Genomic DNA, 72,089 nt, shown 5'->3' with positions numbered 1-72,089 from the left:
CAGACGCTTGGTGTGATGTATCAATGCTTCCGATGTCTGAACCTCTCGGGGGGGGATCCTTCCAGTACACACTGGAGCAGGATTCCAACTTCATGGTGTTCTGCTGCACCCTTCATATAATTATCATCTTGAGGACACAAGCTTTGCCACCTGGGATCCAGAGGTCACCTCAGGAGGAGGAGGAGGCAGGGAGGATATTTCCTGGATGCCTTCGACCCAGACAGGTTGTTGGAGAGAGATCTGCTATGATTACCTTTCCCATAGGACAGCTTCCCTTTCCTACCATGGATCCCCAGTTCTCCACCATTACACACATCTGAAACGCCCCATCACAGCGTCCCCTTGGTCACCATCCTGCAAATAGAACCACAAACAAAAAGCTTTTCATTAAAATATTTATCCAATAACACATCCCATTGTACAAACAAATCTGGACGATTCATTCTTTTCTATCCCATTAGGGCCTGTCATGTGGGTTCCCTCGATTTGCCTAAAGCTCCTACACAGTGCTTCCCCAGTGGCTGCAGCATGGCTGGTGGAAGGCTGCTGACTTTCACTGGGGGAAACTGAAGAATACCTTTAGGATTCTGTTTAATGTTAGCTGCCAGTCTCTTTTTGTACTCTCTCTTTGATTCGCTTATTTGCTTTTTCAGTTCTCCTCTCAGCCTCTACATTCAGCCTGGTTCTCCTTGTATCACGTATCTGACATCTGCCATAAGCGCACTTTTTCTTCTTCATCTTCAACTCTATCTATTTGGTCATCCATTGAGCTGTGGATTTGTTTGTTTACCCTACCTTTCCCCTTCAGGAGAATACACCTTGACTGTGTGCGAACTATCCCTTCTTTGAAGGTAGCCCATTGCTCAGCTATTGTTATTCCTGTTAAAGTTTGACTCCTATCTATCCCATCCACCTCCCCGCCCCCCACCCGCCCTTCCCGCCTCCTCCCCACCACCACCAGCACTATTTTTACGCGGTTGAAGTTGGTTTTATCCCAGTTAATTGATCTTTCTCTGGATTGATATTTGTCCTCTCCCAAAGCCAACCTAAACCTTATGATACAATGGTCACTATCCCCAAAATGCTCTCCTACTGATATTTGATTGACTTGGCCCAGCTCATTTTCGAGAACCAGGTCTAACAGTGCCTCTTTTCTCGTTCGACAAGAACATACTGCTGTGGAAAATGTTCCTGCCCTCACGCCCCCGCCCTTTACATTACTATTACTCCAGTTCAAATTTGGATAATGAATATCCCTCATTGTAACTACTGTATAATTCATGCATCGTTCAGTAATGTCCTTGCAAATTTGTTCCTCCACGGCCTTCTCATGAGCTGCTGCTCAATAGACGACCGATAAATATAACAGCACATTTTTTGTTCCTCAACTCCAGCCAAATAGATTCTGTCCTTGGAATACCTATCACCGTCGCGCTCCCCCCCATCTCCGGAACGTTCTCTCTCTCCAGAACTATAATGTGCTCTTCAATCAATACCGCCACCCCTACCCATTTTCTTCCTTTCCTAACGTTCCTGAACACCTTGTATCCAGGAATATTTAACGTCCAGTCCTGTATTCCTTTGAGCCAGGTCTCAGTTACAGTAGCAGCATCATAATTCCTTCTGGCAATCTGCACCTTTAGCTCATCAGTCTTCTTAACTACACTCCGTGCATTCACATACAGGCACATTTACCCTGACTTAAACTTTATTACAATCTCCCTTAACCCGACCACACATAATACATTTCTAAACCTTACTATTGTGCTATCCATCTCTCTCAGTATGCTGTTCCATTTAAGATTCCTCTCTGATGTTTACTCCTGGTTCCAACACCCCTACCAATTTAGTTTAAACTGTCTCCACCAGCACCGATAAATCACCCCGCAAAGTTGATCAGGTGCAATCCGTCCGGTCTGTACAGATCCCACGTTCTCCAGAACTGGTCCCAGTGTTCAGGAATCTAAACCTCCTCATTTTAGCAGCATCTTTTTCAGCCACACATACATCCGCACTATCCTCATATGTATATACTCACTCGCAAGGGGTACGGTAAGCAATCTGGAAATTGCTACTTTTGAGGTCCTTCACGAGCTTGTTTCCCAGCTCCCTGAAATATGTCTGCAGGACCACTTCCCTCTTTCTGCCTATCTCATTCATATCGTTGTAGACCACGATGGCTCACCCTCCACCTTCAGGATGCTCTGCCGATGCTCAGTGATATCGTTGACCATAACACCAGGGAGGTAACACACCATACAGGAGGCATGTCTGCGCCCTCGGAAATGCCTGTCTGTTCCAGTGAGTATCAAATCTCCAATCACTAACAACATCCCAGTCTTCCTTGTACCGTCAGTACAGCTGAGACAGCCCTGGTAGCATGGCCTTGTCTCTGGCTGCAGTCCCCAGTTGAACCATCAATTTTCTTTGCATTGAATACTATTTGGAGAGTGATATGCACTCAGGGGTCTCCTCTGATACTTACCTGATTCTTCCTGACTGACTGTTGATCAGCCATTCCCTCTCGCCTGCATACTCTTAAGCTGCTGGGTAACCTCGTCTATACACATGCTATCCACCAATCACTCAACCTCACGCATACACAACGGTGACATCAATGGTCCCACCATCGGCAGCTTGTACATCCTCCTAGACAGCAGGATGAGGGGGATGTGGGCGTTAAGAAGGGACATAAGGCAGGAAAATAGCATCATACTGAATGTTCTCGGTGATGCCGGATGCGGCGGGCTCTGTCTCAGCCGATCCCATGATGTGGAGAACCTTCTACTTCCTCAGGCTCAAGAGATGAAGGTATGCCTGGCATCCGCCAGCTCACTGCTGCTCCCTGCGATTATGGACCACCTTGTCCTATAAGAGATAATGCAGAATGTCAGTGATTGTGTTGCACTGTGTTTAGGTGATGTGTCTGCCATAGCTGAATAGTTGGAATTATGTGGAGGCAGTGAGGAGTGGGTGTGAGGCTGACATCAGTGGAAGGTGTGTGAGGATGAGGTGGCGTATGTGAATGTTAGGTGTGAGCCCTGAGTGTTGATTAGATTAGAGATACAGCACTGAAACAGGCCCTTCGGCCCACCGGGTCTGTGCCGAACATCAACTGCTGATGGGTGAGTGACGGGGGTGTGATAGATTGAGCATTGTGAGAGGTTGACGGTGAAGGGGGTAGGAGATACTATGTGGAGATGAATTCACTGACATGGACCACGCATGTGAGCTCATTAAACTTCTTCTGGCACTGCTGCCAGGTCCTCGGGGCCAGACTTCTTGCATTGACCTCCCTGGCCACCTGCTCTCATTCACTTCGGAGGGCGTTCCTTGAGGGTCTCCACCCCACTCCACGGAAACATGGTCTCTCTCCTCCTGTCACGCTCCATGACTAAGGCCTCCAGAGCCACAGAGCCCTCTTTCTGTCCTAGTGTTCCATTTACCTTGTCTCCAATTGTGGCAGTCACAGTCCGCAGCAGCAGCCTCCTGTGATTCAGTGCAGCTTGCCTTTAACAGGGACAGACTGCCTTTAAGAGCTGAATCCTAGCTGAAACACATGCCAGTTTCAAACGCAATTAGGCCCCTGTTAAGCCTGCAGACAGACATCAGTGCGGGTCACCCTGGGAGGAACGTCGAATTCATGGAAATGAGGAGGCGGCAGGAGATTTGTGTGTCACCTACCTCAACAGGAACGGCCACTGCATGACCCCTCTGACCAATAAGCGATGCGAACCTGATTTTCCCGCTCTTTCTATTCCGATTTCCGTCTTTCACGCCCTCTTTCTCTCTATCTCTCTCTTCATTCTCTGTCTCTTGATCGCAGAATCAGAGATTGATGCAGTAGAGAAGGTGGCTATTCGGCCCATTTTGTCAGTGCTGTCTCTTTGAAAGAACTACCTAATTAGTTCCTCTCCCCTCCTCTTTCTCCAGACTCCTATTTATTTATTTGTTTCCTTTACAAGTGTTTATTAAGTCCCCTTTTGAAAGATATTAGTGAATCTGCTTTCACCATGTTTTCTGACATTAAATTCCAGATCCCAACAGCTCGCTGTGTAGGAAAATTCTCCTCAATTGGTCTCTGCCTCTGTGTCTTCTTAATACTAACCATTCTGACACTGGAATCAGTTTCACATCAATGACGCTTTCAAAACCCTTCATGATTTTGATTTCTATATTACATCCCTCATTACTGTTTACTGCTCTATAGAAAACAATCCTAGCTTTTCCAATCCTCCATGTCACTGAATTCCCAGATCACTGGTACGATATGATGAAAATTCTGCTGTTCCATGTGCCATGTACTGGGATGTGCTGTAGTGTTGTATGTACATTTAGCATAACTTCCTAGCTTTTGTTTTCTATGCCTCTATTTATAAAGCCCAGGATCTCATAAGCGTTGTTAACTGCTTTGTTAACCTGTCTTGTGACCTTCAACGATTTGCACCTGAACTCCCCAGGTCTCTCTGTGCTTGCACTCGCTTTACTGTTGCAACAGGTAGCTTGTGTTGTCGCTCCACATACATCCTTCTAAAATGTGTTATCTCACGCATCTGCTGTGACAATTGAAATTTCAGAAGATTAAAGGCATTGTATTCAGTTGCACTCCAAACTCCATTTCCTAGCTAACGACGTCATACTCTCCATGGCAACTGAGTGAGGCTAAACAAGACTGTTCACAACTTGGTGCCATATTTGACACCGAGACGAGCTTCTGACCACAGAGACGAACCTTCATTAAAACAGCCTATCTCCACCCAGAAAATCATAGAAAAATCATAGAAAATCATAGAACGATTACAATACAGAAAGAGGCCACTCTGTCTCTGCCAGCCAAAACAAACGACACCCTCCCAGCTGAATCCAACCTTCCAGCATTTGGTCCGTAGCCTGCAGATTACAGAACCTGAGGTCCATCGTGACACCTTTAAAATGCGATGAGCGGTTCAGCCCAAACTATCCTTTCAGGCATTGAGTTCCAGACCCCTATCACACTCTAGGTGAAACTGTTTTCCTCATATCACCTCTAATCTTTCTACTCATCACTTTAAATCCATGGCCCCTCATCACTGACCTCTCTCGTAAGGTGAATAGACCCTTCACCTCCAATCTATCCAGCCCCTCTATTTTTTTCTTTATATTTCAATCAGATCTCCCCTCAGCCATCCCTGTTCCAAGGAAAACAACACCAACCTGTCTAATCTTTCCTCGCAGCTGCATGTTTTCCAGTCCTGGTGACATCTGCATAAATCTCCTCTGTACCCACTCTTGTGCAATTACATCCTTTCTGTAATAATGTGACCAGAAATATGCACAATACTCAAGTTTTGGTCTAACTAATGGTTTATACCATTCCAGCTTAACCTCCCTGCTCTTATATTCTCTACCTCATGTAATGAAGGAAAGGGTTTCATGTGCCTTCTTAACCATCTTATCGACCTGTCATGCTAGCTTCAGGGACCTGTGGACATTCACTCCAATCTCCCTCATTTCCTCTACACTTCTCAGTATTTTCCCATTATTCGTGCATTCCTTTGCCTTGTTTGAACTCCCCAGCTGCATCACCTCACACTTCTCCAAGTTGAATTCCATTTGCCACTTTCCTGCCCATCTGAACAGACCATCAATATCTTCCTGCAGCCTATCGCTGTCCTCCTCACTATCTATCACACGGTCAATCTGTGTGTTGTATGCAAACTTCTTGATCATGCCCTTTCATTTACGTCCAAATCGTTAATCTACACCACAAACAGCAGGGGACCCAGTACTGAGCCCTGAAGAAAGCCACTGGAAAGAACCCTCAAGTCGCAAAAACACGCATCAACAATTAAACTTTGTTTCCTGCCATTGAGCCAATTTTGTATCCACCTTGTTACTTTTCCCAGCATCCAATAGGATTTTATTTTTTTAACCAGTTTGCCATGTGGACCCTTGCCAACGGCCTTGCTAAAATCCATGTAGACCACATGAACTGCATGCCCCATTTATCTTCCGTGTTACCTCTTCAAAAAAACCCATGCAAATTAGTCAGACAGGATCTTCCTTTAACAAATCCATGCTGACTATCCTTGATAATCTGTGCCTTTCTGAGTGGCAGTTTATCTTGTCTCTCAGAATGGATTCCAATAATTTTTCCACTACTGAGATTAGACTGACAAGCCTGTAATTATTCGGTCAATCCCTCGGTCCCTTTTTAAACATAGGTACAACCTAAGCAGTTCTCCAATCCTCTGGCACCACTCCTGCATCTAGTGTGGACTGGAAAATAGTGGTCGGGTTCTCTGCTATTTCCTCTGCTGCTTCTTTTAGCAACCTTGGGTACATTTCATCCGTCCCTGGTGATTTATCAACTTTCAAGGATGCTAATCCCATTAATACTTCCTCTCTCCCTATGTTTATGGCATCCAATATTTCACACTCTTTCACCTGAACTGTAATATCTGCATGGTCTCCCTCTTTTGTGAAGACAGTCGCAAAGGATTCATGAAGAACCATACCAATATCATCCTCCACTGCACAAAGGTTACTTTTTGCACTATAATGGGTCCGATTCTCCTCTTAAATATGTTCTCACTCTTAACGTACTGAAAACAAAATTGCATTCACCTTGATTTTTCTTCCCAATATTCTTAAATGATCTCTGTTTGCTTTCCTAACTTCCTTTTAAATTTCACCCCATCACTTCCTATACTCTTGGTTTTCTGTTGCATTGAGTTCTCAGTATCGGACATAAGCTTTCCTCTTCTGCCTTATCTTACCCTGCAGGCTACTTGACATCCACGGGCTGCAGATTTGGCCGTTTCACCCTGTTTTCTTTGTGGAAACATGTTTAGTCAGAACCGCTTGAATCTCCCCTTTGAATGCCTCCCACTGCCCTGAGACAGATTACCTTCAAGTAGCTGTTTCCAGTCCACTTTCGCCAAATTGCTCCTCAGTTTCGTAAAATTGGACTTGCCCCAATTGTAAAGTCTACTGCCTGTTCTATCACTGTCCTTTTGCATTATTGTGTTAAATCTGACTGAATTATGATCAGTCCCACCAAAATGCTCTCCCACTGCCACTCCTTGCACCGAGGCATCTTCATTGCCGAAAGCCAGGTCCAAAACTGCAAACTCTTGTTGAACTTTCTGCATTCTGGCCAAAACAGTTCTGAATAAAGGCCAAAGAAGTTCTCCATAACATCGCCTGACTTCACCCCTGTCTCTCGCTGCTCCTCTGCTCAAAACGCTCATTCATTGTTTCATTACTTCCAGACTTGACCATTACAATGCCCTCCTGTTGATCTCACACACTCTACTGTCTGTAAACTTCAGGTCATCCAAAATTCTGCTACTGATGTGTTAACTCATAGTAACCCCCGTTCACCTTCCACTCCTCTGTTCGCTGTACGACATTGCCTGTCGTTTAAGAAGTGTCTTGATTTTAAAATTCTCATACTTGTTTTCCAATTCCTCCATTTCAGCACACCCTGGGCTAGAAGGTTATGGGCCCTCGTTAGTTGAGGTCGGACGGGGAGCCTACAGAATCGCGATGGGTGCTGGGGGCAGAGGGACAAAGAACAAAGAACAAAGAAAATTACAGCACAGGAACAGGCCCTTCGGCCCTCCAAGCCTGCGCCGATCCAGTTCCTCGATCTAAACATGTCGCCTATTTTCGAAGTGTCTGTATCTCTTTGCTTCCTGCCCATTCATGTATCTGTCTAGATACATCTTAAAATACGCTATCGTGCCCACGTCTACCACCTCCGCTGGCAACGCATTCCAGGCACCCACCACCCTCTGTGTAAAGAACTTTCCACGCATATCCCCCGAAAACTTTTCCCCTCTCACTTTGAACTCGTGACCCCTAGTAATTGAATCCCCCACTCTGGGAAAAAGCTTCTTGCTATCCACCCTGTCTATACCGCTCATGATTTTGTACACCTCAATCAGGTCCCCCCTCAACCTCCGTCTTTCTAATGAAAATAATCCGAATCTACTCAACCTCTCTTCATAGCCAGCGCCCTCCATACCAGGCAACATCCTGGTGAACCTCCTCTGCACCCTCTCCAAAGCATCCACATCCTTTTGGTAATGTGGCGACCAGAACTGCACGCAGTATTCCAAATGTGGCCGAACCAAAGTCTTATACAACTGTAACATGACCTGCCAACCCTTGTACTCAATACTAAAATAAAAGCAAAATACTGTGGATGCTGGAAATCTGAAACAAAAACAAGAAATGCTGGATTCATTCAGCAGGTCTGGCAGCATCTGTGGAAAGAGAAGCAGAGTTAACGTTTCGGGTCAGTGACCCTTCTTCGGAACTCCCAAAGAAGGGTCACTGACCCGAAACGTTAACTCTGCTTCTCTTTCCACAGATGCTGCCAGACCTGCTGAGTGAATCCAGCATTTCTTGTTTTTGCTTGTACTCAATACCCCGTCCGATGAAGGAAAGCATGCCGTATGCCTTCTTGACCACTCTATTGACCTGCGTTGCCACCTTCAGGGAACAATGGACCTGAACACCCTAATCTCTCTGGACATCAATTTTCCCAGGACTTTTCCATTTACTGTATAGTTCACTCTTGAATTGGATCTTCCAAAATGCATCACCTCGCATTTGCCCTGATTGAACTCCATCTGCCATTTCTCTGCCTAACTCTCCAGTCTATCTATATTCTGCTGTATTCTCTGACAGTCCCCTTCACTATCTGCTACTCCACCAATCTTAGTGTCGTCTGCAAACTTGCTAATCAGACCACCTATACTTTCCTCCAAATCATTTATGTACATCACAAACAACAGAGGTCCCAGCACGGATCCCTGTGGAACACCACTGGTCACACGTCTCCATTTTGAGAAACTCCCTTACACTGCTACTCTCTGTCTCCTGTTGCCCAGCCAGTTCTTTATCCATCTAGCTAGGACACCTTGGACCCCATGCGCCATCACAATCTCCATCAGCCTACCATGGGGAACCTTATCAAACGCCTGACTGAAGTCCATGCATATGACATCTACATCCCTTCCCTCATCAATCAACTTTGTCACTTCCTCAAAGAATTCTATTAAGTTGGTAAGACATGACCTTCCCTGCACAAAGCCATGTTGCCTATCACTGATAAGCCCATTTTCTTCCAAATGGGAATAGATCCTATCCCTCAGTAACTTCTCCAGCAGCTTCCCTACCAGTGGCGTCAGGCTCACCGGTCTATAATTACTTGGATTATCCCTGCTACCCTTCTCAAACAAGGGTTTAGCAACTCTCCAGTCCTCCGGGACCTCACCTGTGTTTAAAGATGCTGCAAAGATGTTAAGGCCCCAGCTATTTCCTCTCTCGCTTCCCACAGTCACCTGGGATAGATCCCATCCGGACCTGGGGACTTGTCCGCCTTAATGCCTTTTGAAATACCCAACGCTTCCACCCTCCTTATGCCGACTTGACCGAGAGTAATCAAACATCTGTTCCCAACCTCTACATCCTCATGTCCCTCTCCTCGGTGAATACCGATGCAAAGTACTCGTTTAGAATCTCACCCATTTTCTCTGACTCCACGCATAACTTTCCTCCTTTGTTCTTGAGTGGGCCAATCCTTTCTCTCGTTACCCTCTTGCTCCTTATATATGAATAAAAGGCTTTGGGATTTTCCTTAACCCTGTTTGCTAAAGATATTTTGACCCCCTTTAATTCCTTGTTTCAGATTGGTCCTGCATTCCCGATATTCTTTCAAAACTTTATTTATTTATTTTTATTTAGTGATACAGCACTAAAACAGGCCCTTCGGCTCACCAAGTCTGTGCTGACCAACAACCACCCATTTATACTAACCCGACAGTTATCCCATATTCCCTATACTAGGGGCAATTTACAACAGCCAATTTACCTATCACTTACAAGTCTTTAGATGTGGTAAGGAAACCGGAGCACCCGGCGAAAACCCAAGCAGACACAGGGAGAACTTGCAAACTCCACACAGGCAGTAGCCAGAGTCGACCCTGGGTTCCTGGAGCTGTGAGGCTGCGGTGCTAACCACTGCACGACTGTGCCGCTTCGTCTTACTTCAGCTACCAAGACCTTATGTATGCTTCCTTTTTCCTCTTAGATAGTCTCTCAATTTCACCTGTCATCCATGGTTCCCTAATCTTGCCATTTCTATCCCTCATTTTCACAGGAACATGTCTCTCCTGCACGCTAACCAACCTCTCTTTAAAAACCTCCCACATATCACATGTGGATTTACCTTCAAACAGCTGCTCCCAATCTACATTCCCCAGCTCTTGCCGAATGTTGGTACTGTTGGCATTTCTCTAATTTAGCACTTTTCCTTTAGGACCACACTTGTCAATGTCCATGAGTATTTTAAAGCTTACGGAATTGTGATCATTATTCCCAAAGTCGTCCCCTACTGAAACTTCAACCACCTGGCCGGGCTCATTCCCCAACACCAGGTCCAGTATGGCCCCTTCCCGAGTTGGACTATTTACATACCGCTCTAGAAAACCCTCCTGGATGCTCCTGACAAATTCTGCTCCATCTGGACCTCTAACACTAAGTGAATCCCTGTCAAAGTTGGGAAAATTAAAATCTCCTATCACAACCACCCTGTTGCTCCTACATCTTTCCATAATCTGGTTACATATTTGTACCTCTATCTCATGCTCGCTGTTGGGAGGACTGTAGTACAGCCCCAACATTGTTACCACACGCTTCCTATTTCTGAGTTCTGCCCATATTGCCTCACAGCTCCAGTCCTCCATCGTGCCCTCCTGCAGCACAGCTGTGATATCCTCTTTGACCAGTAATGCAACTCCTCCACCCCTTTTACCTCCCTCTCTATCCCGCCTGAAGCATCGATATCCTGGGATATTTAGTTGCCAATCATGCCCTTCCCTCAACCAAGTCTCAGTAAAATCAATGACATCGTACTCCGAGGTCCTAATCCATGCCCCAAGTTCATCTGCCTTACCTACTACACTTCTAGCATTAGAACAAATGCACCTCAGACCACCACTCCCTTTGCGTTCATCATCTGCTCCCTGCCTCCTCTTCCCCTTAGTCACGCTGACTTCATTTTCTAGTTCCTTACAGGCTTTCGTTACTACCTCCTTACTGTCCACTGACCTCCTCATTTGGTTCCCATCCCCCTGCCACATTAGTTTAAACCCTCCCCAACAGCGTTAGCAAAAGCGCTTCCAAGGACATTGGTTCCAGTCCGGCCCAGGTGGAGACCGTCCAATTTGTCATAGTCCCACCTCCCCCAGAACCGGTCCCAATGTCCCAAAAATCTGAACCCCTCCTTCCTGCACCATCTCTCAAGCCACGAATTCATCCTGACTATTCTTTCATTTCTACTCTGACTAACACGTGGCACTGGTAGCAATCCTGAGATTAATTAATCTCAGGAAGTACTTAAATAATGTCCAGTGCAATATCTAATTTGTGTTCTGCAGAATAATCAGAGAAAATATTCCTTTTCTTCTTGCTGTCCGATTATTATAATATATTACAATTTAATTTTCATCTAACAATCACAGTAGGTTTCCAGTTATTATTCAGCCCTATAGTAGCAGGAAATCTAACTAGTGTCTTGTCCAAAAATCACAATAAAATTCCAATTATTGTCCACTCCAATAAAAACTAAATATGTAACTATTGAATACTCAGCAAAAGTAGCATAAATAGTAAATATGAAGGCATTGCTTTGTGTCAGAAATATATGTATCGATTAATTGTCCTTCCAAATTCCACAATAAAAGTGCTATTTTTTCTGTATAATGATCACCTTTGCAGTCTAAACGAAAATAGAAAATAATGAAAATACACAACAGATCTGGCAGCAACTGTGGAAAGAGAAATACGCTTAATGTTTCAGGGCAACGACCCATCATCAAACTAGGAAAAGTTACAAATGCAATAGTTTTTAAGGGTTAAAATGCAGGAGATTGGGAAAAAGAACTGAATTGATGGTCTGTGATGGAGTGAAAGGTGGCAGACATTAAATGACAAAAGAGTTGGTAGGGCAGAGTCAAAGAGACGAATAACGGGACAAGCAAAGGGATAAAAGATGTGTCCACAGACGGCATGAATGGCAGAATAACAGTCAGCTGCCACGCGAAGTAAATATGAGAAAACACAAGATTAAGATTGAAACATGCAAGGACAATTAAATAAAGTTGGGGTGGGGGGTGTTGCTCAGATGTTGGGGCCTGAAATTTCTGCTTTCAATGTTGAGTCCAGAAGGCTGTAAAATGCCTAATTAAAAGATGATGTGTTGTTCCTCGAGCCTGTGTTGAACTTCATTGGAATACTGCGGTCGGCCAAGGACAGACATAACTGAGTGAGACAAGGTGGAGTGTTAAAATGGCAGGCACTTTCAGATCGGGGACACACTTGCAGTCTGAATGACGTGGCAATATTAGCAGCAGCTGACGTGTGATACTGTGCTTAATGGTATCAGGTTAGTAATCTGCAGTTTTTGAAACCCTCCATGGCCACACCCCTCCAATTACTGCCATTCCCCTGTCCATCCCATACTCCTGCAAATCCTCTCTCCTCAGTTCTTTTCCAAGTCCCTGGTTAAAATAGGTTTGTTTCCCTCTCTATCTTTAGATGGGTCTGTTTTTGTCGAGTACTTTAGATGGGTCTGTTTTTGTCCAGTGTGTGCAGGAGGGTTTTCTGACACAGTATGTGGACAGGCCAACCAGGGGCGATGCCACATTGGATCTGGTACTGGGTAATGAACCCGGCCAGGTGTTCGATTTAGATGTAGGTGAGCACTTTGGCGATAGTGATCACAATTCGGTTAGGTTTACCTTAGCGATGGGCAGGGACAGGTATATACCGCAGGGCAAGAATTATAGCTGGAGGAAAGGAAATTATGACGCGATTCGGCAAGATTTAGGAAGTGTAGGATGGGGAAGGAAACTGCAGGGGATGGGCACAAACGAAATGTGGAGCTTATTCAAGGAGCAGCTAATGCGTGTCCTTGATAAGTATGTACCTGTCAGGCAGGGAGGAAGTTGTCGAGCGAGGGAGCCGTGGTTTACTCAAGAAGTTGAAGCGCTTGTCAAGAGGAAGAGGGCGGCTTATGTTCGGATGAGACGTGAAGGCTCAGTTAGGGCGCTTGAGAGTTACAAGCTAGCCAGGAAGGATCTAAAGGGAGGGCTAAGAAGAGCAAGGAGAGGACACGAGAAGTCATTGGCGGATAGGATCAAAGAAAACCCGAAGGCTTTCTATAGGTATATCAGGAATAAAAGAATGATAAGAGTTAGAACAGGGTCAATCAAGGATAGTAGTGGGAAGTTGTGTGTGGAATCAGAGGAGATAGGGGAAGCGTTAAATGAATATTTTTCGTCAGTATTTACAGTAGAGAAAGAAAATGTTGCCGAGGAGATTACTGAGATACAGCCTACTAGGCTAGATGGGATTGAGATTCACAAGGAGGAGGTGTTAGCAATTTTGGAAAGAGTGAAAATAGATAAGACCCCTGGGCCAGGTGGGATTTATCCTCGGATTCTCTGGGAAGCCAGGGAGGAGATTGCAGAGCCGTTGTTGTTGATCTTTATGTCGCCTTTGTCGACAGGAGTAGTGCCGGAGGACTGGAGGATAGCAAATGTTGTCCCCTTGTTCAAGAAGGGGAGTAGAGACAGGCCTGGTAATTATAGACCTGTGAGCCTTACCTCGGTTGTGGGTAAAATGTTGGAAAGGGTTATAAGAGATTTATAAGGATTTATAATCATCTTGAAAAGAATAAGTTCATTTGCGATAGTCAGCACGGTTTTGTGAAAGGTAGGTCGTGCCTCACAAACCTTATTGAGTTTTTCGAGAAGGTGACCAAACAGGTGGATGAGGGTAAAGCCGTGGATGTGGTGTATATGGATTTCAGTAAGGCGTTTGATAAGGTTCCCCACGGTAGGCTATTGCAGAAAATACGGAAGTGTGGGGTTGAAGGTGAGTTAGAGCTTTGGATCAGAAATTGGCTAGCTGAAAGAAGACAGAGGGTGGTGGTTGATAGCAAATGTTCATCCTGGAGTTTAGTTACTAGTGGTGTACCGCAAGGTTCTGTTTTGGGGCCACTGCTGTTTGTCATTTTTATAAATGACCTGGATGAAGGTGTAGAAGGGTGGGTTAGTAAATTTGCGGATGACACGAAGGTCTGTGGAGTTGTGGATAGTGTCGAAGGGTGTTGTAGGGTACAGAGGGACATAGATAGGCTGCAGAGCTGGGCTGAGAGATGGCAAATGGAGTTTAATGCGGAGAAGTGTGAGGTGATTCACTTTGGAAGGAGTAACAGCAATGCAGAGGACTGGGCTAATGGGAAGATTCTTGGTAGTGTAGATGAGCAGAGAGATCTTGGTGTCCAGGTACATAAATCCCTGAAAGTTGCTACCCAGGTTAATAGGGCTGTTAAGAAGGCATATGGTGTGTTAGCTTTTATTAGTAGGGGGATCGAGTTTCGGAGCCACGAGGTCATGATGCAGCTGTACAAAACTCTGGTGAGGCCGCACCTTGAGTATTGCGTGCAGTTCTGGTCACCGCATTATAGGAAGGATGTGGAAGCTTTGGAAAGGGTGCAGAGGAGATTTTCTAGGATGTTGCCTGGTGTGGAGGGAAGGTCTTACGAGGAAAGGCTGAGGGACTTGGGGTTGTTTTCGTTAGAGAGAAGGAGGAGGAGAGGTGACTTAATAGAGACATACAAGATAATCAGAGGGTTAGATAGGGTGGATAGTGAGATTCATTTTCCTCGGATGATGATGGCAAACACGAGGGGACATAGCTTTAAGTTGAGGGGTGAAAGATATAGGACAGATGTCAGAGGTAGTTTCTTTATGCAGAGAGTAGTAGGGGCGTGGAACGCCCTGCCTGCAACAGTAGTAGACTCGCCAACTTAAAGGGCATTTAAGTGGTCATTGGATAGACATATGGATGAAAATGGAACAGTGTAGGTCAGATGATCGGCGCAACATCGAGGGCCGAAGGGCCTGTACTGCGCTGTAATGTTCTAATTCTAATTCTAATCTCACCCTGGCCCCAATTATCAGCTCGGCAGCGCCACTACTGCCGACACTGTGGAAGCCTGGAACCATAAATTTGGGGGAGGTGGGCTTCTAGCCATTACTGGCGTGGCCTGCAAAGTTCCCCATGCTGGGCACGGCTGTAGCCCGGGTGACATTGCGTGCCTCTGCAGTGTGAGGAGGGGTCATAATGTGACGTCAATCAGCTGTTCTGACAACCTTCACGCCCGTCTTTGAAACTTGGGTTGTGCACGTCCACTGACAGCCTGTGTTAGTCACCCTCAACTGAACAGACATTCAGCAGCACGAGGAACAGCCTCTTGCGTTATTTGAAAGGACGATGCATCCAACTTGCAGCTGGCGCTTCTTTGACTTACGTCTGCTATTGTAAGGTTAGTGGAGGGGCTGTTAATGGTTTTCTGGATGTTGTGTTGTGTGCTGCTGCAGACATTCAGGGAGGACAGAGAATTTGGTGACCCAACTCTGGACAGGAAATGGGGACTGTAAATATAGTGCCTCTTGGCCTGCCACATGACAAACAAATGGAACAGAGGCTGCAGAGAGGTGAAGCTCTGTAAAGAGCACCTTTTCTACTTACCCCTATCCCAGGAACAGTGTGTGAGGTGACTCTGATTCAATAAGGAGGTTTTCACAGAGCTGCGTCACCTCCTGCAACACGACCTGGAGCCTCACACCAGGGTGAGGACAGAGCTGCCAGTGGCCATTAACGTCACAGTTGCATTGAACATTAGAGCATCCAGATCTTTCCAGGCATGAGTCAGCGACACATCCACGTAGGGTCAAAGATTGATCGGGACATAGAGTCAATGACGGCAAAGAAAGTGGCCCCTCGGACGAGCGCAACTCTGTGGGCTCTCTGCAGAACAATCCATTCAGTCCTACTGCCCCGCTCAATCCCCATAGCCCTATAAGTTCATTTCCGTCAAGTGCCCATCCAGTTCCCTTCTGAAATTATTGATTCTCTCGGCTATCACAACCCTCATGACGAGTGAGCTGCAGGTCATTACCATTCGCTGTGTTTAAAAAGTTCTTCCTCACATTCCTATGCATTTCTTGCCCTAAACCTTCAACCTGTGTCACCTAGTCCATGTACCATCAGTTACTAGGAAGACTGTTGATTTGTTTAACCTGTCAAGCCTGTCATAATCCTGTACACCACTATCAAAACACTCCTCAAACTTTTTTATTCCAGAGAGAACAATCCCAGTTTTTTCCAACCTAACCTTGTAAATAAAATCCTCCATCCCCAGAACCATTCTGGTAAATTCTCTCTGCATCCTCCCAAGGTCCTTCCCATCTTTCCTGAAGTTTGATAACCAGACTTGCACACAATACTCTAGCTGGTGCATAACCAGAGCTTCATATCGGTTCAGCATAACGTTCCTGCTTTTGTACTCGATGCCTCTGTTTATAAAGCCCAACGTCCCATATGCTTTGCTAAGCTCTCTCTCAATATGTCCTGCCGCCTTGAAACATTGAGACACATGTACTCCCCCAGGTCCCTCTGTTCCTGCACACCCTTTAGAACTGCTCCATTAAATATATATTGCCTCACCCTATCCCTTCTGCCAAAACGCTCATCATCTTGCACTAGTCTAATTCCATTCTATCTGTCACTTGTCTGCTCATTATGCTCGCCTATCTAAGTCCTTTTGCAGCTCGTTCGCATTCTCCTCACAGTTTGTCACTCCTCCAAATTTGATATCGTCGTTTTTTTTGCAATTCTGCAATAACGCTATGAGTCGAAGCAGAAAGAGGGAGAAAAAAGTTAGAAGGAAAGACAGAGAGAGGAAGTATATAGCAGAGAGAGCGAGCGAAAGGGAGAAGGTGTGAGCATCGGAGAGAGAGAGACGAAGAAAGGCAAAGAGAAAAGGAAAGAAAAAGAGACAAAGATACGGAGTGAGACAGGGATGCAGAGAGATAGGAAGTTAGTGAAAGACAGATACGGGCAGATAGAGGCAGAGAGGGGGATACAGACGGAAAAATTAAGAGGAAAACCATAGAAGGGGAGAGGGATAGTGAGAATGTGCAGCAGGACAGAAACGTGTCAATAGAAGAAGGCACAGAGAATGGAAGGAGGGGTGTTAGATACAATGAGAGAGAGAAAGAGGCAGAGTGAGAGTGAGGGATAGGGATGCAGAGATAGAGAGACAGAGAGAGAATCAGAGAGTGAGAGAGCGACAACTCAGCTCATCTGCTGCTGAATCCCTCATCCATGTCTTTCTTACCTCGAGACTTGACTACTCTAACGCACTCTTGGCTGATGTCCCACATTCTACTCACTGTATCCTTGTGTTCAACCAGAAGTCTGCTGCCAAACTCCATGCTGCACCAAATTCTGTTTACCCAACACCCCTGTGCTCACTGACCTTCATTGCCTTTTGTTCCAGTAACACCTCAATTTCAATATTCTCACTCGTGTGATCAAATCTCTCTGTGGACTCGCTCCTCTGATTATCGCTATCCCCTATTGATTTCCAATGTTGCTGAAACTTGTTCACCTTTTAGTATTTTTCCAATTCCCTTTTAAAATGATTTTCTTTCCCTCGACCCCAGAGAGTTGTGGAGGCAAGATCACTGAATGTCTTTAAAGAGCAGGTGGATAGAATTGTGAAATATCGGGGCGGGGTGAGGAGATGACACGAAAGAGGGGTTGAGGCCTGGGGCAGATCAGCCATGAGCTTATTGAATGGCGGGGAAGGCTTGAAGTGCCGAATTGCCTACTCCTGCTCCTATTTCTTATATTCCTATATTCTCTGTGGTTCTCCCAGGCCACACATTTCATCTCTTCAGCTCCACTGGTGCTGTGGAAGTTTGACTCCGTAAAATGGTGTGAATTGCACTGCTGGCCACATCCAACGCATTGTGCAGGACATTCAGGCTGGCCGGGGCGCTAGCGTGGGTGTAACGTGTGCGTGCCTGTATCGTGAGGAGGAGTCTAAATATGGTGTCAATCTGCCATTCTGGCAGCTTTGTTTCACGTATTTGAAATTTGGTCTTTACATGTCCACTGACCGGTTGTGATCGTCAATCGCAGCTGAACATACATTCAGCAGAACGAGGAACCCTCTAGTGTTATTTGAAAGGACCAGGCATCCAACTTGCAGGCGAGGGGCTTTTGTCTTACTTCTGATATTGTAACGTTACTGGCGATGCTGTGGATGGCTTTCTGGAGGTTGTGTTTTGAGCTGCTGCAGACGTTCAGGGAGGACAAAGGATTTGGTGTCCCAACTCCAGACAAGATATGGGGACTGTAGTTACAATGGCTCTGGGTTTGTAACATGACCAACAAATGTAGCAGAGCCTGCAGAGACGGGATGTTCTGCAAAGAGGGAGGTGGAAGGGGCTCTGCTTTACCTATCCCGGTTTTGCAGGAGCAAAAATAGAATTGGTCCTAGTACTGAACCCTGTGGAATACCAATGCATACTCCCATCGAGTTTGAACAATACCATTTCACCACTTCTCTCTGTTTTCTGCTCCTTAGCTGGTGTTTTATCCACACTGTTATTGTCCCCTTATACCATAGTGGTCAGTTTTCCTAACTTGTCTATTGAATGACATTTGATCAAACGCCTTTTAGAAGTCCACATATATAACTTCAATCATACCACCCTCAAAAACACTCTCGCATGTTTAATCAAAGAATTCCATCACGTGTACCTCACCACCACGTCTCTCCATTCCTCAATTTGTTGTTAAATTATCAGATTGATTAGATTTGATTAGAGATACAGCACTGAAACAGGCCCTTCGGCCCACCGAGTCTGTGCCGACCATCAACCACCCATTTATACTAATCCTACACTAATCCCATATTCCTACCAAACATCCCCACCTGTCCCTATATTTCCCTACCATCTACCTATACTAGTGACAATTTATAAGGGCCAATTTACCGATCAACCTGCAAGTCTTTTGGCTTGTGGGAGGAAACCGGAGCACCCGGGGAAAACCCATACAGACACAGGAAGAACTTGCAAACTTGCTTATCCGACATCCAGTACTGGATGAGCAGAAATTTCCTCCAATTAAATATTGGGAAGACTGAAGCCATTGTTTTCACTCCCCACTCCAGCTCTGTTCCGTTGCTACTGATTCCATCCCTCTCCCTGGTAGCAGTCTGAGATTCAGACATTCTGTTTGCAACTTTGGTGTCATATTCTGGATAAAATTAATAGGCACATGGACAATGTGGGTCAATTAAGGAAAACGAGCATGGATTTGTTCAGGGAAAATGATGTTCAACTAACTTTCTCGAGTTTATTGAAGAGCTAAAAAGGAAGCTTGATGAAGACAAGGCTGTTGATGTGGTGTAAATGGAATTCCAAAAACCATTTGATGAAGTGCCACACAACTGCCTTGTGAGCAAAGTTTTGATCAAATAAAAAATCATCAAATTAAAAGGGACAGTAACAACATGAAACTAAATTGTTTCAGTGACAGGAAACAGAGAGTAGCGATTAATGGATGCGTTTTGGGCTGGAGAAAGGTTGGTAGTGGGATCAAATCAAAATACTGACGATTCTGGAAATCTGAAATCAAAACAGAAAGTGCTGGAAATACTCAGTTTTGGATGAGCAGAAATTTCCTCCAATTAAACATTTGGAAGATTGAAGTTATTGTTTTCACTCGCCACTCCAAACTCCATTCCCTTGCTCTCGATTCCATCCCTCTTCCTGAAAGTAAGCCCGTCTGTTTGCAACCTTGGTGTCTTCTTTGATCACGAAATGTTCTTCCAACCACATAGTCATGTCCTGACGACAACTACCTATTTCCACCTCAGTAGAAGAGCGCGACTTCACCTCGGTCTGAGATCATCTTCTGCTGGACATCAGTCTGCGATATCAGCATTCCTCTAATCCTGGCTTGTTTTGCATCATTAATTTTCGTCATTGCACCATTGGCAGCCAGGCCTTCAGCTGCCTCGGCTCAAAGCTCTGGAATACCCACCCTTATGCATTTTTTTCATTGTTTCATGGGATGTGGGCGTCGCTGGCAAGGCCAGAATTTGTTGCCTATCCATAATGGCCTTTGACAACTGAGTGGCTTGCTTGAGCATTTCAGAGGGCAGTTAAGAGTCAACCACATTACTGTGGGTCACATGTAGGCCAGACCAGGCAAGAACAGCATATTTCCTTGCCTGACGGACTTTAGTCAAAAATTGTTTACAAAAGTTTCATGGCACCATCAGTGAGACTAGCTTTCAATTCCAAGTTGTATTCTTATTTGAATTGATTAATTATATTTAAATTCCTACCATCTGCTATGGTGAGACTTGAACACAAGGAATTAGCCTGGGCCTGTGGATTACTAGTTCAGTGACATTAATACTACGCCACTGGCACTGCCTCTCTGCCACTCTTTCCTCCAAAAAGACACTATTTCGAACCTTCCTCCTTGACCAAGCTATTGCTCATCTGACCGAATATCTCATATTGGGTTCTTCTGCGACTTTCGGAACTCTTTGCCTCAGAAGGTGGTGGAGGCGGGGTCATTGAATATTTTTAAGGCCGATGCAGAAAGATTCTTGTTAGGCAAGTGAATCAAGGGTTATCGGGGTAGATGGGAGTCTGGAATTCTAAACACAAACAGATCAGCCATCATCTGTTTGAATGGCAGAGCAAGCTCGAGGGGCCAAAACGCCTACTTCACTTGTTAATTCGTATGTTCGGATAATGCTCCTGTGAAGCAACATGAAATGTCTTATTACATTAAAGGCAGTGTACAACTATAAGTTGTTGTTCTCGAAGTTTGCCAGGCATGAATTGTCATTAACATATCTTTGCTCCGTGCCCTTTATTTTTTCATGTTTTTCAAGCCACTAGTAGTTTCGTCCTGGGTTCTGAACTGTAGAAATTGCACCACTGGCAGCGTTTGACTGAGTGGCCAGTAATTACGGGGTTTACTCCAGCTCTCTATTTTTTTAAAAACTGTGTCGAACATTTAAACCCACCAGTCCCCTCTCTCCACTCCCATATCCGTGGATGATTGAATGATTCTGGACACTGCCTCCACTAAGTCCGCCATTCCTTGCCTCAGCAACCCTCATAGCATCCAGATCGGGTAAATGTTCTACTTTATTGTTGGACAAAAAGTTTTCGATTGAAAGGAGTTAACTGAATCTGTTTGTTCAGTGACTCTAATTAATGCCAGTCTGCATCAAGCCTAATTATTCACTGGAGGGTTTCCCTCTTCTATTAATAAGGGACTCAGTTCAGTGTCTCATTACGTCGTGCCAGTGGGAGCAGCACTCCTGGCACTAACAGGGATCATTGGCTCCAGAGAGAGGGAGAATAACGTTCAGAAACTGATAACAATAGATTGGAATGTTAGAACAATGGACAGGAGTTTATTTTCCAATATTTACATTCTTTCGACATATTATGATTCGTTATCATTAGCTGCTTGGATCTATTACATACTTCTGTTTGTTCAATACATTTACTATCCCATGCTGGCTATTATTGGTGTCGCTGGTAAATGTCTCTGTCTGTTTTTTAATTCTATAAACCATGTTTAACTGCATTACTGTTCTTATCATTTACTCTGCCTTCCTTGTTGCTGTTGTTATTCCTGGTGAATCTCTATCTCCAGCTATCAGCTCTCTAAACCATGCCTGACTGTCATACAGTTCTTGTGATTTACTCTCTCATTGTTGCTGCTCCTGGTAACTCTTTATTTCCAGCTACGGGATCTGTAAACCCTGTTTCACTGCAATAATGTTGCCGTAATTTACAACTGCGAAGACTGAAGCCAGTCGTATCAGTCTCTGTGAGAAACTCTGCCCCTATCCTTGATCGACTTACCCCTCCCTGACCAATGTCCGAGGCTGAGCCAGTCTGTTTGCGTTCTATTTAACCCTGAGTTGAGTTCCAAATCCATATTTTCTCCATCGCCAATCCTGCGTATTTCCTTCCATGTAATATTGCCTATCTCCGGCTCTGCCTCAGCCCATCTGCTGCATCAACCCTTACATGTGCCTTTGTTAAATCCACACTTGACTATTTCCTTCTATCCTGGTCACTCTCGCAGTTTTAATCCTCAACATACCACAGACCATACAGACCTCTGCTGCCTGCATCCTAACTCACATCAATTCCTGATCACCCATTACCCCTGTGCTCAAATCGGCTCCCGCTCTGGAAGCACCTTAATTTTAAAATTGCCAATCTGGTGTTTGAAAGCCTTCCAATTAGTCCCATTTCCCGCTCCATTTTCCATATTCCTGCAAATCTTTTGCCTTCAAGTCTTTTTCCAGATCCTTTTGAATGTGAATTTATTTTCCTCTCTTTCCGACCCTGACTGTGATTTTCAGCTCGACAGCACTACTGGAAGCTTGGATCAATGAAATAGTGCGAGATGAGCCTTCGGCCATTTCCACCGTGGCCCTTTTAAAAGCGTTTTTTTCCCCATTTCCCTCTTTCCTGGCTGTGATATTTGGCTCTACAGCGCCGCTGGTGTGGACACTACGGAAGCTGTGCATGTCCACTGACCGCCTGTGTTAGTCACACTCAGCTGACCATACATTCAGCAGCACGCGGAACTCTCTCCAGTGATGTTTAAGAGGACCGGTCATTCAATGTACAGGTGATGGGCCTTTGACTTACGTCTGCTATTATAAAGTTAGTGGAAATGCTGTGGATGGTTTTCTGTAGGTTGTGCTGTGAGCTGCTGCAGACATTGAGGGAGGCCAGAGGATTTGTTGACCCAAATCTGGACGAGATATAGAGACTGTATTTGGACTGTCTCTGGGTCTGTAAACTCACCAACACAAGAAAGCATAGGCTGAAGAGAGGAATGTCTGCAATTAGAAAAGGGGGGGGGGGTGCGGGCTCTGTCCTCCCCACCCCGAGTTTTCCAAGAGAACTTTTTCTATCTACACCTAACCCAGGAGCAGTGCGTGACGTGACTCCAATTCAACAAGGAGGTGGTCACAGAGCTGAGGACGGAGGTGCCAGAGGCCGTAAAGGTCACAGTTACATTGATTTTCTATGCATCCGGATCTTTGCAGGCAAGATCAAGTGGCATATCCAACATAGATTCTTAGACAGCGATATCATCATAGAGTCATTTACGACATAAATGGAGGCCACTCGGCCCATAGAGTCTATGTTGGCTTTCTGTCGAGCCTCAGTCAGTACTACTCCCCCGCTAAATCTCCATAGCCTTGCAAGTTCACTTCCTTCAAGGCCCCGTCCAGATTCCTTTTAACATAATTGATTTGTCTCTGCTTCCACCAGCCTCATTGACACCAAGATCCAGGTCATTACTATCCGCTGTGTAAAACAGTTCTTCTTCATATTCCCCCTCCATCACTTACAAAAAACTTCAATCAGTTAATGCGAACAGCTCTTCCTTGTCGAACGTTGCTAAACCTATCAATCTCGTGAGGGGTCTGGACAGTGGAGATCGGAAGAAGCTGTTCCCACTCGTGAACGGATTAAGAACTAGTGAACACAGATTTAATGTATTTGATAAAAGCAGCAATGGTAACATGAGAAAAACGTTTTCACTCAGCGAGCGAATGAGATCTGGAATGCACTGCCAGAGAGCGCGCTGGAGGTAGGTCCTCTTGAGGTTTCGAAAGGTAATTGCACAGTTACCTGGAAAGGAAAAATGTACAGTGTTATGGTGAAAAGACAGGGAAATGGTACTAAGTAAATTGCTCATTCAGAAAGCCAGTGAATATACAATGGGCTGCATGGCCTCCTTCTGTGCTGCATCAACTCGTGATTCTCTATGATTCTGCCATAATCTTGCACACTTCTAATAAATCTCCTCTCAATCTCCGTTGCTCCGGGAGAAGAACGCTGGCTTTTCCAACCTAGCCTTTTAACTAAGCTTTCCCAACCACCCCCACCCCCCCACCCCGCCCCCACCACCACACTCTGCATCCCTGGAACTATTCAGATAAATCTCCTCTGCACCCTCTCAAGGATTCTTACATCCTTCCGAAAGTGAGGTGACCATAAATGGATGCAATACTCCACTTGGGGTCTCGCCAGAGTTGCATAAAGATTCAGCATAACATCCCTGCTTCTGCACATTATGCCTGCATTTGAGAAGCCGAAGATCCCGGATGCTGAATAATAATTCTCTCACTGCGAAGGTGAGTTTCAGTTTAAAATAACTTACCTTTTGTCTCGGCGGACACGGGGACTGCTGGGTAAGTAAACTTATATATTCGGGCAGTGGCGAAACCCGAAACACTACATCTGCAGTGTCTCCTACCCATCCTCCTCCTAAAACAAATAAAAGGACTGTTGCGTAGAGGGTTTGGTAAGGTAAGGTTTTCCTTTTTTTAAATCTCTGTTGTCAATTTAGTGCAGAGGGGATGGAAGCTAGGCAGTTGCATGCTCCTCTTGCATGATGTGGGAGGTGAGGGTCACCACTGGTGTCCCTGCTGACGTCACCTGTGAGAAGTGCACCCAACTCCAGCTCCTCACAGACCGTGTTAGGGAACTGAAGCTGTAGTTGGATGAACTTAGGATCATTAAGGATGCTGAGCGGGTGATAGAGAGCAGTTATAGGGAAGTAGTGACACCTAAGTTACAGGATAAAGGTAGCTGGATGACCGTCAGGGGAGGGAAAGGGAAAAGGCGCACAGTGCAGTGATCCCCTGTGGCCGCCCCAATCAATAATAAGTATACAGTTTTGGATACAGTTGCGGGGGACGACCTACCAGGGGAAATCCACAGTGGCCAGGCCTCTGGCGCTGAGACTGGCCCAGTGGCTCAGAAGGGAATGGGGGAGAATAGGAGAGCGATAGTGATAGGAGATTCAGTGGTTAGAGGAACAGACAGGACATTCTGTGTGAGCAAACGCGACTCCCTGATGGTATGTTGCCTCGCGGGTGCCAGGGTCAGGGATGTCTCGGATAGAGTCTACAGGATTCTTAAGGGGGAGGGGGAGCATCCAGAGGTCGTGGTACATATCGGTACCAATGACACAGCGAGGAAAAGGGATGAGGACCTGAAAAGCGAATGTAGGGAGTTAGGTTGGAAGCTGAAAGGCAGGACGAGCAGAGTAGTATTCTCAGGATTGCTACCGATGCCGCGTGCCAGTGAGGCGAGAAACAGGGAGCGAGTGCAGCTGAACACGTGGCGACAGAACAGGAACAGGAGGGAGGGATTCAGATACGTAGATCATTAGGATACCTTCTGGGTAAGGTGGGACCTGTACAAGAAGGACGGGTTGCATCTGAACTGGAGGGGCACCAATAACCTGGGCGGGAGGTTTGCAAGAGCTCTTTGGGAGGGTTGAAACTCGTTTGGCAGGGGGATGGGAACCGGAGCTGCAGATCAATGGATGGGCTAGCTGTTGAACAGGCGGATACCGAGTGCAGAGAGTCTGTGAGGAAGGTGAGACAGTTGACAGGGCAAAGTTGCAGCCAGTATGATGGGTTGAAGTGTGTCTATTTGAACGCAAGAAGTGCCAGGAATAAGGGTGATGAACTTGGAGCATGGATCAGTACTTGGAGCTATGATGTTGTGGCCATTACGGAGACGTGGATATCACAGGGTCAGGAATGGATGTTGGATGTTCCGGGGTTTAGATGTTTCAAAAGGAATAGGAAGTGAGGTAAAAAAGGTGGTGGAGTGGCATTGCTAATCAGGGATAGTATCACAGTTGCAGAAAGGGAGGTCGTCGAAGAGGGTTTGTCTACTGAGTCATTATGGGTGGAAGTCAGGAACAGGAAAGGAACAGTCACTTTGTTGGTAGTTTTTTATAGACCCCCCAATAGCAACAAAGACAGGGAGGAACAGATTGGGAGGCAGATTTTGGAAAGGTACAGAAGTAACAGGGTTGTTGTCATGGGTGACTTCAACTTCCCTAATATTGATTGGAACCTGCTTAGTGCAAATAGTTTGGATGGAGCAGTTTTGTCAGGTATGTCCAGGAAGGTTTCCTGACTCAGTATGTAGATAGGCCGACTAGAGGGGGGACTATGTAGGACTTGGTGCTTGGCAACGAACCAGGCTAGGTGGCAGATCTCTCGGTGGGAGAGCATTTCGGTGATAGTGATCACAACTCCCTGACCTTTATTATAGTCATGGAGAGGGACAGGAGCAGACGGGATGGAAAAATATTTAATTGGGGGAGGGGGAAGTACAATGTTATTAGGCAGGAACTGGGGAGCATAAATTGGGAACAGATGTTCTCAGGGAAATGCACGACAGAAATGTGGAGGTTGTTTAGTGAGCACTTGCTGCGACTGCTGGATAGGTTTGTCCCGATGAGGCAGGGAAGGGATGGTAGGGTGAAGGAACCTTGGATGACAAGAGATGTGGAACAGCTTGTCAAGAGGAAGAAGGAAGCTTACTTAAGGTTGAGGAAGGAAGGATCAGACAGGGCTCTCGTGGGTTACCAGGTAGCCAGGAAGGAACTGAAGAATGGACTTCGGAGAACTAGAAGGGGACATGAAAAAGTCTTGGCGGGTAGGATTGAGGAAAATCCCAAGGCGTTCTACACTTATGTGAGGAACAAGAGGATGGCCAGAGTGAGGGTAGGGCCGATCAGGGATAGTGGAGGGAAGTTGTGCCTGGAGTCGGAGGAGATAAGGGAGGTCCTAAATGAATACTTTGCTTCAGTATTCACTAGTGAGAGGGACCTTGTCGTTAGTGAGGACAGCGTGGAACAGGCTGATATGGTCGAACAGGTTGTGGTTAAGAGGGAGGCTGTGCTGGAAATTATGAATGATATGAGGACAGATAAGTCCCCAGGGCCAGACGGGATATACACAAGGAAATTACGGGAAGCGAGGGAAGAGATTGCTGCGCCTTTGGCGATGTTCTTTGCATCTTCACTGTCCACTGGAGTAGTACCGGATAATTGGAGGGTGGCAAATGTTGCTCCCTTATTCAAGAAAGGGAATAGAGATAACCCTGGGAATTATAGACCAGTCAGTCTTACGTCGGTAGTGGGCAAATTATTGGAGAGGATTCTGAGAGACAGGATTTATGATTATTTGGAAAAGCATGGTTTGATTAGGGACAGTCAGCATGACTTTCTAAGGGGCAGGTCATGCCTCACAAGCCGTATCGAATTCTTTGAAGATGTGACAAAACACATTGATGAAGGAAGAGCAGTGGATGTGGTGTATATGGATTTTAGCAAGGCGTTTGATCAGGTTCCCCATGGTAGGTTCATTCAGAACGTAAGGAGGCATGGGATTCAGACAAAGCTAGCTGTCTGGATACAAAATTGGCTGGCCCATAGAAGTCAGAAAGTGGTCGTAGATGGAAAGTATTCAGCATGGAGCTCGATGACCAGTGGTGTTCCACAAGGATCTGTTCTGGGACCTCTGCTCTTTGTGATTTTTATAAATGACTTTGATGAGGAAGGGGAAGGCTGGGTTAGCAACTTAGAAGATAACACGAAGGTTGCTGGAGTTGTGGATAGTGTGGAAGGCTATTGTAGGTTGCAACGTGACATTGACAGGATGCAGAGCTAGGCTGAGCGGTAGCAGATGGAGTTCAACCTGGAAAAGTGTGAACTGATTCATTTTGGAAGGTCAAATTTGAATGTGGAATACAGGCTTAAAGACAGGATTCTTGGGAGTGTGGAGGAACAGAAGGAATCTTGGGGTCCATGCCCATAGATGGCTCAAAGTTGCCACTCAAGTTGATAGGGTTGTTAAGAAGGCGTATGGTGTGTTGGCTTTCATTAACAGGGAGATTGCGTTTAAGAGCTGCGAGGTTATGCTGCAGGTCAATAAGGCCGTGGTTCAACCACACTTGGAATATTGTGTTCAGTTCTGGTCGCCTCATTATAGGAAGGATGTGGAAGCTTTAGAGAGGGTGCAGAGGAGATTTTCCAGGATGCTGCCTGGACTGGAGGGCATGTCCTACGAAGAAAGATTGAAGAAGCTAGTGCTTTTCTCATTGGAGCGAAGAAGGATGAGAGGTGACTTGATAGGGGGGTACAAGATGATGAGAGGCATAGATAGAGTGGACAGCCAGAGACGTTTTCCCAGGGTGGAAAGTGCTATCACCAGGGGGCATAATTTTAAGGTGATTGGAGGAAGGTTTCGGGGAGATTTCAGAGGTAGGTTCTTTACACAGAGAGTGGTGGGAGCGTGGAATGCGCTGCCAGCGGTGGTCGTTGAAGCCGATACATTAGGGACATTTAAGCGACTCTTGGATAGGTACATGGATGATAGCAGAATGAAGGGTAGGTAGTTAGTTTGATCTTCGAGTAGGTTAAAGGTTCGGCACAACATTGTGGGCTGAAGGGTCTGTTCTGTACTGTTCTATGTTCCATGTTCTATGTTCAGTATGTCTTGCCACCTTCAAAGATGTATGTACATGTACCCACAGGCCTTTCTGTCCCTGCACACTCTTTAGAACAGTGCCATTAAGTCTCTAGCCTCACCCTATCCTTTCTGCCAAAATGCATCACCTCACACTCCTCTGTTTTAAATTCCATGAACCATTTCTCTGCCAATTCTCCGAGCTTATCTATGTCCTTTTGCAGGCGGTTTGTATCATTCTCTCTGTTTGTCATTCCTTCAAGTATAGGAAAAAAGGCACATTTTGAGATTCTGCTCTGAATTCCACTATCCAAGATATTTATATATATCAACAAAGAAAAAGCAGTGGTCTCAGTACTGATCTTGGGGAACGCCATTGTCCACCATTCTCCAGTTTTAAAAATAACTATTTAACACATTTCTCTTTTTCTGCCCTTAATCCATTTTGATACACTAGGACATTGGCCTTCCCAATCTGAGGCTCACATTTGGTGCCATGTCAAACACTTTTGTTTCGAAATCAATATAAACAGCATCCAGCGCATTCCTTTCATAAAGCTTCACTGTTACATCATCAGAAAATTCAATGACATTAGTAAAGCATGATTTGCCTTTTGAAAAATCCGTTTTGACAATTCTTAATTAACTCAAACCTCTCCAAGTGTATGTTGATCTTTTTCCCCGTAATGATTGTTCCTAAAACCGTATTTACCACTGACGTTAAGCTCACCTGTGTGTCGCCCTGATAATTCCGAGAGGTGAAGGTGGCCATCTATGTCAATATCTTCTCCCTCAGCAGGGAGAAGCGGGATGAGAGGTTCCGTGGCTTTGTCAGGATAGCGGGATCCCAGATGGTTCAGGTGGCTCTGCGGGTTCCCCGTGTCAACGGGGAGAGTTGCAGGAGCTGAAAACAACTCTCACTCCATTAATGTGCAGTTGGTGTGTAACCATGCCTACTACATCATGTTGGTGAATGCCCACTACCCTTGGGGCAGCTACGATACCTTCATTCTGAAGCAGTTTGGAGAGTGCAGCGATAGTCATGACCAGAGCACAATGTGTGGCCTAGCTGTGTAGTGAGTAGGGAGAAAGGGCAAGAGATCAAGAGTGATTGGGAATTCTATGGTTAGGAGAACAGATAGGTGTTTATGTGGTCGCAGATGTAATTCCAGGATGGCATGCTGTGTTCCTGGTGCAAGGGTCATGGATATCACCGGGGGGCTACAGGGAATTCTGGAGGGCGAGGATGCACAGCCAGTGGTCGTGCTCCACATTGGTACCAATGATAGAGGAAGAAAGAGGGATGAGACCCTGCAGGCTGAGTTCAGGGAGTTCAGAACGAGATTCGCAAGCAGGATTACAAAGGTAGTAATCGCTGGATTACTCCCAAGGTCATGTGATAGTGAGTGTAGAAAAGGGAAAATACAGCAGAAGAATGCGTGGTTGGATAGATGGCGCAGGAGGAATGGCTTCAGATTTCTGGGACAGCAGGACCGGTTCTGGGGAAGATGGGGCTTGTACAAGCCGGGCGTTCTGTACCTGAACAGGACTGGGACAAATATCCTTGCCAGAAGGTTTGCTTGTGCTGTTGGTGATGGTTTAAACTAGCTTGGCATGGGGCTGGGAAGCTGAGCACATTCGTAGACAGTACAATTTCAGGGCAGGGAACAGGAGACAGGATATTTGCAAGTGACTCTGAAAGACCGAAGAAGCAAAGGTTAAAAAGTGCGCAGCACAGGAATTTGGCAGTGTCAATGGCTATTTATTTAAATGCAAGGAATAAAGTAAATATAACCGGTGAGCTGAGGACACATATGGACAAGTGGCAAATTGATATCGTTGCTACAACGGAAACTTGGCTAAAGGAGAGCAGGAATGGGAGCTCAACATCCCCGGATATAGAGATTTCAGGCAGGATAGAGAGGTAGATTAGAAAGGAGGGGTGTAGCATTATTAGTTACGGAATCAATAACAGCTGTGAGGAGGTATGATATGCTAAATGAATCATCAAATGAGGCCATATGGGTGGAGCTCAAAAATAAAAAGGGGCAGCCACACTACTTCAAGTGTCCAATGTAGACCCATAAACAGTGAGAAGGAGGTAGAAGAAGAAATATGTCGGCACATTACGAAGTGCAAAATCTATTTGGGAATTAATAGTTGTGGATTTTAACAACTCCAATATTAACTGGGATACAAACAGTACGAAGGGCACAGAGGAAACAAAATTCTTGAATTATGTTCAAGAGGACTTTTTTTTAGCAAGCACGGAACTAACCCAACGAGAGGGAATGCAATTCTAGATTTAATATTCAGTAATGATGCTGGGCAAGGGGAGGAAGTAACAGTGGGTGGCCATTTAAGAGATATTGAGAACAATACAGTTAGTTTTAGCATCATCATGGGAAATGACAAAGATAAAACAGAAGTAAAAATTCTAAATTGGGGGAAGGCAAATTTTAAGAAACTGAAAGGTGACCTGGCGAAAGTAGACTGGATACAGTTATTTGAAGGAGCATTTAGTTGCAAACCAGTGGGAGGCATTTAAAAACGAAATTCAACAGGCACAGTGTAGGCAAGTCCCTAAAGCGTGGCACTGGCAAATTTTGAACTCCCTGGTTATCTAGAAGCTTACAGGGTAAGTTAAAGTTGAAAAAGAAGGCATATGATGATCACAAACAACTTGATTCTTTTAAAATCTTTGAGGAGTATGGAAAGTGCAGGGGTGAAGTCACAAAGGAAATTGGAAAAGCAAAGTGAGGGCATAAAAATTATTCGCAGGTAATATCAAGGAAATCCCAAAGATGTTTCATCAGTATATTACGAGCAAGAGGATAACTTAGGAAATGGTCGGGCCTATCAGAGATGTACAAGTGAGCTTATGTGCAGATGCAGAAGATGTGGGCAGGATCTTAATGAGTTTTTGTCTCTTTTTTGGCAAAGAAGAGGGATGATGCAGACGTTGTAGGGGTGGAGGGGTGTGAAATATTACAGAGGAAGTACAAACAGCAAAGAACAGTACCGCACAGGAACAGGCCATTCGCCCCTCCAAACCTGCGCCGATCTTGATGCCTGCCTAAACTAACACCTTCTACACTTCCGGGGCCCATATCCCTCTATTCCCTTCCTATTCATGTATTTAAAGTACTAGAGGGTCTGACATCCTTGAAAGTGGATAAAACGCCAGTACCGGATGGATTGCATCCACGATTGTTAAAGGGCACCAGGGAGGAAATGATGTGCGCGCTGATGATCATCTTCAAATCCTCACTCGATATAGGAGAGGTACATATTGATTGGAAGTCTGAGAAAATTGTACCAATATTTAAAAAGGGTGTGATGGATAGGCCAAATAATTATAATCCGTTCAGTCTGACCTTGGTGGTGGGTTAATTGTTAGAATGTATTCTGAGGGACAGGATAAACTGCCAGTTAGAAAGGCACGGATTAATCAGGGATAGTCGGCATGGATTTGTAAAGGGAAGGTCATGTCTTACGACCTTAATTGAGTTTTTTGAGGCAGTCACAAGAAGGCGTGAAGAGAGTAGTACAGTGGATGTAGTCTACATGGACGTTAGTAAGGCATTTGTGAAGTTCCCACATGGCAAACTGGTCAGTAAGACGAAGGCCCATGGGATACAGGGCAATGTGGCAGGTTGGATCCAGAATTAGCTCAGGGACAGGAAACAAAGGGTAGTGGTCGACGGATGGATTTGTGAATGGAAACCTGTTTCCACTGGCGTTCCACAGGGCTCAGTGTTGGGACCCTTGCTGTTTGTGGTATATATTAGCGATTTGGAATTAAATGTGAGAGGCGTGATTGGGAAATTTGCTGATCACACACAAATTGGTCAGGTAGTTGAAAGTGAAGGTGACAGCTGTAGACTCCATACTGGTGTCAAAGGTTTGGTTGAGTGGGAAGAAGAGTGGTAAATGGAATTTAATTCAGATAAGTGTGAGGTAATGCATTTGGGGAAGGCAAATAAAGCACGGAAATGCACAATAAATGGGAGGATAGTGAGAGCGGTAGAAGAAGTGAGAGACCTTGGAATGTCTGACAAAAGGTCCCTGAAGGTGACAGGACAGATAGTTAAAATAGTGAAGAAGGCATACGTAATACTTTCCTTTATTGGCCGAGGTATAGAATTCAAAAGCTGGGATGTAATGTTGGAACTGTATAAAACGCTGGTTAGACCACAGATGGAGAATTGCGGACAGTTATGGTCACCACATTATAGAAAGGACATAATTGCACTGGAGACAGAACAGAGGAGATTTAAAAATATGTTGCCAGGGCTCGAAAGTTGTAGCTATGAAGAACGATTGGACAGGTTAGGGTTATTTTCCTTAGGGCAGAGGAGGCTGAGAGGTGACGTAGTTGAGGTGCACAAAATTATGAGGAACCTAAATAGAGTAGACAGGAAGTACCTGTTTCCCCTAGCAGAGATATCAATTACCAGGGGGCAGATGAAAGGAGTTTTATAGAATGATTAGAAGGGACATGAGGAAAACCTTTTTCACCCAGAACGTGGTGGATGTCTTGAATTTTCTGCGAGGAACTGTGCTGAAGGTAGAAACCCTCAATTATTTTAAAATGTACCTGGTCATGTAACTGAAGTTCTGTAACCTACATGGCTCTGGACCAAGTGCTGGAAGTTAGGATTAGATTGGGTGGCTAGTTTCTATTTTTTTTTCTTCCAGGCCAACATAGACACGAAGGTCTGACTGGCCACCTTCTGGGCCGTAATGCTTCTATGGTTCTATGGTTCCATGGTTCTTTCTATGGGAGCCGGAGGAACCAGTTGTCGCAGTCCAAGTAGGTACTAACGGCATAGGTAAAACTAGAAAAGAGGTTCTGCGTAGACTGCCTGAGGAGTTAGCGCCAAATTGAAGAGTAGAAACTGAAGGGTAATAACCTCTGGAGTATTAACTGAGCAAAGTCCATTTGGCAGAGGGCACATAAGATTCCTGAAATGAATACGTGGCTCAAAGACTGGTGCGGGTGAGGTGGGTTTTGGTTCCTGGGGCACTGGCACCAGTACTGGGGGAAGTGGGTCCTGTACTACTGGGACGGTCTGCACGGAAATCGTGCTGGAACCAGTCTTGTAGCAAACTGTATAACTGGCTAAATAGAGAGGGTTTTCAACTAAAAAAGGGGTTTGAGGGATCATGCCTTAGTAGATGTAGCAAATCAAGGGGTAGAGCCAAGACAAGAGAGCAGAACAGTAACATGGGAAATGAAGGTCGGAGAATGGTAAAAACGGACAGAACGAAAGAAACCTAAGAACATACCAACAGTCAAGACTAGATGCTACACAGATAACAAAAAAGACCAAAATAAAGGCTCTGTATCTGAATGCACATAGCAATCACAACATCGTAGACAAACTGATAGTGAGCAATGAAGTAAATACATATTATCTGATGGGTAATTCAGAGACATGGCTGCAGGATGACGAGGAATGGGTCCTCGATATTGAGGGGCATATAACATTCAAGGAGAATAGGAAGCTAGGTCAATGTGGAGGGGTAGCACTGATAACCTAAGATGGCATCGCTGCAATAGTTAGAGATGACATTGGTTGAGGATATAAGAATGCAGAATCGATTTGGGTAGAGATGAGGAATAGTAGGGGAAAGAACTCAATTGTGCGAGTGGTCTACAGCCCTCCTAACAGTACCTACAGTGTCGGACGAAGTATTGACGAAGAAATAGAGGGTGCTTGTGACAAAGGGACAAGAACAATCCTGGGTGATTTTAATCTACACATAAACTGGAAAAAATCAGATTGGCAATGGTAGCCTAGATGAAGAGTTAATAGAATGCTTTAGAGATAGTTCCTAAAGCAGCACGTTTTGGAACCAACCAAAGAGCAAGTTTATTCGACTTGGTATTGTGTAAAGCGACACAATTCATTAATGAGTTCAGAGTAAAGACACCTCTAGGTAACAGCCACCATGATATGATTGAATTTTACATCCAGTTTTAAAGAGATAGGAGTGGGTCGAATGCTGGTATTTTACAGTTAACTAAGAGAAATTATGTGATATGATAGTTGAGCTAGCTGATGTGAACTGGGTTACTAGACTAGGAGATAGATCAATAGAGAAGCAGTGGCAGACATTTAAGGGGATATTTCAGAAAATGCAGAATAAGTATATTCCTACTATAAAGGAAAAATGTAAGGCGAGGACCCACCTTCCATGTTTAACTAAAGAAGTTCAGGAAAGCATCAAACTTAAGGAAAGGTATACAATTGTGCAAAGATGTCTGTCAGGTCAGCTGATTGGTCAGAATAACGAGAACGGCAGAGAATGACTAAAAGGTTAATCAGGAGAAAGAAGGTACAGTTTGAGAGGGAACTAGCTAGAAATGTAAAAACGGATAGCAAGAGTATCTGCAGGTATTTAAAAAGGAACAGAATAAGTAAAGTGAGTGTTGGTTCTCCAGAGAGTGAGAATGTGGAGTTAATATTAGATAATGCGGATGAAATGAACAAACATTTTGCTTCTGTCTTCACTATAGAGGGTACGAAAAACATTCCAGTAATCGCTGTAAGCCTGGAGACGGAAGGAAGTGAGGAACTTAGTGAAATTACAATCACCAGAGAAGCGGAGCTGACCAAACTAACGGACCTGCTGGCTCACTAGTCCCCGGATCCTGATGGGCTTCATCCTAGGTCTTAAAAGAGGTAGCCAGTGGGGTCGTAGATACGTTGGAGTTAATTTGTTTTTCAAAATTCGTTGTTTCTGGAAAGGTTCCATCTGACTCAAAAGTAGCAAATATAACCTCTCTATTCAAGAAGTGGGGGAGAGAGAAAACAGATAGCTATGGACCAGTTGGCTCGACGTCTGTCTTGGATATGTGTTAGAATCGATTATTAAGGAGGCTACATCTGTGCACTTAGAAATTACAAGGTAATTGGAAAAGTCAGCATGGATTTGTGAAAGGAAAATCATGTTTAACCAATTTATTGGATTTCCTTGAAGGAGTAACATGCGCTGTGGATAAAGGGCAACCCGTTGACGTATTGTACCAGAATTTCCAGAAGGCACTTGAAAAAGTGTCACATAAAGTGTTATTGCGCAAAGTAGGAGCTCATGGTGAAGGGGGTAACATGTTAACATTATAGAAGATTGGCTGGCTGGCAGAAGACAGAGAGTATGCATAGGTGGGTCAGAGAATCACAGCACTGAAACAGTCCCTTCGGCCCACCGAGTCTGTGCTGACCATCAACCACCCATTTCTACTAATCCTACATTCGCTGCCAGATCCCCACCTTTCCTCCGACCTACCTACCTACACTAGGTGCAATTAACAATGGACAATTCATCTATCAACCTACAAGTCTTTGGCTGTGGGAGAAAACCAGAGCACCTATCAGAAATCCACGCGGGAACAGGGAGAGCTTGCAAACTCCGCTCAGAAAGTACCCAGAACCGAACGCGGGTTGCTGGAGTTGTGAGTCTGTAGTGCTAACCACTGTGCCACTGTCCCACCTTTCCTGATTGGCAGCATGCGATGGCTAGAGTCTGACAGGGGTCTGTGCAGGGGCCTCAATTTTTTACAATTTATATCAATGACATAGATGAGGGGAAAGAAGGCCTGTTAGCTAAATTTGAAGATGGCACAAAGATAGGTAGAAAAGTATGAGCTGAAGAGGACATAAGGAGGTCGCAGAACCATATAAATAGGGGGAGTGAGTGGGAAAAAATCTGGCAGATAGAGTGTAATGTGGGTAAATGTGAATTTGATCATTTTGACAGGAAGAATCAAAAAGCAGAGTATTTCTTAAACGGGGAACCACTGAATAGTAAAATAAAAGCAAAATACTGCGGATGCTGGAAATCTGAAAAAAAAACAAGAAATGCTGGATTCACTCAGCAGGTCTGGCAGCATCTGTGGAAAGAGAAGCAGAGTTAACGTTTCGGGTCAGTGACCCTTCTTCGGAACCACTGAATAGTGCTGAGGTGCAGAGGGATCTAGGCGTTGTACTGCAGGAGTCACAAAAGATTATTATGCAGATACAGCAAGTAATAAAGAAGGCTAATGGGATGGTATCATTTATTACGAGAGGAATTGAAAATAAAAGAAAGGATATTATGCTTCAGTTATACAGGGCATTGGTGAGACCACATCTCGAATACTGTGTGCGGCTTTGGTCCCCTTATTTAAGGAAGGATGTGCTGTATTGGAGGCGATTCAGAGGAGGATTACTAGATTGATACCTATAATAAGTGGTTTGTCTTCTGAGGAAAGGTTGGATAGATTGGGTTTGTTTTCACTGGGGTTAGAAAAGTGGGGGACATTTGATAAAAGTTTATAAGTTCCTGCAAGGTCATGACAAGGAGGATGTGGCGGCGATGTTTCATCTTGTGGGTGAGTACAAAACTGGGGGGCACAGTTTGTCAATTCGGGGTCGCCCTTTCAGGACGGAGACGAGGATCTTTTATTTCTCTAAGAGGGCTGTGCGACTTTTGAATTCTCTGCCTCATAAATTGATGGATTCGGAGCCATTGAATATTTTTAAGGTAGGTGTAGATACATTCTTGTTAGGCAATGGAATCAAAGATTATCGGGGTAGATGCGAGTGTGGAATTCGAGTCAGATGCAGATCAGCATGATCCTACTGAATGGAGGAGCAGGCTCGGTGGGTTCAATGGCCGACTTCGGCTCTTAATTTTTTATCTGTGTATGGTCATGTGGGATCTGCAGACATTCACTCCGAAGTCCATCACTTCTTCTACAGCTCTTAGTATTCTCCCATTAAATTTGTATTCCTTGGCCTTGCTTGACTTCCCCAAATGCATCACCTCACACTTCTCCGAGTTGAATTCCATCTGACACTTTTCCACCCACCTGACCAGTCCATTGATACATTCCTGCAGTCTTCACCTATGCTCTTCGCTATCAACCACATGACCATCTTTTGATGCATCTGCAAACTTCTTGATCATGCCCCCTACACTTATATCCAAATCGTTAATTTCTACCACAAAAAGCAGAGGATCCAATTCTGAGCATTGCGGACCGCTGCTGGAAAGAGCCTGCCAGTCTCAAAAAAACACCTGCCTACACTTAAACTTTGTTCCCTGCCACTGAGCGAATCTTGTAACCACCTTTCTGCATTTCCCTGGACCGCATGGGGTTTTATTTTGTTAATTAGTCTGCCATTTGGGTGCTTGTCAAAACCCTTGCTAAAATCTATGCAGACAACAACAACACACTACCCTCATCTTTCTTCCTTTTTACTTCTTCAATAAATGTAATCAAGTTGCTCAGACAAAATATTCCCTTACTGAATCCATACTGGCTGTCCTTGATCAATTCGTGCTCTCTAAGTTACAGTTTATCCGGTCTCTCAGAATAGATTCCAATAATTTGCCCCCTACTGACGTTAGCCTGACTGGCCGATAATTATTTGGTCTATCTTTCGCTTCCTTTTTAAACAAACATGCAATGTTTGCTGTTCTCCAATCCTCTGGCACCACACCTGTATCCAGTGAGTACTGGAAAATGATGGACACACTCGCTGCTATTTCCGCCCTGGCTTTCTTTTACAACCTAGGGTACATTACATCCAGCCTTGGTGATTTATACATTTTCAAGAGTATCAATCCCATTAATACTTCCTTTCTTCCTATCTTTATCACAGTCATACTTCACACCCTTTTCCTGAACTACAATGTCTGAATCATCCCCCTCTTCTGTGAAGACAGATGTAACTGAAAAGTCACCTCCTTTTTGACGGAGAGGGAACTAACAGAAAGCAGGCTTCCCTGCTGTTTTTTTTTCCTTCTTTTTTTGCAGCTTGGCTTTTTGTAGATTTTTTTTGCTGGATTTTTCGAAGAGTGGAGTCTTTTTTTTATTTTTTTGTTCTTTATGAAATGGTCTCAGAGAGAGAGCTGTGAAGGGTCAGACAGGTTGTGGCATCTTCTAGGCAGGTGTGACTTCCGAAATGGATGTTCTCTGAATTGCTTCAGTTCCAAATTCTGCAGGCTCTTGGACAATCTGTACCACATGATCTCCCTCCCCCATTTTAGCAAGTGGAACATAAAAGTACAACGTAAAACATGCTAAAGAAAATGCTGGTTGACGTTAATGCTCAAGTTCATCAAAGAAAAGTTACAGACAGTTTGCATCTATTCACAACATTCAGCCCCGACAGATAGGCTCCCTTTTTGGACTTTAATGCGCCCTACTCCTGCCTTAGTTTTCCTCTTATTCTTAATGTTTAGAGGAAACATCTTTGTGTTCACCTTGATTTTTCTTGTCAATATTCTTTCATGTTATCACTTTGCTTTTCTAATTTCCTTTTTGATTTTCCCCCTCCACTCTATGTACTCCTCCCAGCTTTCTGAAGTATTGAGCTCTCGGTGAAGGACATAAGCTTTTCCTTTCTGTCTTATCTTACCTGGTAAGTTCCTTGACATCCATGGAGCTCCAGATATGGCCATCCACCGTTTTTTCTTTCTGGCAACATGTTTACTTGGAACCCCACGAATCTCCCCTTTGAATGTCCCCACTGCTCTGACACTGATTTACCTTCAACGACCTGTTTCCAGTCCACTTTCGCTACCCTCTGCTACCTGCAGGCCTTGGGAACCCTGCTCTAATTACCTGGGGTCAATGGCACCTGCAACAGGCCTTTCCCAAACCTGGTGTGGTGCTAGCATTATCCCACACTCCCTGATTGGCTGCACATACCCCACACTTATCTGGCATCCAAGACTCTAGCCATGACCCCAGTCCCAGCTCCGTGCCTTACTGGCAGCGCCCCCACACACTGACTGGCACCAGCATCCTCGCCACAATTACCTGAGGTTCAGGGATTCAGCGATGGTCTTGATCCCAGTTATGGTGTGTTCCTGGCAATGACCCCACCCAGCCCCCCGCTCCCCCCACCCCGCCATTCGCTGATTGGATGAAGCAACCCCGTCACACATACCTTGGGACCGGGGTCTAGCGATGCTCCTCGCCCCAGGCCTGGTGCATTACTGGCAGTGGCCCTACTCCTTGACTGGGCCCGGCGTCCTCGCCATAATTATCTGGGGTCTAAGGCTGCAGCCATGGTCCTGCACCCAGGCCTGGTGTAGTACTGGCAGTTTCACTGTTCCCGGTGGTATTGCCAATGCTACTGTGCTGCTAGCCGTCTGATTGTTCAGCAGCTTCGCCAAGCGAGATCCCCATTCTTAAAGGGGTGCAGACAACGGCGCCAGGCAGTTAATCGCCCGAGCGCCATTGAATTACGCCTGCTATTGTCTCTAAATTGCCAAGATGTGATTTCACTCATCAGGAACCCCTCTGGCTCCACTAAATTCAGCTCCTTGACTCCAGATGAAATCCCTGTCATTGGCACAATAATTAGTTACATACTGAATGTGGTAACAAATTATGGTTTTACTCCCAAACTTTGTATCGTTTCCTGATAATTTCCCCTGATTACTGTTAACTTAGTGACGATTGAGATTATTTGTTTCATTGACTTTTCAGTGGATTCATTTCCAACTATTGCTTTGAAATAATTGAATTCCGTGATGCCTGTCACTGGTGAGGGAATCTCTCAGCCTCAGTGCTGCAGATGCTGCAAATCTGAAGTACAAACAAAATATTCTGGAAATATTCAGCTGATCTGGTAGCATCTGTGGACAGAGCAACAGAGTTAGTGTTTCAGGTTGGTAATCCTTCATCAGAACTGGGAGAGATTAGAGATGGAACTGTTTGTAAACCAGAGAGGGAAAGGAGGAATGGAAAGGATTCTGAACAACATTGAGTTTCACAATTTCAGTATCATCCTTTTGTCAATGAATCTCTCATGCCTTCCACTGTGTTACAGTCCATTCCATTTGTTGTTTCATGTACGATCGTTTCAGTACATCAGTGGATACAGGAACACAATTGTAAATATCAATAAGTAATCAATCAAACTGGTAACGTTGCTCCCAGCCTGATATATAATTTCCCTCTTTATTTCCCTTCCTCACAGTTAACTTGCTGACGATTGGGATCCTGTCTCGGGGAAAGTGCGGTCTCTCCAAATGTGTCACTCGCTACCTGGTGGCCATGGCAGCGGCAGATCTACTGGTCATTATCCTCGACCTGATTTTGAGGCACATTCCCATTGTTTACAAGGAACAGTTTCAGTTTCTGTATGACATCCCCATGTGTAATGTCCACGCCGTCCTGCTTTATGCAGCCACAGACTGTTCTGTCTGGTTCACCGTCACTTTCACCTTTGATCGATTTGTGGCCATTTGTTGCCAGAAGCTGAAAAGTAAATATTGCAGAGAGAAAACAGCGGCAGTGGTCCTAGGAACAGTGACTGTGCTGAGCTGTCTAAAGAACATCTTCTGGTATTTTATGTTAACAGGTGGGTATTGGCTGCAGAACATCCCTTGGTTCTGTGCAGTCACACCGGATATTGCATTCTCTGTGGCCTGGGGAACAATCGAGTTCCTCCATTACATTTTGACCCCGGGGGTCCCATTTGTGGTGATTCTGCTTCTCAATGCTTTCACCGTCAGACACATTTTAGTGTGCAGCAGATCACGCAGGAGACTCCGGGTTCACAGAAGTGGGGACAGCCGCAGAGACCCAGAAATAGAGAGCCGCAGGAAATCCATCATTTTGCTGTTAGTTATCTCGGGAAATTTCATCCTGTTATGGACAGTGCTGCTGGTGTATTCGATATGGCAGCGGATGGATTGCTTGGGGTATTTGTCCGTAATTCTACCTCTATTTCAGAGGGAATTGGCCTTCATGCTGCAGCTCCTGAGTTGCTGCACAAACACTGCGATCTATGCCGTGACCCAGACACAGTTCCGAGAGCAGTTGAAGAATGTGCTGTGCTACCCCTTTACTCGAATTTCCAGCAGCTGGAGGGCGCAGCCTGACGCTGAGATTACCGGGCGAGGGATGGCCTTTCGCTAAGGTGACTGAGTGGGGACAGGGCCAATCGTCATGGTGACAGACTCGGGGATGGTGCCTGTGGTTATGGTGACAGAGGGGGATGGGCCTATCAATATGGTAGCGGAACAGGGCCAGGGTCTGTTGCTATGTTGACAAGGTGGCGACAGAGACTCTCGCTATTGTGACCGAGTGGGAGCGGCTGCAGTCGCCATAGTGGCAAAGAGGCGAGCGTAGCCTGTCCCTCGGTTGATAGGGGAGTGAGGCGGGAGCCTGTTTCCGAGGTGATGAGGGTATTGGGCCATTTGTTATTAGGGCGACTGGGGAATGAATCGGGGCCTATTTCCAAGCTGACTCGAGTGGAAATGGCGCATACTACTGGGGGATTAGGCGGCGGAGCCAGTTTCCCAGGGTAACGGGGTGTTGGGGCGCAGCTTGTGCCACAGTTACGGGGAAGTGTAAAGGGCGCCTCTTCCCAATGGTAACGGGGGAGTGGGGGCACAGGCGCTTCTTCATGTTGATGTTGGGGGAGCGCAGGCGTGGCCTGCTCGCAGGATGATGGGAGGTTGGTGGCGGGGCATGTTCGCCATGGTGACATGACATCGGCAGCCAGAATTCTTTGTAACCATTTATAATCTTTATAATCCCTTTATAATACTCAGACACATTTATAATCCTTGTTAACTGTTTATAATCCTTTATAAAAGTCTCTAATACCTTACAAATATTTATAATTCTTTATGATCGTGCATAACACTTTATCATTCTTTGTAACAAATTATAACCTTTGATGACACTGATAAATCTTTATTATCCTTTTTGAGCTATACTTATTGAATACCCGTTACGTCTCATATATTCGCTGACATAGACATGTAACACTTAAAATGACAATAATTAATTGCTCTCATTGGAAAGTGGTAACACTGCATAACTTTTAAAATGGCCGCAGTACATATCACTTAAAAGAGCTGCAGTCCATGTCACTTCAAATGGCCATATTGCATTTTATTTAAAATGCAGCACTGCATATCACTTAAAATGGTCGCACTGCATACTTTAAATTGGCGGAATGGCATGTCAATTAAAATGATGGCAGTGTATATAATTTAAAATGGCCACAGTGCGTAATCACTTAAAATGGTGGAAGTGTCTGTCACTTAAAAGGGTTGCACTACATATCCCTTAAATGGTGGCACTGCATATCCCTTGCACTGGTCGCACTACATCGCACTTAAAATGGCCGCAAAACCTACAGCTTAAATGGCCGCAGTGCACATCACTTAAAATGGTCAGCCTGCATATCACTTAAAATGGTCAGAATGCCTGTCACTTCTAACATCGATAGTGCATACCACTTAAAACTGTGGCAGAGCTACAACTCTGGCATCGACCCGGCAATATGGAAAATTACCCAGGTATTTCATGTACACAAAAAACCGAATAATTCAACCCTGACCAATTAGCGCCCCAGCAGTCTACTCCCAATCATCAAAGAACAAAGAACAAAGAACAATACAGCACGGGAACTGGTCATTCGGCCCTCCAAACCAGCGCCGATCTTGATGCCTGTCTAAACTAAAACCTTCTGCACTCTGGGGACCGTATCCCTCTATTCCCATCATATTCATGTATTTGTCAAGATGCCACTTAAACGTCGCTATTATACCTGCTTCCACCACCTCCCCGGCAGCAAGTTCCACCCTCTGTGTTGCCTCTCACTTGCCTCTCACATCATCTCTAAACTTTGCCCATCGCACCTTAAACCTACGTTCCCTTGTAACTGACTCTTCCACCCTGGGAAAAAGCTTCTGTCTATCCACTCTGTCCATACCGCTCATAACTTTGTAAACCTCTATCATGTCGCCCCTCTACCTCCGTCGTTCCAGTGAAAACAATCCGAGTTTATCCAACCTCTCCTCATAGCTGATGCGCTCCAGACCAGGCAAGATCCTGGAAAACCTCTTCTGGACTCTCTCCAAAGCTTCTACGTCCTTCGAGCAGTGTGGCGACCAGAATTGCACGCAATATTCCAAGTGTGGCCTAATTAAGGTTCCGTACATCGGCAGCATGACTTGTCAATTTGTATACTCTATGCCCCGACCGATGAAGGCAAGCATGCCGTATGCCTTCTTGACTACCTTATCCACATGTTTTGCCACATTACCTCACATTTGTCCGGATTAAACTCCATCTGCCATTAGATAATTGCAGCGCAGATTGAAGCAGGAATCTCAAGCCTTCAAAATGTCTTCAAATTTGTCTGATGTCTCTGTAATACTTGTCTTGCTTTAGTATCATCAGTTATAGCACCAATTAAATAAAATAGTGTATTCACTTCTCTGCTTCAGACCAGATACAATTCTATATCGAAGAAACATTTTTCTACATAATACTCAATTTCGAGTCTGATTGGGTCCTTCATGATTTTTTAAAGTCTCTGGTATTCCGAATGTCTTATCCATGTTATTTTACTTTATATAATTTTTCAAGTGCGTTCCACTTTAATATACTCAGCTTTGTTTTAGGCTAGCTTGCTTTAAATGAGTATAGCCCGTACCTTTGCGTGTCGCTTGCTGTTTTAATTGGCATAGAGTCATAGAGTTATGCAGCACATGGACAGGCGCTTCTGCCTCTCGTGTCTGTGCCGGCCATCAAGCACCTAACTATTCTAATCCCATTTTCCATCACTTGGTCCGCAGTCTTGCGTTTCAAGTGCTCATCTAAATACTTCTTAAATGTTGTGAGGGTTCCTGCCTCAACCACTTCTTCAGGCATTGCGTTCCAGATTCCAACCACCCTCTAAGTGAACTTATTTTTTTCCTCAAATCCCCTCTGAACCTCTTGCCCATTATGGTAAATCTATGCCCCCTTGTTATTGACCCCTCCACCAAAGAACAAATGTTTCTTCCTATCTAACCCATCAATGCCCATCATAATTTTATATACCTCAATCAGGTCCCCCCTCAGCCTTTGCTGCTCCATGGAAAACAACCCAAGCCTTTTCAGTCTCTCTTCATAGCTAAAATGCTCCAACCCAGGCAACATTCTGGTCAATCTCCTCTGCACCCTCTCCAGTGCAATTCCTATGGTGTGGTGCCCAGCACTGTACACAGTACTGCAGTTGTGGCCTAACTAGCGTTTCATACAGCTCCATCATAACCTCCCAGCTCTTATCTTCTATGCGCTGGCCAATAAAGGCAAGTATCCCATATGCCTTCCTAACCACCTTATCTACCTGTGCTGCTGCCTTCACTGATTTGTGGACAAGTACACGAAGGACCCTCTGACCCTGACAACTTCCTAGGGTCCTACCATCCATTGTATATTCCCTTGCCTTGTTAGTCCTCCCAAAATGCATCGGCTCACACTGCTCAGGATTAAATGCCATTTGCCACTGCTCCGCCCATCTTATCATCCCCATCTATACCGCCCTGCAATCTAAGGCTTTCCTCCTCACTATTTACGACAGCACCAATTTTCGTGTCATCTATGAACTTACTGATCATACCTCATATATTCACATCTAAATCATTGATGTACACTGAAAACAGCAAGGATCCCAGCACCGATCCCTGCGGTATACCACTGGTCACAGGCTTCCACTCACAAAAGCAACCCTCGACTATTACCCTCTGCTTCCTGCCACTAAGCCAATTTTGGATCCAAATTGCTAAATTGTCCTGGATCCCATGGGCTCTTAACATTTTAACCAATCTTCCATGCGGGACCCTTTCAAAAGCCTTACTGGAGTCCATGTAGACTACGTCAACTGATTTATCCTCATCTACACATCTCGACACTGCCTCGAAAAAATCAATCAATTCATTTGGACAGTTCCGAAGAAGGGTCACTGACCCGAAACGTTAACTCTGCTTCTCTTTTCACAGATGGTGCCAGACCTGCTGAGTGGTTCCAGCATTTTTTGTTTTTATTTCAGATTTCCAGCATCTGCAGTATTTTGCTTTTAGTTAGACACGATCTGCCCCTGACAAAGCCATGCTGACTATCCCTGATTAACCCCTGCCTCTCCAAGTGGAGATTAATCTTGTCCCTCAGATTTTTTTTTTACAATAATTTTCTTTCCACTGATGTTAGACTCCCTGGCCTGTAATTGCATGGTTTATTCCTGCTACCCTTCTTGAATAAAGGTAACACATTCACTGTCCTCCAGTCGTCTGATATCTCTACTGTGGCCAGAGAGGATTCTTAAATTTGTGTCATAGCCCCTGCTATCTCCTCCCTTGCCTGGGATACATGTCATCTGGGCATGGGGATTTATCCACTTTTAAGCCCGCTAAAACAACTAATGCCTCCTCCCTTTCAATGCTAATATGTTCATGTACTTCGCACTCTCCCTTCATGATCTCTACACCTACCTCGTCCTTCTCCAAAGTGAACACAGATGAAAAATAATGATTTAACACCTCACCTATGTCCTCCGGTTCCACACACAGATTGGCACTTTGGTCCCTAATGGGCCCTACTCTTTCCCTGGTTATCCTCTTGGCCCTAATATGCTTATGAAACACGTTATGATTTTCCTTTATCTTGTCCACCAATGTGTTTTCATGTTCCCTCTTCGCTCTCCTAATTACAGTTGATAAGTACCCCCTTCACTTTCTGTACCCCTCTCGTGACTCCGCTGTTTGCAGCGCTCTGAATCGGCCATATGCCTCCTTTTTATCCTCATCCAATCCTCTATTTCGGTGCCATCCAGGGTTCCCTGGACCAGTTGGTCCTGTCCTTCACCTTAATGGGTACAGGTTGGCTCTGAACTCTCGCTTATTCCTCTTTGAATGACTCCCACTGATCTGATATAGACTTTCCTACAAGTAGCTTCTCCCAGTCCACTTTGGCCAGATCCTGTTTTATCATCTTGAAATCGGCCTTCCCCCAATTCAGTACCTTTATTTTCGGTCCATCTTTGTCCGTTTATATAACTACCTTAAATCTTACAGACTTATGGTCACTATCCCCGAAATGCACCCCCACTGATGCTTCAACCACTTGCCTGGCTTCATTCCCTAGGAGTAGGTCCAGCACTGCCCCTGCTTTTGTAGGACTATCTACGTATGCCTCAAAAAGCTCTCCTGAAAACATTTTAAGAATTCCACCCCATTTACGCCTTTTGCAGGAAGACTATCCCAATTGATTTTGGGGAAGCTGAAATCCCTTACTTTTATTACCCTATTATTTTTACACCTGTCTGAGATATGCCGACATATCTGTTCCTCTATCTCTCCCTGCCTGTTTGGCGGCCTGCAGTACACTCCCATCAAAGTGATTGCCCCCTTCTTGTTTTTAGGTTCTACCCATATGGCCTCATTTTAGGAACCTTCTAAGATGTCATCCCTCCTTATTGCAGTAATTGACTCCTTGTAGATTCTATACCCTGGAATATTGAGCTGCCAGTCCAGCCCCTCCCTCAGCCATGTCTGTTTGATAGCAATAATATTATAATGCCATGAGCTAATCGATGCCTTCAATTCATCTGCCTTACTAGTCAGACTCCTTGCATTAAACTAGATGCAATCCAGCATTGCAATGTTTCACTTGTGCCTGACCAGGTCTATATTTGCTCTGCCTTCCAGACTGACTCACTTTCTCTTCTATATTTGACTGTGCATCACCCCCGACTGTAACTCCACTCTGTATCCCATCCCCCTGCCAAATTAGTTTCACTCCCCCCCCCCCCATCACCCACCCCCCAACAGCGCTGGCAAACCTCCCAGCACGGAGGTTGGCCACCTTCAATTTCAGGTGCAAACAGTCCAATTTGTACTGGTCCCACCTTTGCCAGAAACAGACCCAGTGATCCAGGAAACTAAAACCTTCCCTCCTGCACCACCTTCTCAGCCATGCATTCATCTGCTCTATCCTCCTTTTCCTATACTCTCTAGCATGTGACACTGTGAGGAATCCAGAGATTGCAACCTTTGAGGTCATGCTTTTTAATCTGCCACCGAGCTCCCGAAATATTTTTCACAGGACCTCATCGCACTTTCTATCTATGCCGTTGGTACCAATGTGTACCAATACCTCTGAGTGTTCACCCTCTCCCTTTCGAGTGTCCTGCCACCGCTCCGAGACATCTTTGACCCTAGCACCAGCGAGGCAACATGCAATCCTGGAGTCCCATTTGCGGCCACGAAAACGCCTGTCTGTTCGCCTTACGATTGAATCCCCTATCAGTATGGCTCTGCCATTTTTTTCATCCCCTCCTGCGCAGCATAGCCATCAGTGGTGCCACGAACTTGGCTGTTGCTGCTTTCACCTGGGAGGCCACCCCCCACCCACCTCCCTGCCCCCAACAGTATCCAAAGCGGTATATCTGTTTGAGTGAGGGATGGCCACATGGGACCCCTGCACTACCTGCCTGCGCATACTACTCCTTCTGGTGGTCACCCATCCCTTTTTTGCCACTGCAGCCATTACCTGCGGTGTGAACATGCTATCAACAACGTCTCAGCATAGCTGCTGCTCCACATTGAGTCCATCCGCAGCTCCAGCTGCGCAATGCGGTCAGCTTGTAGCTGCAGCTGCACACACTTCCTGCACACTTGGTCGCCAGGGACAGTGGAATGTCCCTGATCTCCTGCCTGGCACAGGAGGAGCATGCCACCGGGCTGAGCTCCCTGCCGTGACTTGGCCTTAGATTTAGTTCCTTGGTTGCTCCCTTTAATTTTGATTACTAATTTGGATAGGGACCTTATTCTACTCCGGACACTACCTACTACAACCTAAATTCCCTACCTTTACTTTTAATTCGTCTATTGAAAGTAGTAAAAAAGGGTAGAAATAGTCACCTCTTCCTGCACACCAATCAGCGACCTCCCCTTGATATTCACTTTCTGAACAGTCTTGAAACCCTCTCCCTGGCCCTGTGAGAGTTTATGAGAGTATGCCTCTTTTAAGCTGCTGGAACTCCCGCTTGCGGATGCCTGGCTCCTCGTAGGCACACTCAGTCTCGCTCTGTCCCTGGTCTCTCCCAGCCTCTTTTAAGCTTTAGGTGATATTCAGTGTGACAATTTTAAATGACATGCAGTGAGAGCATTTTAATTGACAGGCACGAGCGCCATTTGACGTGACATGCACTGTGGCCCTTTTAAGTGATATGCACTGTGATAATTTTACGTGAAATGCACGGAATAAATTTTAAGTGACATGCACTTTGTCCGTTTTATGTGATATGCTGTGTGACCATTGGAAGTGACATGCACTGCAAAAAATTTAGCTGACATGCACTGTGGCCATATTAAGTATGATGAAGTGCGACCATTTTAAGTGACATGCAGTGCAAACATTTTAAGTGATATGCAATGCAGCCATTTCATGTGCTATGCTCTGCAGATATGTTGTTTGATATGCACTGCAGCCATTTAAAGTGACGTGCATTGCGACTATTTTAAGTGATATGCTCTGTGACGATTTTCAGTAAAATATGCAGTGCAACCACTTTAGGTGATATGCAGTGCGCTCTTTTTATCTGATATGAAATGTGACCATTTTAAGTGTCATGCATTTATCTGATAGTTTTCTGAAGCATTATAAAGGGTTATGAAGACGAAAAGTGTGTTGTAAAGAGTTTTAAAGCATTATAATGTTTTAAAAAGCATGACCATGAAGGGAAAAAAGCGAAGTAAAGTATTATGTCTGGTGACAAAGGATTACTGAGGGTTAAAATGATTATAAGGCATGATAAAGGATTATAAATGTTATACAGTGTCATAATAGATGAGAAAGAATTGTGAAGCATTATAAATTATTATAAACGAATTTAAATGATTAGAAGGGTTGTAAAGAATTATAAAGAGATGATAAAGATTCTAAATATTCATGAAGAATTCTGTCTCAGCCTTACGCACCCATCGCTATGGAGAACAGGCCATACACACACTCCACGTCGGCAAAGGGAACAGTTCCCAATACAGTCAGAGTCAACACGGGAACAGGCTTCGTCCTCACACCCGTGTCACCCTGGGAGAAAGCTCCACCACTACTCCTCGCACCATGGAGATTAGGCCAAGCACCCACACTGCTGTCATCACGGGAAGCACCCTCCACCACTCCCCCCCCACGTACCCCCTCCCCTCCACCATTGGGAAACAATCCCGCCCCCAGCATTCCATCACCACGGGGAACAGGCCCCGCCCCATTCTACCACCATAAAGGCCCGGCCCCGCTCAGTCACCAGAGCGACAAACCCGCCACCAAACTGCTGGAAATAATAAGTGATGCAGCGGGTCTCATCGTTAAGTGAATTTAACAATTGGAGTAAAGGGATATTTCATCACAGTTTTCAACTGCTCTCTAAACTGAGTCGGGTCACGGCATAAATCGCAGTGTCTGTGCAGCAACTCAGGAGCTGCAGCTTGAAGCGCACTTCCTTCAGATAGGCATCTAAATCAACGGACCGTTATCCTAAATCATGTATTCGGCCCCAAATCGAATATACCATTAACTCTGCCCATAACAGTATGAAATTTACCGAGATCACTAACAGTAAGATGATGGATTTCATTCGAATCTCCATTTCTGGGTCTTTGCGACTCTCCCCACTGCTGTGAGCCCGGAGTCTCCCATGTCCTCTGCTGCTCACTAAAATGTGTCTGACTGTGACAGCATTGAGCAGCAGAATTACCACAAATGGAACAATTGGGGCTAGAATGTGATGGAGAAACTGGACTGTTGCCCAAACAACAGAGTACTAAACGTTGCCTGTGACAGAACAAAACCAGGGCTCGTTCCACAGCCAATACTGACCAGTTAACATCAAATACCAGGTGATGTTCTTTAAACAGCTCAGCACAGTGACTGTTCCCAGAACCACAGCAGCCGTTTTCTCGCTGCAATATTTACTTTTCAGTTTCTGAAATAAACAGGGAAATAAATACATCAGGCTAGGAGCACAGTTGCCAGTTTGATTGACGACTTACAGAGATTTACAAATCTGTTCCAGTGATGTGTGGAAATGATTGGATCTGAAAGCACAAACAGACCCGTTTGTGAAGGCAGGAGAGAATAAACAACAAAAAGGATGATATTGAAATGGTTGAACTCGATGGTGATCATAATCCTCCACTTTCTGCCTCTCCCTGCCTGGTTTAAAAAGCGTTAAATTTCGAAGCAGCCCCATTTCTGAAGAGGGGTCACCGAATTGAAACAACAACTCTCTGTCTCTCTCCACCGATGCTGCCGGACCTGTTTTCTGTTTTGTTTTCTGTTTGTTTTGTTCAGATTTGCAGCATCTGCAACACTTTTCTCTTGTATAGAAAGTTAAATGTTGGACTGACTGAGAGATGACCTCACCTGTGACAGGAAGTACGAAATTCAATTACTTCAAAGCAAAATTTGGAAAAGCATCCACTGAAAAATTAATAGAAAAAGTAATCTCAATCAGTCGCAAAGTTAGCTGTCAGCACGGGGAACTATCAGGAAATGATGAATCAGGTTGGGAGTAAAAATTACAGTTTAAAGCAGCTTGGGCTGACATTTGTACATTTGTTAACACATTCAGTACGTAACTAATAATGGTACTAATGACAGGGATTTCTGCTGGAGCCAGGGAGTTGAATTGAGTAGACACAGCAGGGAGCTGGATGGCGGGCCGTAAATATGAAGGGAACACTATCTTAGCAATTTGAAGCACACACCTGGCACAACTCAGTGACGCTCGAGAAATTCACTGCCTCGTATCGGGGTCCACGTCCCTTAAAAGATAAGGATACGGCCTCCGAAAACGGCTGAACAATCAGGCAGGGCAGCAGCTCAGTATCGGCAACACCACCGGGAGCAGTGGAACTACAAGTACTAGACCAGGTCTGGGTGCGGGACCATCGCTTGAGCCAGCAAAACCAGGTAAGTGTGGCAAGGACACAAGGGCCAGGAAGCTAGTGAGGGCCATTGACGGTCATACACCGGACCTGTGACCTGGAACGTCGCTGCAGTCCTGATCCCAGGTAAGTATGGCAAGGACAGGAGGACCAGTCAGCTAGTGGGTGTCAAGTGGGGCGGCACAGTGGCGCAGTGGTTAGCACTGCAGCCTCACAGCTCCAGCTGGGTACTGCCTGTGTGGAGTTTGCAAGTTCTCCCTGTGTCTTCGTGGGTTTCCTCTGGGTGCTCCGGTTTCCTCACACATGCCAAAGACTTGCTGGTTGATTGGTTAATTGGCCATTATTAATTGCCCCTAGTATAGGTAGGTGGTAGGGAAATATAGGGACAGATGGGGATGTGGTAGGAATATAGAATTAGTGTCGGAATAGTATAAATGGGTGGTTGATGATCAGCACATACTCGGTGGGCCGAAGGGCCTGTTTCAGTGCTGTATCTCTAAACTGAAACTAAATTAAGACCAGTAATAAATCAGGCCTGGGACCAGGACCATTACTGGGGACCGTGGAGCCCTTCTAAGAGTTTTGATGTCAGCGTGGCCTGTCAAGGAGCTGGGCCCGTGAAGGAACTGTTCCCAATCTGGGACCTGGGCTATCGCTGCAATTCATGCTGGATGCTTGGCTGGACACCCACACCCGAGGTGATTGTGGTGAGGTATTTGCAGGCAGTGAATGACCGGTTCCAAATGCGTTTGAGGCACCAGGCTTGGAAGAAGGCCTATTGCAGGAGCCCCGGATCTCCGGTAAGTGTGTCGAGGACACTGGTGATGTCACGGAGTAGGGGGCGTTGTTGGAGCAACGTATGTCCTTGGTCAAGGATCATCATTGGAGACCCAGATCTCAGATCAGTGTGGTGGGGTCGCCAGTGTCTGTCAATCAATTGGGCAACTGCATATACCACACCAGGCCTGGCACCAGGACCATCACTGGAGATTGGATGAGAGTTAAGTGTAGCGGGTTGTGGCTGGGCTCAGTCAGAGACTGGATGCTACTGCTGGAATTATACCAGGCCTGAGAGCAGTACCTTAACTGGAGGTCGGACCCCAGATAAGCCTGCCAGCATAGCTGGGATCATTCATGGACCGTGGCCACTGCCAGTATTCCAGCTGACCAGGACCATTGCTAGAGACCCATAAGCAATGTAAGTGTGGCAGAGTCGCCTGGGCCAGTAAGGAATTGGGGCCACGGTCAGAACTACAGCAGGCCTGGGAACAGACCCATCATTAGAGAATTGTACCCCTTGGTTGTTTGCCGATTCGGCTGCGCCAGTCAGTGAGTAGGGGCCATTGCCAGGCTTGCACCAGGCCTGGCAGCAGGAGGATCGCTAGTGCCCCGTACCCCAGGTAAAGGTGCCTTCATATACCTCCAACAATGCAGCTAGGTCAGGCACATCACCCAAACACAGTGCAACACAATCACGGGCAGATTCCACGTTCTCTGTTGCAGGACAAGGAGGCTCTTACTCACTGGGCACTGCAGTGAACTGGCGAGAGCCAGATCTAACTTCATCCCCTGAGCCTGAGGGAGGAGATTATTCTCAAAATCATGGAAGCGGCTGTGACAGAGCCCGTAGCATCCAGCATCACCGAGAGCATACTGGATGACGCTATGTTCCTGCCTTATGTCCCTTCTTAACTCTCACCTTCACATCATACTGCTGTCTGGGATGATGTACAATCTGTAAATGGTGGCCCCTGCTTTCCATCCCACCCACAATCCCTCAGCCTAACCCTCCCCTTCTGATTTTGAAACTTCCCAGTTGTAACCCAAAATTGCCAGCTTCCCAGTCCCAGTCGCTCCAGTGGACAGAGGGAAAACAGCAGCACAGCATTGATGGTGAAGCCCCAACACTTGGTCTGATACTCACAGTCACCAGATAAAATACTTACACTGCGTATAGCTTACAGGATGGTATTGATTCGGAATCTGCACGTGGTGAGTCACCGGGCAGATGTGACCTGCAGCTAGGCCCGGGGAAAGGATAGCTCATGTTACAGCTCACCGGAGGACGAGTTCACGAACGAGCTATATTACACAGGAGTCAGATGTGAGCATTGCTGGAGCAGCATGCAGGAGAATGCTGTTGGGCATGTACACTGAGATACGTTGTCCATTGACAGGTCTGTCAGACAATCTGTTGTCTTTGTCAAGGAACATAGAGGAGCACGATTCCAAAATGGTAGAGGATATTGCACAGAGCTTGAAACCCCTTCTTTCCCTGAGGAAGCGGTCACTAACTCCATGACAGCACTAGTGGACCCAGCCGTGATACAGTGCCTGGTGGCCATTGTCTCAGCTTCCACTGCAGCACAGACAGCGGACAAGCAACGCCTCACTGCTGCAGGGGAAGCTCCAACGGAGGCCACGAGATTCATACTTTCTGCCATGCAGGATCAGCCTGCTGTCATCATGGCTGTGGATCGCGAAGGGTTTTGCAGGCTCTCATCGCAGTCCAGCAATCTGTGATCCAGTCGAATACTACGATTGCTGAGGGGTCATCCCATAGGAGTGACAGTGCCTCAGTGGAGCAGGAACCTGTTGTCCTCCCTCAGGATGGCAGTATTTGTTACCCCTAAACTGCCACTCCACCCATGTCCTTGCTGTTAGACATCAGCCAGTCCAAGCTGCTGCTGCCTATGTCGAGTTGGTGCTGTCCGAATCCGAGCCCTCAAGACCCAGAGCTGCTCGAGGACATCCTGCAAGGCCATCTGCAGTCTGCCGCAGTGAAAGTCAGCAGCCTTCCACCAGTCATGCTACAGCCACTGAGGAAACACTGTGTTGGAGCAATGGGCAAGTCGAGGGAATCCACAATACAGGCACGAAGGGAATACACAAGGGTGAATAGTTCAAATTTGTTTGCATAATTGGATGTATTGTCAGATGTAATAATAATGAAAAGCTTTTTGTAGGTGTCTTTTGTATTGCAGGATGGTAACTAAGGGGACGCTGTGATGGGCCATCTCAGATGGGTGTAATGGTGGAGAATGGGGGATCCATGCTGGTAAAGGGAAGCTGTCCTGTATCGGCATAAATTTTAGCAAACACTCTCCGACAGCCTGTCCATCGAAGACATCTAGGAAATATCCTCCCTGCCTCCTCCTCCTCCCCTTGAGGTGGCCTCTGGATACCTCGTGGCAATGTCTGTGTCCTCAGGATGTTGACGATATAGCGGGTACAGCAGAACACCATAGACTTGGACACCTGCATCAGTGTGTAATGGAGGGCTGTCGCTGAGCAGTTCATAGATCGGAAACATTACTTCATCACGTTGATTGTCTGTTCCACGATATTCCTTGCGATTCCATTGCTCACTTTGGTTGGCGGTGGCGGTCGCTTCTTGGGGGAGAATCATCAGCCATGTAAAGAGGGAGTAGCCATTGTCTCTGAGGAGTCACATTTCGGTTCTCCATAGACTCCTGAAGACGTTGGGACAGTGACTGCTTCAGAATGAAGTTATTGTGGCTGCTGCCAGGATAGTGTACATTCACCAAGATGATGTACTGAGCATGCTCTCATACGCACTGCACAATAATGGAGTGGGAGTCCTTTCAGTTCCGGCACCTCTCCCCGTTAACATGAGGGCCCCGCAGAACCACTTTACACCATCAGGAATCGGGCTATATGACAAAGCCACAGGGACTTTCATCCTGGTTCTCCCCACTGAGGGAGAAAATAATGACATAGATGGCCACACTCACCTCCTGGAATTATCAATGGACAATACACAGGCCTCGCAACTACTGGCCAGTTAGTTTAACAGCAGTGGTAAGTAACGTTTTAGAAACAATAATCAGTGGAAAAATCAACACACACTTGGAGAGGTTTGAGTCAATTAAGGATTGTCAGCATGGATTTAAAAATGAAGGCCATGCTTCACAAATCTAACTGAAATTTTTGATGATGTAACAAAGAAGGTTGATGGATCTTGTCGATATTGGTGTGAAGAATGTGTTTAATAAAGTACCACATAAATGGTCAATTACCAAAATTGAGTCTCATGGAATGGGAGGTTCAGTGTCCAATTGGATTTTTAAAAAATGAATTATGTACAGAAAACAGTGTGTCATAGTAAATGGCTATTTTTTCAGACAGGACGATGTTAGGCAGTATGTGTTCCCCAAGGATCAGTGCGACAGCCACTGTTTTATTTTGTTGTGTATAAATGACTTGGATTTTGGAATACAGAGTAGAATTTCAAAACCTGTTTCTGATACCAAACTTCGAGCTGTGGCAAAAGTGAGGATGTTATAGCCCACCTGCAACAGGACATAGATCGGTGAGCAGAATGGGGAGACATCTGTCAGATGGAAGTGTGAGACAAGTGTGAGGTGATGCATTTTGACAGAAAGGATAGCAAAGCAATATAATCTTAATAGTACAATTGTAAACAGTTTGCAGGAATAGAGAGACATTTTTTCATCCAGTGGGTGTTCCTGATCTGGAATTCACTGCCCACAAGTGTGCCGGAAGCAGAGACACCCAATGATTTCAAAAGAAAGATGATGGGCACTTGAAGGAAATGAATTTGCTACGGGCGATGATCGGGGGAGTGGGACTGACTATACTGCTCCATGGAAAGCCAGCATGCAATTGATGGGATGAGTAGCCTTCTTCCGTGCCATAAATAACTCTATTAATCTCTCACTCTCTGCGACTCTGTGTTGGATATGTCTTCTGCTCCTGCCTGGGAAGATCCAGATCCTTAGAAGTTCAATGAAACTGTGACCTTAAAACCCATTGACAGCTCCGTGCTTACAATGGTGTGAGGTTCCAGGTCATGTTGCAGTCGGTGACACAGATCTGTGACCACCTCTGTATTGAAACAGAGTCGCCTCATACACTGCTCCTGGGTTAGATGTAGATAGGAAATGTGCTATTGTAAAACCCGGGGTGCGTAGGGCAGAGCCAGCTCCTCCTCCCTTTTTTACAGAACTTCACCTCCCTGCAGTCTCTGCTCCATTTGTTGGTTATGTTACAGACTCAGAGACACTGAACTACAGCCCCCAGTCCTCGTCCAGAGTTGGGTCGTCAAATCCTCTGTCCACCCTGAATGTCTGAAGCAGCTCAGATCACAACCTCCAGAAAATCATCCACAGCACCTCCACTAACTTTACAATAGCAAAAGGCCACTCACCTGTCAATTGGATGCCTGGCCCTTCGAAATAACACTAGATGGGGATCCTCATGCTGCTGAATGCATGTTCAGCCGAGAGTAACTAACACAGCCGGTCAGTGGACATGCACAAGTCAAGTTTCAAAGACGCACATCAAAGCTACTAGAAACAGTTTGACGTGATATTGCACAACTCCGCATGCTAGCAGTGCACACAATGTTCAGACGCGCTGGAGGTGGGTGGTAGCTCAGCTCGCACCCTTTTACGGATCCAGGCTTCCATAGTGTCAGCAACAGTGGTGCTGTGGAACGGTTAAGAACGGCCAGGGAGAGATACAGAGGGAAGAAAATTCACTTTAAATGGGAAAATGCAAATAAACATTTGGCAAAATATTTGCTGGAATATGGGAAACGGACAAATGCACTGGGGGGGGGGGGGAGGGGAGGGGGTGAGGCCATTGAGAAATTCAAACACAAGAATGAGAATATTAAAATTAAAATACTGCCAGACAGAGAGTGAATGTCGATCAGTTAGCACAGGGGTGATGGGATTTAGTCTGAATGAGGATACAGACAGCAGAGCTCTGGACGTGCTGTGATTTATAGAGGTTTGTAACTGGAAGGGATCGCAGGATAGAATTGGAATAGACAAGTGTGGATTTACAAAGGCACGAATGAGGGTTCATGCAGCAGATGGGCTGAGGTAGAGGTGGAGACGGATGATATTACCGAGGTGGTAGTAGGCAGGGTTGGTGATGGAGAGAATATGGAGTTGAACTCAGCTCAGGGTTAAATAGATCACTGAGGGTGTAAACAATCTGGTTCAGCCGCAGACATTGGTCAGAGTGGGGGATGTATTTCACAGCTAAGCGATGGACTTTGTGATGGAGACCAATGACACTGGCTTCAGTCTTCCTAAAATTTACACTACAGAACAGTATTTCAGTGAAACAGTATTTACAGATCTCCTAGCTCTAAAGAAAGACTTACCATGGACGCCAACAACAATAAACACGAGAAAATAAATTACAAGAACAATAATACAATTGGCACTAGTTTAGAGAGACAGCATTGCCCGTTGAAGAGCGAAGACCATAGTACGGAAAGTCCTCATCAGGGAACCCCTCTTTGCTGACAATGCTGCATTAACATCTCACACTGAAGAGTGTCTGCAGAGTCTCCTCGACAGGTTTGCGGCTGCCTGCGACGAATTTGGCCGAAGCATCAGCCTCAAGGAAACGAACATCATGGGACAGGCCGACAGACATGCTCCATCCATCAATATAGGCGACCACGCTCTGGAAGTGGTTCAAGAGTTCACCTACATAGGCTCAACTATCACCAGCAACCTGTCTCTCGATGCAGAAATCAACAAGCGCATGGGAAAGGCTTCCACTGCTATGTCCAGACTGGCCAAGAGAGTTTCGGAAAATGGCGCACTGACACAGAACACAAAAGGCCAAGTGTATCAAGCCTCTGTCCTCAGTACTTTGCTCGACGGCAGCGAGGCCTGGACAACGTATGTCAGCCAAGAGCGACGTCTCAATTCATTCCATCTTCGTTGCCTCCGGAGAATCCTTGGCATCAGGTGGAAGGATGGTATCACCAACACAGAAGTCCTCGAGGCGGCCAACATCCCCAGCCTATACACCAGACTGAGCCAGCGCCGCTTGAGATGGCTTGGCCATGTGAGCTGCATGGAAGATGGCAGGATCCCCAAGGATACATTGTACAGAGAGCTCGCCACTGGTATCAGGCCCACCTGCCGTACATGTCTCCACTTTAAAGACGTCTGCAAACGCGACATGAAGTCTTGTGACATTGATCACAAGTCGTGGGAGTCAGTTGCCAGTGATCGCTTGAGCTGGAAGGCAGCCATAAAGGCGGAGCTAAAGTGTGGCGAGTCGAAGAGACTTAGCTGTTGGCAGGAAAAAAGACAGAAGCGCAAGGGAAGAGCCAACTGTTTAACACCCGCGACAACTAATTTTATCTGCAGCACCTTTTGGAGAGTCTGTCACTCTAGAATTGGCCTTTATAGCCACTCCAGGCGCTGCTGCACAAACCACTGACCACCTCCAGGCGCTCACCCATTGTCTCCCGAGACAAGCAGGCCAAAGAAGAAGAAGAAGAAGAAGAAGCTGAAGACGCTAATAGCTGGATATTAGCTGCACAGCTAATAGATATTCACCTGGAATAAGACAGAAAAAAGGAGGGCAGAGTAAATTACAGGAGCAGTAATGTAGTTAATTATGGATTATAGAATTAATAGCGTTTCGAGAGACTTACCAGGGGCAACAATGGCAAGGATGGGCTAGTAAGTGTATTGAATAAGCTCAAGTACTTATAGGACACTCAATTCTAATGGTATCCAATCATAATACGTATAAATATGATGAAGGTCCGAGGAGAAGATGCTGATCCATTTTGGCAACATTCCACTCTATCCTTCTCATTTTCTGATCTATCCTCTCTCTCTCTCTCTGGAGCTGCAGATCTCTGTTAGTGCTGGGCATGATGCTCCCGCTGACACTTTGGGTAACACATTTAAAGGAGTCCTGTATTAATGGAAGAGGGGACGCTCCAGTAATGCAGGTAGGGTCCATGGAGACTGACATTAATTACTAAGTCACGAAACAAACAAGTTCATTTAACCCCTTTCAATCCAGCCATTTTTGTGCCACAATGAGCAGACTGGATGGGATGTATGAGGGATGCTGAGGGAGGGAAAGGTGGAAAGAGCAGATGCAGTAGCCAGATTCTTCCAATCCTCCTTGGATATGGGAATCGTGGTAGAGGACTGGAGGGTTACAAATGTTACACCCTGTTTAAAAAAGGAGAGATGGGGTAAACCCTGTGTATACTGATCAGCCAATTTCTGATCGGGAAATTGCTGGAGTTCGCATCCCTGGACAAAATTATTCGTTACTTACAAAACAAAGATAGACAATAAATGGCAAGCGGTAAGGATATGGTAAGACAAGCCATGTCTGGCAAATGTCAACAACAACAACTTATATTTATAATGTAATAAAACATCGCAAGATGTTTCACAGGATCATTATTAAACAAAGTCTGACACGAGACAGAACAGGAGATATAAGGTCAGATGACCAACAGCTTGGTCAAAAAGGAAGTTGTTCAGTATGTCTTAAGGAAGGACCGTGAGGCGGAGAGGCAGAGACAGTGGTAACGTCACTGAACTAGTAATCCAGAGGCTCAGGGTAATGCCCTGGGGACATGGGTTCAAATTGCACTATAGCTGCTGATGAAATTTAAAACTCAATTAATTAACAAATTCAATCGTTAATGTAAAAATCTGGAATTGAAAGCTGGACTTAGTAATGTTGCCATAAAACTTTCATCGATTTGTGTAACAATCTCACTGGTTCACTATTGTCCTTTCGGGAAAGAGAGCTGCCATCCTTACCTGATCTGGTCTATATGTAACCCAATGTGGTTCACTATTAACTGCCCTCTGAAATAGGCTAGCAAGCTACTCAGTTGTCAAAGAGAATTATGGATGGACAACAAATGCTGGGTTTGCCAACGACGCCCACATCCCACAAATATAAAAGAAAATGAACTTTAGAAATGGTATTCCAGAGTTTTTCATAAGGGTCGTTATCCAGTCAAGGATATAACACTGGACACAGGTGTTTGTGTCAACATTCCTGGGAATGAGAATGTGAAGCCTCATGTCCACATTCTTAAACAACAGTTGTTTATAAATTGTCATCTTTTTTGATGGGTTACTCTATGGTTCGACCATGTGAATTACAATAAATAATGAGACAGCACTCAAAGCTGAAATCAAACACCAATGACGCTACTTGATTCAGTAGGAATACGACCAGCTAACAATTAGACAAAATACCCCTTCGCAATGCACCTATTAGCAATACACCCATTAGTCACAAACATGTTACAAAGAGTCATGCATACATGATCATGTAGTGAGCATTTACCTCCCTGTCAATCGTTCAGTAGCTGCTCAAGCTCCTCGACCTCATCACTGAGTCACTATTTGCAATGATTTTTACACCTTTAATACCAAGGCGAGCGAGATGTTTAACTGACAAGATCACACTGTCCTATGAAAATTCACATAAAGCTACAATTGTCCAATGAGATGTCTAATTCTTTGTTCAGACTACCATACGAAAGACTGCCTTAATGGTGAGCATGGGTTTAGAGTTCCTTCAGCAATTTCATCACGTTTCTACATATTACACATGCCACAGGATTGTTATCGGCACAAACAATAGCAGCTTTCCCTCCTGGTCACATTTTAAACCACAGAACAATTAAACAATGCAAATCCCTTACATTCCTGACGTCTGACAAACTGCTGCTCAGAAAATTCTAGTTTATTTGCACTACAAAACAAGACAGACTCTGATATCATCAATCAATGACAGTTTGTGTCACTCTCTCAGTTTATCAAGACACTTTGGAAAACTTAGGCCAGTTGAATGAACATTTTAACACCTGTTCTTCATTTAAATCTCTTATCTTCGTGTTTGCAGATAACATGACTGCAGATCTTTGTGTTTGTGAAGCTTCTGTGAAGCACTAACATGGGATCAAAGTGAAAAGGAACTAATTTGATATAATGTGATATCTATGACTGTGCTGCTAAACATTCCACAGACTAAAAGTGTTTGCTTCCAGTAGTAACTCTGAGACAGTTTGTCGCTGTAACAGGTTACTTTAACTGGGAAACGCCGCTTTGGCCTTCACAATTCATCCTGGTCAGGTGCAGGCATTTTTCTGAACACCCGTCGACAGCAAACGGCAACTCAAGGCAAATTTGGGATGGAGATCAAATGCTGGTCTTGTCAATGATACTCTTATCCCATGAAAAGAATAAAGGAAAGCAGAGGTTCCTCTACATCATTTAAACTGTCAGTTCTACTGGTGTAATATCCCCACAAGTCTCAAGCACATATCTTGATTAACGTAATATTACCATCTCTCCAACTGCCTCATGGAGTCAAAGAGTCGAACAGCATGGAGACAGGCCGTTCGGCCCACCGCGTCCATGCCGACCATAATGCCTATCTACACCAATCCCACCTGCCTGCATTAATTCCATTTCCCTCTATGCCTTTCTCATTCAAGTAACTGTCTAGATGCCTCGTAAATGTTGCTACTGCTCCTGCCTCCACCACCTCCTCTGGCAGCTCATTCCAGATACCCACTATTCTTTGTGTGAAAAATTTACCCCTTTGATTCCCTTTAAACCTCCTCCCTCTCACCTTAATTCTATGCCCCCTAGTTCCAGTCACCCCTACCATGGGAAACAGACTCTGGCGATCAACTCTATCTATGCCTCTTATAATTTTATATGCCTCTATCATGTCCCATCTCAGCCTTCTTAGCTCCAAGGAAAGCAGACCCAGTCTATCCAATCTCTCTTTTTACCTCAAGCCCTCTAAACCAGGCAACATCCTTGTGAAATTTTTCTGCACCCTCTCTAGCTTAATCACATATTTCCTGTAGTTCAGCGACCAGAACTGCACACTGTACTCCAAATGCAGCCAAACCAACATTATGCACAACTGTAACATGACGTCCCAACTCTTGTACTCAATGCCTCGGCTGATGAAGGCAACCATGCCACACGCCTTCTTCACCACCCTGTCTACCTGTGTTGCCACTTTCAGGGAACTTTATACTTGCACCCCAAGGTCTCTCTGCTCATCAACACTCCCCAAGGCCCTGCCATTCACCCTATATGTCCTTCCCTGGTGTAACTTCTCAGAATGCATCACTTCGCACTTGTCTGCATTAAAATTGCATTTGACAATCCCTTGCCCATTTTCCCAGTTGATCTATATCCAGTTGTAACCTTTGACAACCTTCTTCACTTGCCACTATACCACTAATGTTGGTGTCATCTGCAAACTTACTAATCATGCCCTCTACCTTCTCATTCAAGTCATTAATATATGTGACATACAACAGAGAGCCCAGCACTGATCACTGCAGCACACCACTGGTCACCAGCCTCCAATCTGAAAAACAACCGATCGCTACCACACTCGACCAACTATCACCAAGCCAATTTTATATCCAATTGGCCAGCTCACCCTGGCTCCCATGTGTTTGCACCTTCTGGAGCAGCCTACCATGCAGGACCTTGTCAAATGCCTTGCTAAAGTCAATGTTGACAACGTCCACCTCCCTGCCCTCGTCAATCATTGCACTCCTGAAAAAACTCAATCAAATTCGTGAGACATGACTTCCCACGCACATAGCCATGCTGACTATCCCTAATCAGACCTTGCCTTTCCAAATGCATATGAATACTGTCTCTCAGAATCCCTTCCAATACCTTTCCCACCACTGATGTAAGGCTCATCGGCCTGTGGTTCCCAGGCTTATCCCTGCTGCCTTTCTTAAATAAAGGCACAACATTAGCTATCCTCCAGTCTTCCGGTACATAACCCGTGGCTAACAATGATACAAAAATCTCTCCCAGGGCCCCGCAATCTCCTCCCTCGCTTCCCATAGCATCTTAGGATACACTTAGTCAGGCCCTGGGCATTTATCTACCTTAATGCGCTCCAAAACCTCCAACATCTCCTCCTCTGTAATGTTGATATGCTCGAGGATGTCGCTGTTCCCTCCCTTGAACTCACTAACTCCCATGACCTTCTCCACAGTAAATACAGACCAGAAGTATTCATTTAAAACCTCACCCATTTCCCGTGGCTCCACACAAAGATTACCGCACTGATCCTTAACGGGACCTACTCTCTCCCTAGATACCCTTTTACTCGTAATATACTTAAAGAATCTTTTAGGATTCTCTTTTATGTTACTTGCCAGGGAAATCTCGTGGCCCCTTTTCGCCCTCCTATTATTCCTTCTTAAGTGTAATCCTACATCCCTTATACTCCTCGAAGGACTCGCGTGATCCCAGCTGCCTATACCTGACATGTGCCTCCTTCTTTGTCCTGACCAGACACTCAACATCCCTCGTCAACCAAGTTTCCCTAAACTTGCAGCCTTGCTCTTACATCTAACGGGAACATGCCGGCCCTGAACGCTTCCTATCTCACTTTTAAATGCCTCCCACTTGCCAGACGTCCGTTTACTGTAAACAGCCTCTCCCAATCAAATTTTGAGAGTCCCTGCCTGATGTCAAAGAAATTAGTCTTCCCCCAATTTAGGACTTCAACTTGAGGGCCAGTCCAATCCTTTCCCATAAGTATCTTGAAGCTCTTCATCAACCACCTGCTCAGCCTCAGTTCCGAAGAGGAGGTCGAGTGTAGCCCCTTCTCGAGTAGGGCTATCCACATCCTGCTTCAGAAAACTATCCTGGACACACTTAACAAATTCTTCCACATGTGATCCCTGAACATGAAGGGACGTCCCAGTCAATATTAGGGAAGTTATAATCACCTACTATTACAACCCTATAATTACTACACCTATCTGCGATTTCCCTACATATATGTTCCTCCACGTCCCTCTGAATATTGGCGGACCTATAGTATAATCCCATCAAAGTGATCACCCCTTTCTTATTTCTGAGTTATACCCACATGGCCTAGCAGGAGGTCCCACCCCCGCCCGCCCACCCACCACCCCCCCCCCACCCCCCCCCCCCCCGCCCCCGCCTCCCCGCCGGGATATCCTCTCTAAGTACTGCCGTGATATCCTCCCTAATCAATCGTACAACTCTGGCTCCTCTTTTACCTCCATCTCTGTCACACCAGACGCAGTAGTATCCCGGAACATTGAGCTTTCAGACCTGCCCATCCCTCAATGACGTTTCCATAATAGCTATAACATCACAATCCCATGCGCCGTTCCATGCTCTGAGTTCATCTGCCTTACCTGTAAGGCTTCTTGCATTAAAGCAAATGCAGTTTAGCCTACCAAACCTTCCACGCTCCATGTCCTGCCCCTGCCCGGCCTTACTACTGGAATTGCTTGCTTTAACCTCCACATTTGCCTCAACTATCTCATCGGAGAGATTACTATTTTGGCTCCCACCCCCCTGCCAGACCTGCTTAAATCCTTCCGAGTAGTACTAGCAGATATTCCAGCAAGTAAATTGGTCCCCTTCCAATTTAGATGCAACCCGTCCCTCTTGTACAGGTCACCTCTGCACCAGAAGAGATCTCAATGCTCCAAATATCTAAAGCCCTGCTGCCTGCACCAGCTCTTCAGCCTCGCATTCATTTACCATATCCTCCTATTCGTGCCCTCACTAGCACGTGGCACAGGGAGTAATCCTGAGATTATAACCCTGGAGTTCCTGCTTTTTAACCTTCTGCCTAACACCCTATATTCACTTTGCAGGACCTCATCTTTCTTTCTGCCTATGTCGTTAGTACCAATATGAATCACGACCTCTGGCTGCTCACCTTCCTCTTTCAGAATGCCCTGTGCACACTCAGAGCCATCCTTGACCCTGGCACCAGGGAGATAACAAACCATCCTGGATTCTCGTTCGCGGCCACAGAAACGCTTCTCTGTGTCCCTGCTGAAAGTGTTCCCTGTCACTACTGCTTGACTACACTTTGACATTCCCTGCTGTAAAACAGAGCCAGTGGTGGTGCTACTGACCTGGCTGCTGCTGCTGCTTTCCCCTGAGAGGCCATCCCCCAAACAGTATCCAAAAGATCATACTTGTTATTGAGGGGAATAGCCACAGGGGCACTACCTGCCTGCCCCTCCTGGCGATTATCCGTCCATCTGGCTGAACCTGCGGTTTGACCACCTCTTTGAAACTCCTATCTATAACATTTTATGACTCCTTTATGCTCCTCAGTAAGTTCAAATGCCGCTCCAACCGATCCATGCGATCCGAAAGGGCTGCAGCCGGACATACTTCCTGCAAATGTAGTCGTCAGGGGCATTTCGATTCTACCTGATCTCCCACATTTCACAGGCGGAGAATGCTACCACACTGACTGCCATTTACACCCCTCGCGTTACTTCTGGCTTAAAAGAAAGAAAGAAAGAAAGACAGAAATTGGGAATGTAAAAAAAAACCTCAGCCTTACGTGGTCAATACTCACCCTCCTCACCGAAGCTCGACGTACACCAAAGCCTTCACTTTGACCTGACCAGCAGCACTGCGACCTGACAGGCGCTCCCAAAGATGGTCATTCTCAGATCTTTAATCGTGATTTTGGATTTTCCCCTGCTTCCAAAATATCCTCCACAAAAAATATCTGTGTGGCCTCAAGTGATCCTTTTACAGGACTCTGCTTTGGCCGCTTTCAGCTTGAGATCAATGGGAGAGGCTTGCACAGTGCGTCTCCTTGATATCACAAAAAAATTGATCAAATCACCATGATCCTCCTAAATTCCATGGAATGCATCCCTAGTTTGTGTAATATCACCTCATCATTTTGCCCTTGGAGTCCAGTTATCTTTCTGGTAAATCTGAGCTGCATTCAAATGGACATGGACCCCCCAAGACTCTTTGGACCTCCAGTGTTTCCAGCTTTTCACCATTTATAAAATACTCTGTACTCGTCTTTTTTGCTGACATTGAAATCTATCTACCACAGGTTTGCCCATTCAATTAAGATATTAATATCTCTTTGTAATTTAATGCTTCCAGCTACACTGCTTACAACGCTGCCTATTTTTGTGTCATTGGAAACATAGGTATGTGGCATTCTACCCCATCATCATAAATTGTTAATAAATACAGCGAAACTCAGACACTCACGGGTTTTGCAGCAGTAGACAGGAGTTAATCATTCCATCCTGAAGGTTTTTTAATTCCAGATTTATGTTTTTTTTTGAAAAACAAAACATAATTCAAATTCACAGCAGCCCAGTGTGGGATTTGAACTCCTGCTTTTTCAATCATCATCTCAGACCTTGAGATAAAAACACACTTAGAGAGATTCATTTTCCTACTGCTGTTGTCTGTTTGTCTCAGGTTTTGTATAGTGTTCCCTTCTCCTCGTCTTCCATGTCTCTGAAGTCTTTGAAGTTTGTCAGACATTGGCAAACTACTTCATGTGATGTTCTGTAAATACCTTCAATTCTGTGTATCTGCAAGGGACACAAATCACATTCTCACCTGTTGCATCAACCAAAACCTGCCGATCCATTCACACACCCCTATTTCCTGTATCTGCAAAGATAGCTCACACTTCCACAGTCCAGGAATGTCTGAATGGAAACAGCTTTTGTCACATTTCCCAACACGTTTGATAACACTTATCAGGATGAAACTAAATTCAACTGACACGATTCCAAGCCCCAAATTGAATCTTCAAGATATAAAAAGTGACAGAAATGAAATCCCAGATTTCTCTGACCCTGCACCCATTTAAAAATTGTATGATTAGTTTATATCGCTTCTCCTCAGCCTTCCTTCCAAAATGCATCATTTTAAATTTCTCAGCATTGAAGTTAACCTGACATGTGTCTGACCATTTCACCAGACTTCCTCTATCCTCCCCCATTATTTCCTTCCCTGTTTATTGCTGCAGATGCTGGAAATCTGACAATAAACTGCACCCTCTGAATCCCAGTCTCCCCCTCTCTGTCACCCTCTGAATGTGTTCAAGTATATCACCCCACCCCCGAACTCCTCACCTGCATCTCCCTTCTCCATAGTAAACACAAATGAAAAGTAATCATTTAAAACCTCATCTATGTCCTCCGGCTCCACACACACATTGCCACTCTGGTCCCTAATTGGCCCTACTCTTCCCTGGTTATCCTCTTGCCCTTAATATACTGATAAAACGCCTTGGGATTTTCCTTTATCTTGCCCACCAGTGTTTTTATGCCTCCTCTTCGCTCTCCTAATTAGTTTTTTAAGTACCCCCCTACTCTCTCTATATTTCTCTAGGACCTCCGCTGTTTGCAGGGCTTTGAATCTGCCAGAAGCCTTCTTTTTCTTCTTTATCCAATCCTCTATATCCCTTGGCACCCAGAGTTCCCTGGACTTGTTGGTCCTACCTTTCACTTTTGCGGGAACATGTGGCCTCTGAACTGTCAGTATTTCCTTTCTGAATGAGTCCCACTGGTCTGGTGTAAACTTTCCTACAAGTAGCTGTTCCAAGTTCACTTTGGACAGATCTTGTTTTATCATATTGGAATCGGCCTTTCCCCAATTCAGTACTTTTGTCTTCGGTTCCTCTTTTTCCTTTTCCATAACAACCTTAAATCTTACAGAGTTATGATCACGATCTCAGAAATGCTCCCCCACTGACACTTCTACACGTGCCAGGCTTCATTCCCCGGGATTAGGTCCAGTACCGCCCCTTCTCTTGGAGGCATTTCTACGTGTTGGTTCAAAAAAGCTCACCTATGTGCAGTTAGAGAATTCTGCCCCCTTTAATCTTTTTTTCAATATGACTATCCCAGTTGATACTGAGGAAGTTGAAATCCAGTACTATTATTACCCTATTATTTTTAAAACTCTCTGAGATTTGCCTGCACATCTGCTCCTCTATCTCTCCCTGACTGATTGGAGGTCTGTAGTGCACTCCCAGCAAAGTGATTGCCCGATGTATGTTTTTAGGTTCCACCCATTTGGCCTCAATTGAGGAACCTTCTAACATATCATCCCTCCTTACTGTAGTAATTGACTCCTTGAGCAACAGTGCAATACCAACCTCCTCTTTTACACTCTCCCCTGTCACGCCTGAAGATTCTATACCCTGGAATATTGAGCTGCCGGTTCTGCCCCTCCCTCAACCATGTTGCTGTGATAGCAATAATATCATATTCCCATGTGTAAAAGAACGCCCTCAATTCATCTCCCTGGCTAACAAGACGCCATGCGTCAGAACAGATGCAATCCAGCCTTGTATTACTCGCTTGTGTCTTAACAGGTCTATATCTGTTCTGCCTTCCAGATTGTCTCAGTTTCCCTTGTATATTTGACTGTGCATCACCCCCTGATGTGCATCCACTCTGTATCCCATCCCCTTGCCAAATTATGTTAACCACCAACCCCTCCCCCTCCCCCCACCACACCCACACCGCTCCCGCCCCCTCCCCCCAGTTTCGGGTTTTCCTGGAGAACATCGACAGAGATTCTTCGTTCAAGGGTGCCCATCTGCAGCAATGATAGGCCTATATGGGTATGGTCAGCAGTCAGGGTTCGTATCTTGTAAGGTGGTATGGAAAGAGAGAGAGAGAGAGAAAGAGAGAGAAAGGTAGAGTAAGAGAGAAAGAGAGAGAGAGAGAGAGAGAGAGAGAGATCCCTCATGGGCGTTCTCTGGCTGGTGTCTGGTTGCTTGTCTGGTTTCCAGATTGAGATAATAAGCGGCTTAGACAAACACATCGTGGGGGTTCAAATGACCTTCACCCACTCCATCAACGTTATGCCTCAGTGTGTATTCCCTCTTGCAACGTAATTCCAAAGTGATTGACTTTAATGTCTTGTTAATGGGGACTGGACAAGTAGTTCACTCGATATTCCCAAGTCATTGTTTCTGTAGGGACTGGCAGACAGTTTGTCTCCACCTGCTGCATTAGAATGCCGTGGAGTTGTGATGCTAATTGTTGTGGCCATTTTGCCTGCTCGCAGTCATCTTTTATCTGTTCCATTGAAAAAATCTTGTTCTTGGCTGGTGGAATAAAAACAAAAATCATAATTTGGCAGAGTACATGTTCGTGACAGCACACGCTGACACACAAACATGCACTCATATACACACACTCATTCACACACAAACGTACACTCACTCACACAAAAATATAGACTCACATACACACACTCACTCACACACAAACATACACTCACGGACACACACTCTTTCACATCCACACATTCACAATCTAAACACACTCTCGCTGATACACTCACTCACATACACATTCACACTCAGTGCATACACTTTCAGACAGACACTCATGCTCAAATTCGTGCTCTTTCTCTGGCTCTCACACACATGCATACACACACTCGCACATTCACAAACACACACTAACAAACCAGTATTCAATTTCCCCGTTGTCCAGTGGAACCATTACCCATATGTGGAGGAGAATTGAATGGTAGAAGCGGGTAGATGAAGATTTTGGTGTTCTTGTGATAATCCTGGATGGCAGGCACATCAACCATGATTCTGCAAATACATCCAAAAAGGAATGAAAATCATTCATGACATAGAATAACCGGAGCCAACCTGCTCTGTTTAGTGTGATGAATACTTGTACATGTAGAAACATCAAGAGGCCTTTCAGCTTGTCGAGCCTGTTCTGCTATTCAGTGATATCAGAACTATCTGGTATCCAAACACAATCCACCATACCACTTAGTTCCCTTGGCGATCAAAATCTATCCAGCTCAGATTTAAAAGGATTAATTGAACACCAGCATTCACTGCATTTTTCTGGAAGAGAGTTCCCCAAATCTACCATCATGTGTGTGAAGAACAGTTTCTTCAATTCACTCTTGAGTGGCCTGGCTAGGATTGACAGGTGTCTCCCAATGGTCTGGAATACACCGTCAGCAGGAAAAAGGTTTCCCCCCATCAACCCTTCCCAATTCTCTTCACAATCCGCATAATCCTCTATCATATAGAGGCCGATACAATCCTTATCTCTATAACATCCTCCAGGGTCGAGATCCCTCCCTATCTTTGTTGCCGCCTCCAGACCCTTCAACCCTTCTTATCACTGTAACCACCACCTTTCCCTACTACCCTCAGTTTATTTGCAACGTCCTCCAATCCCTACACCCCTCACGATCATTGTAACCTCCTCTACCACGTAAAACGTCATTTTCTCTGTATCCTCCCACAGCAATACAACCCTCCCTATCTCTGTAAGATCCTCCAGGCCCTTCACCCGGCCCAATATCTGTTACATTCTGCAGTCCCTACAAAGCTCCCTATGCCTCTAACTGGCACCAGCCGCAAGAACAATTCTTTGCTCTGCAAACTCTTCCAGCCTCGACAACCCTCCCAATCACCACAATCTCCTCCAACCCTATCACCCTTCATATTTCTGTAATGTCCGCGAGCAACTACTTCCCTCCTTATCTATGCAACTTCCGTCCGAGTCCACAACGTGGCTTATCACAATAAACTCTGCCAGCCCGGACAACACTCCCCATCTCTGTAGCATCTTCCAGCTCGTGGAATTCTCCCTATTTCAGAAACACCACCCCCCCCCCCAGCCCGTGCAACCCTCCCTGTAGCTGGAAACTCCTCCATGTGGTCCGACGGCACAGAAATTACATGTATTGAGATCCTTCAGTCCTTCAGGACCTAGGGAGGAAGGTAAAGAGCAAGACCTCGAAGGTAGTAATCACTGAATTACTTCCAGTGCTATGCGCTATCGAGAGTAGAAATAGGAAGCTAGGGAGGATCAATGCATGCCTTGAAGCATGGCACAGTAGGCAGGGCTTCACATTCTTCGTGCATTGCCCCAGGTCTGGGCCAGGAGGCACCTATTTAAAAGAGAAAGGTTGTGAATCAACAGGACTAGGATCAAAGTCATCATGGGGAGATTCACCAGTATGCTTGGGGTGTGCCTAAACTAAATTGGCAAGGGGATGGGCACCAGCATATAAAAGAAGAAAATCCGAATAAGGTGCGCACTGTGAGAGTGTTAAACAGTACCAGACAAGGGAACAGTTCCATATGGGGTAGACTGAGAGGGACTACAAGGATTGCAAAGACTGAATTACAATAAATGTGTGCAATCACACTGTGTGGTGAATCATGTAGGTGACCTACACGCACAAATAGCAGTTTGGGAATAATATGTAATGGGAATAACCGAAAGGTGGTTTAAACATAGTGAGGCCTGGGTGCTTAATGTGGAATGATATAAAGATAGAGAAGGAAAAAGTTGAGGTGAGGTAACAATACTGATTAGGGAGGAAATTGCAGTGTTGGAAGGGGAGGGTGTCCTTGAAGGGGAAAGGTCAGAATCGATTTGCTTAGAGTTGAAGTGCAGAACGGGTAAGGAGGGCGACGAGTTTCTGAAATGTGTTCACGGAAAATTCCTTCATCACTCTGTTCTCAGCCCAACTGGAAATGAGGCAGTGCTGGATCTGGTGCTGGGAAATGAGGTTGGACAAATCGACCACGAGTATGTCGAGAAAGAGAATGTTTGACTGGTAATCCAGAAAAGCAAGGAACCAAACAGGGTCGTATGTCTAAGTTCGAAGCGGGCTAATTTCAACTTGATGAGAAGGCTTCTAGCCAGGATAGTGTTAAATGGATCCAAGCCAAACAGTGAAGAATGAAACTAGACACAGATCCTTTTCTTTATACTCAGTGTATTGACAGAATGCAGCATTGCCCTTCCCTGCCTTCTGTTCACCAAACCACCGACTCCCCCTCCCGCCCCCACCGTGTCTACCAAACTATATTTGTAATGACTTCAAATCCTTCATTGAACAAAACCTTTCAACTGTTTAACTTTATCACCATAATTAAACATTGACAGATTCCTCTTTCTTTAAAGGAAACTTAAACAATTACAGCAAAAGAGAGGAAAATGATTTTCCGGATTCAGTAAAACTCATTGTACAAGTTATCCCTCTTCTGAAACAAGCATTTCTTCTAGTAAAGCAGTCTGATAATTCGTGACTTGCGTCAACACTTTGAATCTTCGAGATTTCATTTCTCTCCCACATTCCTTTTCTTTTTTTTATTTTCTCAGCTTCCCAAACCAAGGGGCAACACTTTCCATCTTTTGCCAAAACTAATATGATGAACCTGGCTGCACTCGAATATCCAGCACGAGAAGGATTTCGAAAAATTGCTATTTTTTTCTGTTTTTCAGATCACCTAATGCTGGAAACTTTAGTATGCATTTATCTGAGTTTAATTTCTTCGATGTTTTATGTGCTCTCAATACTTCCTCAGTTGTAACGTGTTTCATCATCGAACGAAGTTCTGATAAGTTCATTTTTTCTCTCGTTTGCTGTAACTGTTTAAGTTTTCT

The 72,089-nt window shown here is 45.4% G+C and overlaps 1 protein-coding gene across 1 annotated transcript; it reads left to right on the top strand.

Moving 5' to 3' along the window:
• Positions 1–21,355: 21,355 nt before the first annotated feature.
• Positions 21,356–41,201, top strand: LOC137359340 (probable G-protein coupled receptor 139). Its single transcript, XM_068025361.1, has 2 exons — positions 21,356–21,494; positions 40,258–41,201. Exons 1-2 carry the CDS (start codon positions 21,356–21,358, stop codon positions 41,199–41,201), a joined length of 1,083 nt encoding a protein of 360 aa, XP_067881462.1.
• Positions 41,202–72,089: the final 30,888 nt, after the last annotated feature.

Source organism: Heterodontus francisci, unplaced genomic scaffold (genome assembly GCF_036365525.1).
Source record: "Heterodontus francisci isolate sHetFra1 unplaced genomic scaffold, sHetFra1.hap1 HAP1_SCAFFOLD_49_1, whole genome shotgun sequence".
Lineage (NCBI taxonomy): Eukaryota > Metazoa > Chordata > Chondrichthyes > Heterodontiformes > Heterodontidae > Heterodontus > Heterodontus francisci.
This window is presented reverse-complemented; position numbering and strand designations above follow the sequence as displayed.

Bases quoted from the DNA above. Each gene is read 5' to 3' on its own strand.
- LOC137359340 (XM_068025361.1), top strand. From the start codon at position 21,356: ATGGACAGGAGTTTATTTTCCAATATTTACATTCTTTCGACATATTAT. The intron at 21,495-40,257 runs GTAAATGTCTCT...CCTTCCTCACAG, and splicing joins GGCTATTATTGGTGTCGCTG to TTAACTTGCTGACGATTGGG.